At 42.7% G+C, this 59,973-nt stretch overlaps 1 protein-coding gene and 1 non-coding gene across 2 annotated transcripts; one reads left to right on the top strand and one right to left on the bottom strand.

Moving 5' to 3' along the window:
* Nucleotides 1–2,002: 2,002 nt before the first annotated feature.
* LOC137916253 (glypican-1-like) lies at nucleotides 2,003–46,572 on the bottom strand. Its single transcript, XM_068759331.1, has 10 exons — nucleotides 46,413–46,572; nucleotides 19,837–19,995; nucleotides 10,066–10,293; nucleotides 9,785–9,948; nucleotides 5,477–5,642; nucleotides 5,249–5,379; nucleotides 2,897–3,025; nucleotides 2,554–2,687; nucleotides 2,305–2,480; nucleotides 2,003–2,208 (listed from the first exon to the last, which is right to left on the bottom strand). Exons 1-10 carry the CDS (start codon nucleotides 46,570–46,572, stop codon nucleotides 2,003–2,005), a joined length of 1,653 nt encoding a protein of 550 aa, XP_068615432.1.
* Nucleotides 10,363–10,434, top strand: trnap-cgg (transfer RNA proline (anticodon CGG)). Its single transcript has one exon. It is a non-coding gene; the product is annotated as a tRNA-Pro (tRNA).
* Nucleotides 46,573–59,973: the final 13,401 nt, after the last annotated feature.

Raw genomic sequence — 59,973 nt, forward strand, 5'->3', positions numbered from 1 at the left:
TTTTTAAATAAATAAAAATGTATCCCCTCACTGGAAGATCCAATATCATTAGAATCTGTTTTTTTTAAATCTCAAATTCCACCCCCCAACACCAGATAAAGTGTCAAAGGCAGTCACAGGCAGATCTCTTAACCAGGGACTTACAGGAATACAAAAGCACACACAGATTAACAAACACACATATGAGGATTAATTCATTAATCTTGTCCAAAAAAAAAGGGAAGAAGTCATCATCAAAATAAACTTGAATTAACCGAGTACCTCACAGATGTGCTTCTCAAACTTTGACAGAGCCCCCCCTAATGTGCTCATTTGATCCGTGTTATTATTGGCTGACACACAATGAGTTGCAACTGCCTATTTCCATCCTCTTCAATAAAGTTCTCCGAAATATGATGTAAATACACAAATCAATACAGATAGGGAGTTGGTTTCTAAATTTCCTCCAGCAATTTGAGTTTCTGTGCCATCCCAACAAGATCTATATGAAGACAAGCCAAAGACATCACTCTCATACAACAGGGTTGCACAGGGTTCCTAAAGGAGAGCTCTGGATCGTCTTAACATTTGGTAGGTGCTTCCTCTAGCAGGTTCCTCATCAAGAAAAGACCTTGCGGTACCCCCCCCCATCCCACTAACTTTGACACATATTGAAGTACTGTGTCATTGTCATATTTCCTTTCCAGCATGAAAAACATTTTAAAGGTCATTATAACCGATGAGGAAGGAAGGAGGGTTAGAGGAGAAGGGGGTGGAGGGGAGTGAGAGGAAAGAGGCACTGATATAGAAAAGGAAGGCAGATATAGATATGCTATGACAAACGAGGGAAAAAAAAGAGTTATGGCCTGCCACTGTGTGGTCGTTATAAAATTGTAATCCCTAATCCTCACCCCCACCCTAGAAAATTAACAAAGAAGCAATCAAAAATATGTACATTGCTGCATCTGCCATCAAAGTAGTCGTACAAATCGAAGACATGCTCGGTGTGACACGAATCTGTGAACAGACAAATTGATTATGAAGCCAATCACAGGAGCACAGGATCTTTGCAGGGAGCGCGGTAAATTATGTAAATGATTCCTTAAAAAAAAAAAAAAAACTTGTCTGCCTGCACGTAATGTAATGTCATAAATCACGACCCATCAGTCACCCGTCACTGCGAGGGTGCTCTTAAAGCGACACGCCTGCTCCACGTGCAGGGAGCTATAGTGGGAAGCTGCTGTTATCTTACACCAGACCCAACACACAGCCAGCAGGCTAAAAGGGAGGGGGGAGGAGAGATGGATGGTGAGGGGGGGGGGGGGGGGGGGGCGGGGGTAGATCGGGTTACTCCCACATTAGACGATCATGTGAGTGCGAGTGTGATCACGGTTATTATTACAGCTCACACGACGGAATGGCAAAAAAAAGTGCTGATGTGCAGTGCTCCCATCCTTGCTGTGTGAGCGTGAAACAACATTCTGAGATTATCCTCCTTCTTCTACAAAGATTGTGTAATATTTCTGTAAATATGGGTGAACTACAGGGTCTGTTTGACTCACTAGTAAAATAAATAATTGGTTTTGAAATAAGAGTTTTTTTGAGTGAAATATCAAATGTTGGTATCTGAGCACTGCTGCAAATCCTCTTTCTCCCTCTCCATGTGGTGTCAACACCAACGATATAATCTCAAACAGTTTTGGTACGTATATAATCTGAGAGAAACCAAATACCGGAAAGAAAAAACAGAAAAAAGAAAAAATTTGAAAATGTGAAAAGACCGACTCTAATGGTGTCATATAGCAAGAAACAAAAGAGCAGATCAGAAACATTAATGGATACTCGTAATCCCATCTTGCTGTAATCGAGAAACAAAAATGAAGTCCATCCACGTGATAGTTTTCTTGTTTCCAAATACGTTTTTAATTTTAACCAATCCCCAGCTTCCCGACTCCACCCCCTCCCCTCCCATGCCACCCCCCGTGTCCCAAACTGAGTCCCAGTTAGTAGATTCCTCTGTTGATTATCGCCGGAGCAGCAAGACGAGCAGTGGAAGCAGATAAATGGTGACAGAGGCGAGGTTCTGGTTGGCCGAGGCGAGCACCATCTCGTTTTCTGGAGGTTTGTGGTAAATGATGGGTCGTTTGGTGACGGGGACAACTAGGCGCGGCCCCCGGGAACACATGTCATCGTTGCACATGCCGCTTCCTGAACCGCTGGAGTCGTCGCCTGCGGGCAAAGGATCAGGGACGTGCGCTTAGCGGTTCAACATCCGCAACATTTAGAGAGGAGTTCATTTAGAAAGGTGAGAGGAAAAAGACTCACTGGCGTCCTGAAAGTCCACATCCTGGCCGTCGTAAGCGTTCTTCAGTCGGTGCGTCATGACCTTCACCTGCATTATCTGCTGTCGTGTGGTCATGTCTGGCTTGGTGATGTCGATTTCGACCTCGGGGTTGTTGATCTGGCTGGCTAGTCCGTCACCGATCACCTCTGGAAGGTACCTGACGTGCATAAAGACTTGTTTAACACGTGAAACACGCAAGCATGACAATCCAGCTCTCAAGAGAGCCCTACCTGGCTCGGCTCATGCCATTCCAACACTTGTCCTCAGCTCCTGCGCCGATGGCCACTCTTTCACCGCACAGGATGTCTGGGAGGGAAACCCAGTACGGCTTCAAGTCCCTCAGTTTTGCAGTTACGTCAAACACCTGAAAGCGCGGTTGACAAAAGTTTCACTCATGAGCTTTCATACATTCTACAACATACGTGGGACAGGAGAGAAAAGAAACGCTTCCTCGGTAGCTGCTCATTCATTCGTCTGTCATTCAACAGCATTAAATTCCCATGGATGAAAATGACCAGTCACATGTTTAGAGAGGAACAACATGGACTGGGATTCATTTGGGTAAATACAAACCATTTTGTCCATGATGCTGGAGCTGGATCCCACACCGTCATCCGCCATAGCTTTCCCTCTTCTCACGAGGTCGTCCGGTCCCGTGTTGCCGGTTACGCCCTCTCTGAGGTTCCCACAAGTTTGGGACAACTGGTGCAAGAAGGAGTGAGATGATGTCAGAGAGGGGCTGATGAAAGGGTTATAGGGTCTGATCAGGATCTAAACAGTTCTCTAAACACTGCAAAGCCCACAACGGGGCGTTGTCATCAAATTCATGGTGACCAAGGCTTTTGCACTTTCCTGTAAACATTGTTTTCCTCTTTCTAAGTAGATCCACTCGGGATCGTTATTGTTTTTAGTGTTAACAAGACTGAAATCCAACACTTTGAATAGAATCCCATACATGCACTTTATATAGAAACTATTCCGCATCAGCAAAATATGTTTCATTTGTTGAACAAACTTGCACAAAGTAAACAGTACAAGTACACTTAAAAAAACAACAACGAGTTGTACTGGTTAGCTCTCATGCACTTTTACTTGTGCACACGGCAGCAACTGTTATTCGTAATTGGTATGCTATAATGGGAAAAAGACATGACCTAATCTTATGCTTCCAACGGATTATGCAAATAACAGATCATCTGTCCTGCACTGCATCTGCCGTGACACCAGACCACAACCACAAACTGCATTCTACGACATCACAGCTCTTTCCTCTGGACGAAGATAAGACGGTGAAACTATGTGTTGTAGCCAAACCGAACATTGTCGGAGGCAGACTCTGGCTCACCTCAGCAAACAGGCACAAAGGAAGCTTTGTCTGTCTGTCGACACAGTTTTCCACCTTCCACCAAACCACTCAATCCAATTTCCATCGGTGCCAGAGCCGGAAAAGAGTGAAGTAGACGCTTCGCTTGCGTACTCAACATTATTGTAGCAGTAGCTGTGAACTGTGCCATGTTCAATCAACATAAGCAAATATCCCAGTATGATTTAATGCAAAAAAATAAAAAGTGAAGGTATCAAAAACACATTACTACTCTGCAGTCAAATAGTCGACGAGGAAAGCACTCAGAGAGCGCAGACCTCCACCAAGCAGCTCATCCCCCTCCTCATTGGATTTACACCGTCCACATGGTGATCTGGATCATCATCAAAAGGTTCCAAATTGTTCTGGGCATCTTTACTCACTGACCATGAAAAGAAAAAGTGAATCAGAGTTGATGTGTCTTTTTAACTGTTTTTTGAATCAGTAAATGGAGTTTTCAATGTTAAAATCGACTTTTATTTTCTCCTGACCTCATTCTGTATCAGATCATCTGGTAGCACAGAGGTCCCCACCCTACATGACTGTGCCAAATTCCATAAACATCTGTCAATAATGAACCGAGATATTGAGGAACATATTTTGAAGCTCCATTGACTGCAATGTTAATGGAAATTTCAAAGTTATCCAGAATCCAGGATCTCTCCCGGATCATCACCAACATTTGATCATCTGTTATTATCTTGCGAAAATTCAACATCTGTCATGACGCCTGCCTGGACGTAAGCTTATTCTTTTATTCTATCCATTTGAGTGTTTTAAAGTAACTTCTCTTGTTATTTCAGAACGTTCACCACGTCCCTGCACTCAATCAAGTTCATCCACTTCACCTGTGCCTTCTCAGGCACCTGCAACCCATCTCTGAATCAGCCTCCACTCTACATATACTCCGCCCAAGCCTTAATTCCCTGCTGGATTGCCAGTCAGTACTTCTCGCCAAAATTTTATTTTCCACGCCTGCTTGCCATATTCTGACTTTCGGATTCTGTCGCTTTGCTGTGCTTTTGGGTTCACGCTGTCAGCTTTGTGACAGGCAGACAACTGACTACATAGTTTCCACAAACACTTCATATGTAAAGTGCACAAATATTGCCCAGTTTTATCATTCATCATGACTCTTTTTGTGTCAGGTTGAGCGCCCTGGCACCCTGACCAGCACTGACTAGCTGCCCCTGCATTCTGCAGAAGCAGCTGAAAAAAAGGTTAAAATTCTTTTTGACATTAAAAGCTATTCAGCTGCTCTGCTTCACTCAGACTGTTTGAATGCTCTCAACAGATTCTGATTGCAAAACCTGTCCCGCCACTCTCGCCTCATTTCAATTCATACAACATGGTTGTTCTCTGTAGTTCATAGAAATGCAGCCTGATTTGTATCTCTAACACACTGGACATATTTCTTTCTTTGCAGGCTAGCACAGAATAAAACAGTTGTCTACCTCGCATCTCAAGCCTTTTTAAAAGAAGTGTAGATTTACATTTAGTCAACAGGGTGGATTGGGAAAACGTTGACTGCGTGTTTGGTTTGAACCGGTATGTGCTCTGACCTTGCTGTTGATCGACTCTATATTCTCCATCATGACAAACATGGCTTCCGATATACGGCTGGGGAGAGACAGCACCACGCTCTCCGCGCCGGATGGGCCATTAAAGCGTCCAGCCACCTGCATCATCGTTTCTGCAAACACAGAAGGTGTGGTTAACGGGAAGAACGCGTACAATGTTTCATATCTGGCGCGTAGATGGAGTTTCATTCAAAAACGTGTGCTCCCCACCCTCCAGATGCCTCCACTCTGTGTTGAGGTCAGCCTGATTGGCCAGACAGCCCTTCATGACGTTGCTGCAGTAGTTGGCGCAAGGTCTGGCGGAGGCCATGCCACGGCAGTGGGGGCAGTAAGTCATCCGCATCACGGAACGCGTGCACTCCGGGGTTAGGTGTACCTGAGGTTGGGCAGGAGACAAAAACAAAACACGCCAGCAGGATGACAAATGACTGTTTATTCAAGGATGCATGATGTAAAAGGTCTGGAAATAAATGAGGAGGTGTGGGTCAAACAGTACGTTTAAGCAACTTCTGTTCCTACAAGCCCGTTCGTACATCCCTCTCTAGGATTAGATCGAGGTTTTAATTGGATTGAGTCATTCTGTCGGCCTTAATATGGCAGTCAGATTAGTTGGCCTTATTTTAGTTTTCGCCAGACGCTCAAGCAGCACAGGCTTCTGCAGAAACCTCTTGAGGAGAATATTTTTGTTTTACATGTGATGAAAGGGCCTGACATTCATACAAGTACTCTCAGTCCCTGATTCGGCTGTTTCGACCTCCCTTCACTTTTCTTTCTTCCCCAGGAGGAAAACAGGAAGGGGCTTGGGTGTGCGGAAAATGAAAGTGGGTTAATACCAGTAAGCTCTGTTCACAAGAGAGCACAGCTACGCATATAAAACCTTTCGTGATTGTGTGTTTGTGGGAAAGAGAGCGAGAGATGGAAGGAGCTCAACTTCACAGACAAAGCTGCTCGAAGCTGAAATCTGGGCCAGCCTGATGCTTCTCTAAGAAACTCGTCTCCAAACGGCTAATTCGGAGTTTGATGCCAGCTTTTACCACAGCATCAGCGGCTGTAGGGCATTGATGCGTATCAGATAGGAAAATAGATTCTATATTTTACAAACCAATCAGTAGTTCAAAAGAAAAATCAGGACTGCTCGACATAACTGGACATAAAAATGATCATTTTCTGACCATGAAATTGCATCGGCAGAGGCAGCCCCTGTGAAATGCTTGTTCAGCATTTTGATCTAGTCTTTATTTTGTCCATCTTGTTAGCAGTTTACAGCTCTTTTAATATTTACCTCCACAAAGGGTACTTTCGTCCCTGTCTATTGGTTGGATTTATTTGATATCCCCTACTGATGGCTAAACGGGAGTGTGTGTGTATGCCGCTAGCTTTAAATGGCCCTCTATTTCACACATGCTGCTGTTATGGACACCCTCCACCCCCTCACCACCACCCAGTCTTCGCACATTCGCCATCTGCATCATTTCACAATGTCTTAGACCTCACTGGTCCGAGCGGCGTCATCGGCCGCCGCCGGTGTCTGAACTCCACTGCGGCGCTTTACCATTACCGGTAATCAGGATAGATGATATTCAATCGCAGTGTACTTCAGCATATATTATTTGTTTTGACACAACTAAATAAACTAAATAAAATCTTGAAGCAAGTATAAAAAATGCATAATGAGCCTAAATTTAGTGAAGCAATCTTTGATACGTAAGAGATAAAGAGAATTCGTTAATTAGATTGCGTTGCTCAAAGAGGAGATGAAGTGAAATACGTGATACAGAAAAGCAATAACCATGTTTCCAGGCTTAAGTCAGAGTCAGATCCTCCTTACTCTGTTTTTCTTCTGCCCATCCGCTCATTAATTAACCACCAATGAGTCATATGAATTCTTGATGAATGAAGATCAGTAAGCGAGAAGAAGGAGAATAAATAATGAAAAGAGCGACAGGGAGAGGGTTAAAACAAACAAATTAGGTTTGCAGAGAGTGATTGGCAGAGGAGGAAAAAACCCACAAGAAGACACACAAAATAGTGCAAGAAATTCATCAGTCTGGGATCTGTTATATCTTTTTAAAATTGATGCTGATAATCATAGCACAAAGGAACTGCAGCATCCACACACACACACGATGAAGATTCATGTCATCTCTACACTGGCTGATTACAGGGATGCAATACATGATATATATATATATATACTCTCTTTGCTGTTTGTACGCCCTTAAACATCCTTGTTTCACCTTTACAACCTGTCCTTACTTTTTATACTGCTCACAGAAATCAACCTCTTCCATAGCTCTCACACGCTCTCTCTGTTTTTCTTTCCTCTGTATTTAGCAGCACATATGAGCGACCTCTCCACCCTTGTGTTGCGAAGCAAGACCAGACAACACGCTTTTTGCCTCCAGAGTGAGCTATGTGCCGTGTCGCCCCCCCCCCAAAAAAAGTGAGACACCGCAACCAGCGCAGGAAGAAATAGTACTAAACCAAAGAGACTTCATCTGAGGGTTGAGATTGCGTTTCCACCTTGCAAAAACATCTCAATTTATTCCTTTGCTGTGCTCTCAGCCTCCTTTTTTATGCTACTCTTTCATCATCCTTCAGTACAGCTCACTATGTTTCATGTCTGATCCAACCAAGACTTTGCAGGGATTCATGTCATGGTTCCTCTGAGTTGCTAGCAAACAGACTCCTGCAGGAAGATATGTGACGCGCACACGTAAACGAAGGATTCGGCTTGGTTTTTTTCCCCCCTTCCGTCTTTGCATGCAAGCTGTGTAATACCTCCTGAGTAGTGTGTGGTAAATATGGGTCCTTTAAGTGGCAATGCATAGCTATAAATAGGAGTGAGCTGTCTCATTAGAGCGCACTCGATAGAAGATAGTTACTCTAAAAAAGTAAATCTAGCTCTTCATGTTAAGAGGAGACAGCAGGGACACAGCTCTGTGGAATATCAACGTAAATGTTGGTATTTACTGTGAGTGACGGACAATAAAGGATAAAGTGAGGATGTTGGCATCAACGTTTAATTTTCCCTTTTACTTTCGTCTGACTTGCGGCGCCCATCCTCTATGCATAAGTGCAATACAGTGTATCATTATGAATATGAAAAGGAAAAAACGACAGCCATTCTGCATAGTTAAGTGGAAGCCTAAAGTCCTTTTTATATATAAAAAAAACCAATACCTAATGCTAAGTTAGCCTTCTCACTCTTTTGATGGGTGTAAATGGAACAAAACAATCCACGACCTCATTCAGAATGATAGCGGCACATGTGCTATTTAGCAGATGACATTTTGTAATTTGTAAGGTTTTGCTAATTATTCACACATGATTCCCTGGACAGATTTCTCTCAGGAACGTGCTGCTCGCTGTCAGAACCAGAAAAAACTGTACAAGAATGAGATTTGGATTAAGAAGTAGCCACACACGCACGGGAAATATTGTCAGCTGAGCTCTTCAGGAAGTGAAAGCTATACCCTGACGGGTATATAAGTACGACCATTATTAATAGCAACATCCTTTTAGCATGCTGCTTGTGCTAATTCCGATGGCCGCTCACCATCATTTTGATTGCTTGAGTCGAAGCTATAGTCAGCAATCCCCATGTCTCTGCAGGATGCTCTAGTGTCACTGTCAGTCTCTGCACCTTGTTATTCACGCCCTACCTGTTATGCTCGACCAGCTGTTTTCATTGTTATTCCCGATGTTACACTGATGTGGATACATGGCTTGCTGCATCCAGGAACTTAATTGAGACATCCTCGGGTTCCCTTGTCACACCTATTTCCCGTGCCGAGGAGAGGCAGAGAGGCAAGGCCACGACATCTAACTGATGATGCCGGGGAAGCGATACAGCATGTTCCGCAGACGGCGTTCACCAGAACGTAAGTTAGATTGAGAGAGGATGGGGCCAATAGATTTGTTCTTTCATGTGCATCCTTGCGGTCTCACACCGATGCTGCTGCCTATTTTGTCAGGAAAAGTTTTTTTTTTCTTGCTCTATATATTATGTACAGTACTTCCACACAGTCTCATCACGACACTTCTTTCCATCTCAAAACAGAATTGTAATGTTCAACTCTGGTGCAACGATGCAATTATACATCTGACAGGGGGCCAGGGCTCTCAACACTCTCCTTGCCAAGTGTCTGAGACGTGCTTTTTAGTGGTCTGTCAATATCAGCCCTCCCTTCCATAGAGCTGAAGAGATTCTCTTGTACTGCTCTGATTTTAACCTTACTCTTGTCTCATGCACAGACGGTGCCGTCTCTCCTGGGAGATATTAACCCTTGCCACAGCTTTGAAAGGTATTTGTCGCGTTAAAGGTGACATTAACTATTGTTGCAGGGGCCCCGATTGTTCAGTCTGGACCATAATTTACTGAGCAGCTAACTTTTACCTGCCATTGCCTTATTCTATTGTCACGGAAGCGTGTGTGTGTGTCTGGGAGGAAAGTGGATTTTTGATAGAGGTAAAGCAATGAAAGAGTGGGGGGGGGGGGGGGGAGACGGGGTTTACCTGGGACACCTTGCGCACCACCTCCCCGCTGACCGCCAGCCCTTGAACAAAGGAGCGCGCTGCCACAAATGTGCGCGTGACCATAATCTTCAGCAAACGGGGTGTGTCGCCAAAAGGTCGCAGTGTCTCTATCTGCTTGGACACACACTCCAGATAGTCCTCACCTGTAATCACCACACACACTTATTACAGTCTGAAAAGTATTTGCATGCGTAAAAGTGACACTTCTGTAGAATAAAGGTCTCTTCGCGTGGTATTTCGTGGACGAGAGCTCGGTATACCTATGAAATGTTGCCTGTTTGCTTGGTAAAAGAGCTTCTCCAGCAGTCGGGCCCAGAATTCGTTGAGCACCTCTTCCAGGTTGACCTTGGTCCCTCTGTAGTAGTGCGTCAAATCCGTGTACAGGTCAGAGAAGATCTGGGAATTCTGGGCGTATGTGGACCCCCAGGTGGGAGTGAAAGTCTCTTTTAGGTTGATCGCAGAGTGGTTTAGCAACTCCAGGAAATAACCTAAAGAGAAGGAACATTTATGGTTCAGAAGCAGAATAAATATTTGACCTGAAATTACGGCATCCAGATGGCTTGTTGGTCTAGAGGTATGATTCTCGCTTCGGGTGCGAGAGGTCCCGGGTTCAAATCCCGGACAAGCCCAGCCCTTCAACTTGGAACTCTGCGTTCTATTTGTTTCCACAACATCTCGACATGATTCTTCTCATAGTACATCTAACGTGTACTACGCAGTACTTGCTGCATCAATGCAGTCAAATCTTATTACTGCCTCGCGCTGCATACGAATGCTGACTCATTCTGTCGGCGATCGCGTCCCTCATGGGGATGTGAGACAATTTGACGGCGCTTTAGAGAGGAGTCTATGCTGCTCCGACAGAGGATTTACAGATGTAGGGAACAGGCAGAGACAGGCCGTCAAACAGACAGGTAAACAGAAACAGAAACACAGGTAGGCAGGCTGTAAGCCCGACAGAATGAAAGACGAGAATAATGAAGCTGACTCAGGCGAGCTCAAAAACAAAAATGCAAATGTAACCAAGAACGACAAGCCCACATCAAAACTCAAAATTTATTGTATCGTGTTTTATTCGCTCCATTTGCACGCACACTGAAAAATGCATAATGTGGCATGATGCAGGAAGGAAAAAGAGCTTCTAGTCTAGAAATCAGAAAAATCTCAATTTATAAAATTTGCTGCAAGGCTGCTGCGTTTAATTATACTGTCATGGCTAATCCCGCTCCGTGGCTTCCTGGGTCAGAGGTGAGTTTGGCTCCGTACTTTTACAGATATCTGATGAGGTTCCAGCTTTTCTGTAACCAACGGGAACAATAAAAACTATGCTCTGCCCATCCATGTCAGCAAAAATTTGTGCAGCATCTACATGATGAGCTCAGATCATTTCTGGTGTGTGTGTGTGTGTGTGTGTGTGTGAATTAGCTTTTCCACACATTTCAACGCACATAAAAACTGCAGCATGCTGCATATGTTGTTCAACCACAACATACTGAAAAAAGATGATCCACGCTACGCTGTCGTACAACTCCATCACCCACGTGCACACGACCTGACAAAAATCACAGCATTCAGTGTTACATAACGTTAATGTGCTAAGCTCATCCTGACCCGTCTGCAATATCGACGCAGCGGCCTTGTTAGATAACGTTTCTCATTCCTGGTTTCCAGCTCATTAATAAACACCGGCTCTCTGCTTCGCCGCTGCCGCTTCATTTGCTGTTTTCACAGAATCCCGACAAAAGGGTCTATTCTCACCGGAGCTGTCGATTTGGAGGGACATATTTAGCACTCAATGTTTGCCAAAATGTACTGTGAAGACTCATCTTGAATTCCATTAAGCAACACAGCTTAGCTTCACGACTTGGAATCATTCTGTATTCTTCCTCTTGCTTAATTTATTGGTCTTTGCTCAGAAAATACTTCAAAAAGAAAAGGGTGTGTGGAAAAAAAATGGAACCAACTTATTATGGCAAATTAGAGAATACATTATCTTCCATAAACTGAAGACTTGGGTCGGTGGCAAAAGCCATTATCCAATATTAATGTGGGTGCATATAACTGAGTTACCTCGTTGTTTTTGATCACTTGCCTTTCACCTAATTGAGTGGATTCACAAATACAATTTTAAAATGATTTGTAAGAATCCAATCAAAAGCAGCTTTAAATCATGCACCTTTTTTAATCTTTTGTTGTATAGTAGTCTTATTATTATTATTATTATAAATACACATTTAATAAATCAGCTTCTCTGGCCTCTTCTGAATTGTTCTTTTAGATCCCAACCCACTTGTTTACGGTTTCCCCTTTATATACTGTTGTGACATAACCGTCCCTGACACGTTGTAGCCATTTGTCCGCCTCTCGTTTATCAGCGAGATGCCTCGTCTCGGTAACACCCCCATTCCCCCGTTCCCTTTACCTGATGTTGCTCAAGCTATTTGAAAAACAAAGCTCTGGACCAGCCGGAGCACCAAAGGGTTGCTGCATCCCTGTCACTCGCTGAATCACATGCACGATGCATGAGGAGTCAGCAGAACGCCACGCAAATGTACACGCAGCTTCACGGTGACAGTGGATCTGAAGTACACACAGCATGACAGATTGTCTCTCACACACACACACACCATCCAGAGTGCACAGTGGCTGTGACAGGTGCATCTGTGCTTTTAATGCCCATTAAAATTCATTCCTGCTGTTTACTGTCAGCCATACAGTAAAAGTGTCTGCAGTCTGGCTTAAGCTGAGAGGGTGTCTTCAGAAATGGTTTCATTCTGGGGATGGAGAGAAGTTATTTCTTCCATTGAATGATTAGTCCTAATGTGGCCTGGGTGTGTGTTTAAGTGTTGTGGGAGGGCAGAGCTTGGTAAAAGGTACCATGCTGTCCGACGCTCCGTTGACCTTCAGCTGCAGTGACTAATGATCATCATTAGTGACACGCTGAGCTGCCATGAATGTGTGTTTGCGTGCTCTTGTATGTGAAAATGACCTTTCCCGTTCTTCATCGGCGTGTCTCGCTGAGTACAGCGTGCTCATCCTCTCATTCATCCCTCCCTCCATTTACTGCTTTGACTCCCCCCTCCCCCGTGTCTGCTGCCCGATGGCTTTACTCGAGCGTATTGGGTGAGGAAAAGTAGCTGGGGTGGGATTGTGCAGCACCATAAGTCATGAGGATGCCGTTTCACAGATAGCTGCTCTTTAGAGTCAGTGATGCGAGCTGCTGTCATTTAGAATTGTATCAAGTTAACTTTGTTATCGCCTGATAAATTATTCATGAGTAACACTAAGGCTAAAACTCTAATGGACCGAGAAGTCAATGTTATTTATGTATCCTTTATTTCAGTGAGGGGGGGGATCCTCATTAGCATTTAAAATATTTTTAAACTCATTTAAAACATCATTTTTTAAATGTTTGAGTTGGTTTTTACACACATAAGTAGAAATGGTCAGAATCACATACAGCAGATCTGCTTTGAATAGCTTTACGCATGGCGGTGTAGGATATAACCTCATCGGGAGTTGGGTTGGGGTCTAATATTTTCTAGCCGTGCTCGGGGGGACTGAACATGCAAATTCCACGCTCTCATAATTCCCAGCGACATTTTTCTTGTGGCGGTAGATTCGGATAATCTCTGCCACCGCACTCCAACAGATTCACATTCTTTCACCTCTCACGCCATGCACACGCACAGGCACGCACACACACACTCAAAAACAAGCTGAGTCGAGAATGTGTGTCTTAATTACGTTCTTCCTGCAGTGAGAGGGGAGTTAAAGATTTCATTTGCAATCACTTTAAGCTTCACATCCACCTTGACATGTAAGAGGATTATATTTGAGTCTATTCCCGCTCTTTTCCCTCCACTTTTAAATCTGATTAAAAAACACCCACACACACACGTGCATACACAAACCGCTGTCTCATTTGTAAAGTTGTGTTATCAAAAAAAATATTCTTATTAAAGCAAACTGATGTTCCTTTAGCTGCCAATCACTGCCTGTATGCTTGCACTGAGTGACTTTCTAATCATTGGATTGGTCTGATAAAAATATTTTGGATGGTGCAAAATTCCAAAATCAACACACAATGTTGTGAACACAGCATTGATCATTTTCCAAGTAGCCCAGACAGAAGAAGACTCAACCAGAGAACAGAGGAAGCAGGAGGTATAACATGTTCTTCGCAAAACGATCTAAAATCAAATGTCATACTAGGCTAATAAGTACAAGTGCAATCATTGGTTTACTACGTGTTTTACATGTTAAAAATTATTTTCTGGAAGGATATCATGGAATTATATTGAGCAGCTAACTGAGATCTCTGGGACTTGTCCCTGAATCTGCTTTATGCAGATGATGTGGTCCTGTTATCTTCATCAAAAAGCCGAGATGAGAAGCAACAACTCCAGTTCTGAGGCCATGGTTTATTGGCATGAGTTGAGAGTGCAGGTGTTGCAGTATTTGTTCGTGAGTGAGGGAAGAACTGAATGGGGAATTGCTTGATGGATCGGGGCTGCGTCTGTGCTGATGCTGACCCGCTAAAGGTCTGTTGCGTTGTAAAGGGAGCTAAGCTACAAGGTGAAGTTCTCGATTTACTGCTCTGCAAGAAGTTGAGGGACCTCAGAGGCCTCGGGTTTGGTCGGTGTTCCTCAACCAGGACATAAATGCATTCACAGAAAAAAACAACAACTGCAGGAACCGGATGGATACGCATCTTGTCAGAATTATTTTCCATGATCTAAATAGCAGTGAGTAAGAGTTCCTCCTCTAGCCATGGAAGAGGCAGCAAACTGGCACTCTGTATTGACAAGCCGCCACTGAGAAGTGGCTCATTCCAGATAGAAGAAGAAGAAAGTTTCCTATGCCAAGAACTATAGCCCTCCGGCAACATTAGTCAGTTGACTAATCTTGAACTGGTTGGTGATTCAGTAATCACAGGCTGACAAGAAATCAATGAATCTTTAACAACTCGTCTGTTCTCAGCTAACTCTCCAGCCTGGTGTGAAAACTCCTATTGGTGCTTGTTTCCACCATCTGGCGGTTAATATTATCTCACATTTGCAGAAGGAAGTGTTTCAAAGCACTCGGGAACCATGCTGTGGGGGGTGGGGGGGCATTTCGTAGAATTTATCTACTAAATTCTTGGACAAGCTTTGTCTGCCCAGGCAATGACATTGAAGAGAAAGACAGCAGCAACTTTAAACACTTTCTCACATACAATTAAGGGCCATAAATAGAAGGCTGCCTGAGAAGCATGACAGATCAGCAGAGTTTTGGCAGCGCACTAGATACTGACATGCAAGAAATGGATTGAAAGGGAGGATGAGTGGAAAAGAAAAGGCTGGAGTGGGAGAGGAAAAAAAACAACAATTGTATATCCCTGAGAAATCTGACATCCATAATTCTATTTGTTGGTTTGACAAGTGCTGAATGATCATATTAGCTGGGTGTTTTTTGGCAGGCAAGAGCGAGGCAGAGAGCCAAGTATGAGGCATATGCCAAAAGGAGGGGAGGAGAGAAAGTAAGGTGGCATTGAATGCGCGAAAATCAGACTATACAAAACAATAATTGCACATTTGGAGTTGCCGCTGGATCTGATCTGATTGAATGATAGGCGTGAAACATTTTGGAGAATAATCAAATCCTGTTTGGGATGATTACGGATTGAATTGTGCAGCACTCAAATGACTCATGGGTGGTGATTTACGGCGGATTCAACGCATTATGTTGTTGCAGTGCCACCTGCAAGCCTAATCTTGTTCGAGGGTCATTGGGGACGTTGTGAAATTGGTACAATTACAACAGAAAAAATGGCATAAAATAATATTTGCCTGTAACGGATATTGCCTGTCATGATAAAACCTCTCTACTGGGCAAAATAACATAGTCCACAATGACAAATGTTTCATGAATAGCAATACGATGGCCACATTTACATGAAAAAATACAATTAAGTGACTCCTTGGTTGAGGGGCCAAACTAATTTACCCTCTGAAATTAGCTAAAATATGGTAATTAGGTCCTGAAATATTGTTTAAAGGAGCCAAAAAAATATATCCTCCATGGCTGAGGTTAATGGAGCCAGCAAGAAAATAATAAGGCAGGGAAGAAAAGACCACAAGATAGTGAAGGGTAATGATTCAGATAAGACTAGCCATGATTCAGGCTTTCTAACCATCCAAAAGCACCCATGATCCTCAGCCACTCCCTTTGTTGTTTTCCTGTGCAAGGACAATGAAAGTAGGAACACACCAGGCATAAACAAACACTGCTGTCCTGGGTGCACTGAAATGCACAAATGATGATCTGGGAGCCATTAGAATGTTTATGTGTCAGTCTTACTCTCCATCAATAACCACATTTATCACACGCATACTGTGCCCCAAGAGCTCTGCAAGGCCCTTAGCCAGCATTTAGATGCTATTAAAAGGTCCCTTACATTAAACACGCCGACACATCACATAATGAATGCCATTTATCAACAGGCTCTCTGTGGAAGTCTTTATTCGACTTTCTCTGTCGTGGCGCGCCCTGCCTCGCATTATGCACAATTTACCCAGGCCTTTTTCTCATCATCTGGTTTTCTTTCTCAGCTTCTCCCCGCTCCGCTCCTTCCAAACCAAATTCCAGACCATTCCTCACCCTAACCATCATTTTGTTTTGTTTTTCCACATCTATCTCATCTTCTTTTTCCCACTGCTTAACATAAAACATCTTCACCATCATCATCATTCTTTTCCTCTCTCTCTTTTGCGTCCTACCTTTTTTCATTTTATCCATTCTTGGCACCATAGCTACAAGAGAGTAATGCATTTGGCATAATCAGGCCAGTGTACTCTTGAGCTACGCTGACGTGATATGCATGAAGATAAATTGAGCCAATCAAGTGCCACAATGGGAACAGACAGCCTTATCTTTTATGACATCACCAAAGGTGACCCTATGAGCAGGAAATTGAACGATGGGTGGTGGGACTTGGGAGTGAATAAAATCGGTTGCTTTTATTGAAGGAAAACATCAACACAGATATAGACTGTTTCAACAATGTCAATTTATTTATGTGAAGAAAAGAGCACAATTTGGTTGAGAAAGAAATCAACCGTTGGATTATTTGATTATTTTTCTCTCTGTTTGTCCTGTGAGGGGTCACCACAGCAAACCAACCTTCTCCACTTCACCCTGCCCTTCACATCGTCCTCCCCAACACAAGCTACGCTCATGTCCTCCCTCATGTATCCATGTATCTTCGCCTGGGTTGACCTCTAGCCCTGTTCCCTGGCAGTTCCATCAACATCCTTCTACCGATATAGTCCCCGTCTCTCCTCTGGACATGTCCAAACCATCAGAGTCTGGCCTCTCTGACCTTATCTCCAAAACGTCAAACCTTCACTGTACATCTTATAGTCTCCTTTCTAATCATATCCAACCTGGTCACTTCCAAGGAGAACCTCAGCATCTTCATCTCCGCCACTTCTAGCTCCGCCTCCTCTCTTTTCGTCAGAGCCACTGTCTCTAAGCCGTCCATCAAGGCTGTTCTCACCACTGTCTTGTAGACCTTTCAAGATGTGAAAGCAGCAGGGTGAGGACAGATGTTTGGAGTTGTTGGCATACCATATAGGGGGGCACGAAGTGTTTGTACGCAGTGTTGTGCTTTTAAAATCATTAACATGTCATATATATATAAATAATGATCCCTTGCTTCTAGGTGAAAAGCATGCTTTTGCATGAAGCAAAGTGCAGAAGCAATTTGAGCCAAGGTTTGGACAGAGGATCCAGATGCCGATAATGGTGGCAATATATATATATATATATATATATATATATAAGAAAAAAAAACTACTGCCAGATTCCAGGTTTCCATCTGTCTGGAACAGCTGGTTCCCATCTCACTAAGAGGTCCTCCCAGTGCCATAACTCGCTTTGTCCTTTCTGACCATTACCCTCGCACTTCAATATGTGTGACACTTATTTTATCACATTCTTCATTTTAACCATTCTCCATGTATATATATATTTGCACATGTTAATATCTTACACTTGCCCTTGATGGAAGGGTATTCCATCCATTTCTCTGTATCCACCATCTGTCTCCACTCTGTCCTCCCCTTAATCCTCAGCATCATCCTCCATCTTTGTTTAATGCACTCTGTTATTCAACTCGTGCATATGTACACGGTATGAATGACAATCAAGGCAATGTCACACATACTATACAAAGAAGCTTTCAACTCGCTGATTCAGCAAGAGTCACTAAATTACAAATTCACAAGCACGTAAACAAACATATTTATGGTCACATGCTGTATGCGCACATGTGTCCCCAGATCTGACTGCATGTGAGTAGACAGTCCTCTAATCTGTGGCTTGGTTCGGGCTCCTTTTCAAAGTCCGTGAACCTAAAAGGGCCTGGCTTGCTTGGGCTGGAACAGTAACACCCTACACTTAGCCACATGGCGCTAGCTAGCCCACACCCCTGCTAAACACAGCCAGATGTGCAGGGAACGGTGGTCACTCTGCGCTCCTGTAGCCATGTAAACAAAAGAACTCCGCTTTGGATGTGGTTGGGAAACGAGTCATTTTGGGTCATAACAATCAACCTTTCTACAGAATATTTTATGTCTAATCCTGCAAAAATAAAAGCTGCATCCAGCAACCAGTCTGACTCCTGGGATGGCAAAAGCACAAATTATTAAATGAAGGGCCATTTTGATCTTTACAAACAGCCAAGGATAACAGCAGGATACTGTTGGTGAGAATGGCTGGATCCTGCCAAGTTGCCACTGATCATGTCGCAGCAAATGTAACGTATGAAGGTCCAATTAACCCCCTTCATCTCCACGCTCTCATCTTCAGAGGAGGCAGCCGGCAACAGATGGTTTCTAGACCTCAAGGTCACAAATCACTTCTACTTCTACTCCCTCTGCTCGTTACGCACTCCCCAGCTGGAGGAGAGGGGAGGACGTTCTCAGATAATCTCGCTATCTGAAATCATGTGAAACCGAGTGTGTGACAACGATACAGGGAACAAGGCAAGCTTCCAATGACTTCATTGGAAGACGCGTTACGTTTGGTGTTGGAAGCCTCTGTGTGTATTTATCTACACACGTTTTTGGATGTGCTTCATTGGAATGTTTAGAGCCTGAGGCTGAGTGCTGCTTGAATGTGCGTGTCTGCAGTTTTTGTTGTTTACTGGCTAAATGAGGTGCTTTCCCTGAAGAATGGCAGAGTGCAGGCAACGCAGGGTGACACGGGTGCATCTTAGCTGAGCTTATGCGTGAACATGCGAGCGTATGTACCGGCTTGGTGGAGCGACTGTCGCTCCATCTGAGTGAAAAGCAGGGGCCGCCAGAAAGAAAAACGGGGGGGGGGGGGGGGGGGTTTAGAGGAAAAGTAATGAAATATCGGTTGGACACTAATCAATGTGATGTGAAAGAGTCAGGCTAACTATGCAAACGGCGAGCCCCTGCTGCCAGATCCATTGTCACCGGATTGGCCGAGGGGAACAAGTGCACCACAGAGACACACTTTACACAAGAGGCACATTAACTGGAGCAGGTCATTAGACACACATAATTGTGCACAAGCATTCTAAAAAAAATGCTTGTGCAAGTGTCTTTCTATCTCTGTGTCTCGTTTGTTTTCTCATACGGGCCTGATTTTCAAATCATAATGACAACAAAATGTTGCGGTGCAGAGAAGAGTTTGTGTGTCCCGGACTCACAGTGTCACAGACGCAAAGGTCAGTCGGTAAATGTTGGCTTATGTCAAATCAGAGCCAGAACCTGCTGCAGAAAATGAGCAATGAATGCAGGAACTGTTGGCAGTTATTTTCTTTTTATGAAGCCTTATCTTCCCATCAAACAAGTAACTGATGAGGAACTACAGTCAGAATCAAGGACCTTACTTTCAAACAGAAAGCGCTACGCATAAAAAACTGACAAAATAATGCACCATTAAAACTAAAACATTCAAAACTGGGTCACTTTGATGGCAAACTTTTATCTCGTCTCATCTCATAAACTTCGACTCACCATTGAATGCGTTGTACTGCCCGGCGAGGTAGGTCTGTAAGGACCGGCCGGAGTCTTTAAGTCGTCCCTCGATCTCCCTGCGACTCAGGACGGCCAGATTGTCCTCCATGTCGCTGGTGCAGCAGGTGTAACCCTGGGGACAGATGCGCAGGTGCTCCCCTAGCAGAAAGACGGGTGGAGACAGAGAAGAGTGATGGGTGGAGGGATGGAGACAAGACGAACATTAGCATTGAGGGGATCCATCAGCTCACTTTACGGCTCGGCAAAAGACAAATCAACAGTCGCTGCTGCTGGATAACACAACAGCAAACATACATATGAGCGGACATATGTATGTTTGCTGTTTTAATAGCCTCAATCCCAGCTTGTTAGCAGTCCTGCCGAGTACCCGGAAAGATGTAAGGCAGGCGTACAGCCGAGTTCCCATACAATTTTAATAGGCATGCATTCCTGTGTGTGGGCTTACACACACACATAAAAAAAGCGGAGTACAAAAGAATAAACCAGACGCAATGACAGCGTCACAACAGCAACGAGGCCACGTCAACTCACGGGATCTGCGTTGAAATATTTTACCATACTATTCCGGTTGTGGTACACAAGACTACACACACACACACACAAGTTATCCTTTACATGCAGTCAGTCAAAGGGAGGATAAAGGACTGTTGTAAATACACATTTTATACCCATCAGTGTTCTTTAGCTCATCGGTCATCCATAATAACGTTGAGTATTTCCCGATGCCTGTATTTTTTAGATTACCATTTCTTTCAAATGCTGCTGAAAGGATGCATGTTTTTATTGTGCGGCTGAAGCGATGGCACCAGATTAGGTGAGAACAACAATACTATTTGTTATAGGCAAGCTCCTGCTCTGGATTATAACCGGCAGCTCTGATATTTGATATGAGTATGCCACCGATGGCACTTTGTAATACAGCGCTAGAGTGCAGGTTCTATCATTTCCATTCTGATTGCATTACTGCCTGCATGGAAGAGGCATCTGACTGAATCTCATTGAGTCTACCTCCTCGCCCAGAGGCCCTGCAGTGACAAGCATTCCGACTGCCTTCCTGTAATTCCAACCGCACTAAGCATTCCTTTCGCTTTCTTCTCTTCTATGCTTGAGGGAAGAGCTGAAGTCCTCTTGTATGGCCTTGATCAGTCCGTTACATGGGTTCACCAAAGTTTGGACATACACACACACACACTGCTGTAATTGAATAAAAGAATGCATTGTATTTAATTATTCTCGCACTAAGAGACTTTCTGAATACTTTTTGTGATTGCTATTTTTTCCTCTCTGCAATTACTTCCCATTTGCCCCAAGATCTTTGTGCTTGCACTATTATTTGTTAAAAGGAAAAAAAACACACGATTAATATCATCTCCAGGCCTCAGTCTCCTCAATGGAGCTTTGCATCATCTGTGTTTAATAACTGCAAATATGTCTGCATCATCAGCACTTCAATGAGTTTTGCGCCGCATGCACAGAGGTGTTGGGTACAGCAGCAAATACACAGAAGTATTGGAATAATGATTTAATGTCCGTCAGGATGCCGTTAGGATACGCCTCATCTAAGGGTGAGTCTATAGGCAAAGTGCTGCCATCAATATTATTGACCCTGACATCATTTTGGTTGTAAACGCCAGGGATTCCTGTGTGCTCTGGATTACCAATTACAAGGAGTCACGTCACCTTCTTTTACAGTTGGTGCAGCCAGAGTTGATTGCTGTAACCCCCCCCCCCACACACACACACACACGCACACACCACAGCCAATGTGTAGAAGAAGGAGGAGGAAGACTTCTGCCTCTCTGAGCATCCTCTCACCTATTGGGGCTGAGTTTCTACCTGGCAAAATACAAGAAGGAAGAAGTTCAGAGGAAAGAAATAGGAAGACTGAAGGAGAAGCTTGATCACAGGGTGGTGGACAGGACTATCGAGAGTCAGCTGCATGCAGTTTGTCTGCCTCTGGGGAGATTGATGTTATGCCTGTCTTGGTTGTAGTGTGTCTATGTATGATGGGCCAGGAGCCATTTCCTCCAGCGTAATCTGCTTGGTGCCTGTGGTTTAAAGGGCATTGGTGCAAAGAATACACACACACACACAGTAGGAGGTGTGAGTCCTCCAGATGCAGCCAGCCGGAAACAACCTCTTCAGATGGTCAATATTGCTATACACTCAGAGTTCACAGACTCACACACACACTAGTACAATTTTACCAATACACACAAAGTCCTGGACACTCATCTGCCACACTAGCAGAAAAGGTCCCCTGTACAGCGGCACATTTCCAGTTGTCTAATCTAGCTGTTGGATATTTTAGTAATGCTTGCACGCTTACAATACATAGGCCACACCAAACACTCTTAGCTGCTTCATTTCTATACACGTTGTAGTAAACACACACATATATTAATCCCATATAAAGCATGACACATAGTTAACTGATACATGGTAGGAGTATTTCCTTAGCAACTTTATAACTACTGAAAACACTCAGTAAACTTGATTCGTTTCAGAATCCCGAGTCATAATTGACTCAAATATGAGATAAAGGAACAGAGGGAAAATGGAAAATCTAACATAATGGTCAAATAATTTTACAAACACATTAGTCTAAAAAAGATGAAGCACATTTGTCTGTGTGTGTCTGTGTGATCGTGTGTGTGTGATTAACCCACCCTTGATCAAAGTGTAAAGAAAAAGTAATTTAACGACTAGATAAGACTCTCCTGCAAACTCACTCTGACACACAAACAATTACAGTACCTGTCCACACACACACACACAATCAATGTCATAAAAGAGGATACTAGAGCAATCAGCAGAAAAGGCCAGATGATTGTTGCGAGAAGCTGCGTTAAGACAGACTCCCGCTAATCAGGGCAGTTTGGCCACAATTCACCCGGCGACAGCGGCAGCAAACGTAGTCGCTCCACTCATTTGTTTACCGGTACTTGTTTACGCTCTGAGTTCGTCCTTTGTGGCAAAGGGTTACTTGAAAAATGGGTATAATTGTGTACGGCAAAAATGACATTTTAATTTGGTCTCAATGCTTTTTTAAAAAGAACACATTAGCGAGAGAGATAGAGAGAGAGAGAGAGCGAGAGATGCTCTAGCATCTTATTGTTGACAGATAGTGAATGTCAGCTGAGGTCAGGCTCTTCAAATGGGTGCGAAAAAAAAAGGTTTTCAATAAACACCAGAATACATTTACTCTTGCATTAAGCAAAGCCCACCCAGTCTTTGGCATTCCCTGACTGTTGTTCCCGCAGCCTGAATAAACTTGAAAAGCTAGGTCATGACAAAAAAGAAAAAAAAGAAAGAAATCAGCAATTAATTTCATAATTTTGCATGACTGCACAGTTGGTTTATAGAAATACAACAAAATCACACATGAGGCTGCACTATAAATTAAATGATATTTTCAAATATATTTAAATTGATAGAGTGGTTGTTCTGCACCAATCAGCCATGATCAGCAGGGCCAATCATCACAGGGGTAGCCTGCCAATTATCCTGCCCCTCACACCTTAAATGCAATCACTGGGGGGAAAGAAATCGCATCAAGCAATGCAGGAATGGACTCATACAAAGGTGATAATCAGTCGTGACTCACACGAAAAAAAAATGAAATTGAGCAACAGCCTGTTTATCTGCAGCTTATTTTTCTGAATATGTTTCTGGGTTTGGCATGTAAGGGGATCAGCCGTGGGAGGTGCATGTGCACCACCCAGCCGATAACTGCACATAGTCGGGGCTATAAAAACATAGAGATGGGGCTACATTTCTGCCTCTGACTCACTCACGTGCTCTCTGTCTGCGTTAAGAGCTGCTCTGCATCAGTTTGATGTAGGGTGGGACCTCGCTACACACACACAGCAGTGCAAAGCATAGCTGTGGTAGCATTCACACAAATTCCAGCAGCACACCGCCTTCTAGCGATGCTGCTCAGAGGTGTGTGCATGTTTATTTGTGCTGTGCAATACAATCATTAACACAATCAATATTACAATTTACTACCAGTGCTCTGTTTCTCTCTTTTAACCATTGAATTTGGGTGCAGCGGTCAACTTTTATTATTACCACCAATAAACAACAAAACCTGCATTGCATGCCTTTAAGAACACAATGGTCCCTTCTCTTTCACTGAAATTGTGTGCATTTACCTAACTATTCAATATCAGTGTTCACAGGGAACATAGAATCCTATTAGAATGTGGCCTGTGAATGCAAAATGAAGCTGTGCACAAAAACACATGTGAGTTTGGCCTTCAGAAGCTTTTAGTGAAGGTGTGAAAAACGGGCTGAGGAAAGTTTTGACAGGAATGTTAAAGTGTGCGCATCATCATCCAGATAAGTTTGTTTCTCTCCAGCTCTTTGGCTCTAAAGCAAGATAATAATAATATACATATAACTGGTGTCATACAACATCTGCTCATTTCTTTCAGTGTGAAGTTTGAACGCTCCACGACTTGCATCAATTCAGAAAATGCTCTGCTGTGCAGGTGCTCTGCTGAATGACACACACAAGCTGGGTAATTAAGACTTTGATTATGTGTTTATGGAGGACACTTTGGGTGTGCCTGCATTCACGTGCCATTTATTTAACTCCCTTTGTCTCCGCGTTAGTACGATGGAAATGTGCAGCTATAATATGCTATTTTTATATATTTTTTATAGTCATCAACACCATGCATATTTTGAAACAAAGGAAAAGAGCCACAGTGACAGACATTACCTCACAAAACTGGACGTAGCGCTCAGATGACTGATCGACTAGAGTAGACTCTAGAGGCTCAGGACACAGATGTGACTGTCTGGTTACGAATAACGTCTAGAGTAGACGGTTCTACATATGGGAACCTATGGCGTTTCTTGCACGTCTGTTCTTGTGCCCCTTTGGACACTGATCGGCTCTTTGATAATGGTTGGAACATCTCTGTACAAATATAATCTAACCATTATTATCTATAGATCTCTTTTTTTGCACTTCACTAAAAGAGGATTAATGATTACAAAATGGCCTATTATAACTTTTTATGATGTTGTCAAAATCTAAAATAAAAGGTTGCATCACACAAAAATGAAGAAAGTGAGAAAATGGTCCAAATTAATGTATGTAATTCTGCTCAAACTCTAATCGGCACTTCCCTGCAAATTTGTTTTTTAAATAAATAAATACAAATCACAATCCGCTGAAAACTTCTCAGCACAAATGAGCAAAGAAACGGAACAATGGAGGCGGTCGTCAAACAGAGTTTCTGGTTTTATGATTTCAATGGCGGTCTCAATGCAAATAGGAATTCAGGGTCCCTCACATGGGAGCAGCTGCTCCATCTCTGTCCGTCTATTCTGAAGCATATTTGACACAATGGCGTGACCGCGCTGACCTGCTGTCACACACTCCCTCGCAGTGTCCTCAACCCGCAATGCACAGTATGCGGGCGTGTAATACGGCTGCCATGGTGGCATGTGTGAGCGCACATGCTGTGGGGATGGGAGGGGGAGATTAGCAGCCTAATCCAGCCATCAGTGAGAGTGTGTGCTAACGTGTGTGCATGCGTGTGTTTTTGGAAGGGCTATTTGGGAACAGAAGTTTACGTGACTGATCCACCAACTGTACACACTGACATTTTGACATACCGACCAGACAAATGTTTAATGCGGGTGACATTATGCTCTTTGTGTAACCGCTGCCACCCTGCATACCAGTTAGCTCTTTTGTCTGTCTGTCTCCAGGGTCCATCTCGCTTTAGAATCCACAGAGCAACCTATGGGTGACTGTTTTTAACCTCGACCCTAAAACGCTCGCCAGTCCCGTAATGTGAGAGTAGAGAAGTCACATAAATAGCGTCCTCAAGCCAGACAAGGTGGCAGCCACAGCACATTAATAACACATTACCGCTGATCGCCACACTCTCCTCTTCAAGTCTGCACCGGGTTTATTTATTTTTTTTTGCAGTAATTTCACAGCCAGCTGAGAGCCAATCATTTGCAGGATATTCCGACCAACGGAACAACAAAGTTGAATCTCGCTCTTTGCAGCCAGCAAGAATGTTTTAAATAACTTCTTCTGAATCAGACCCATTTTAATAGGCTGGGAGAAGTTGGGCAAACTACTCATTTTGACTGCGGGAGGAAGGAATAATGTGATAATTGGATGAAGCCGGCCTCAGGGAGTAGATTAACTTGCTTCGAGTTAAATAGCTTTGGCTGTGATTAGCTTTAACGGTGGTCAGCCAGAGAGAAACGGAGTGGACCAGGGAAATGAAGCGTGACTGTGGGCAGGATGAGATGACAAAATGAGACGAGATATTGTGTTTTGACACAATAAATAAAAGTATATGAAAATGAAAGCACAGTTTTTCTGCATTTATTGACCAATAACTTTTGCTCTAGTCTTGGTCGAAAAGAAAGCACAGCACTTAAATTACTGGACTAAACTGAAAACTAAGCCATCGCCACATGTCTTTCAAAATAAAACACCTTCCTACAAGTGACTAATATCATCATGGATCGTATCCCGGTTTCTCCGATGGTTTATTTCATCTCTGTGAACAACAGATGTGAAACATCAGCAACACTGATTGTGTGATTATTTAGAGCTAAAATGGATTAGGGACGGCAATTTCTAACATTACAAATGCGCGAGAAGAGAAGATCTGAGTGGGCGATCAAGAGTAACTGGCTAAACTCGGAGCGGGGGGGGGGGGGATCTGTGGCACGTGTGCGACACGTGTGCGGGGTCAGGCCGTATATGAATGATGCGGGTCGTGCTCCAGCTCTCTGATGTGATCTGTGATTTACAACAAACATGATGTTTTACAGCCGGTTTTATCATTTCGTTGCTGCAGAACTTGCTCCCACTGCCCGCAATAAGACGAGCACAGGATGCCATGCATGCACAAGTGCAACACAACAAAAGATGTTTGCTCCTCTCTGTCTGGCTCTCTTAGTTTTCTCACACACGCACACAGACACACAACTCCAAGTAGCCAGTGAATAGCCAAAGTGTGTGAGTGCCAGCTGCCTGTCTCTTTTGCTTGGAAGGTACAGTCTAAACCGCTGATGTGCTGTTGTCACTTCCCGAGCAGCAGCACCTGGCCACCCTTTTCTGTGTTATTGTAGATTGAATTGAACCGACAGGAGAACGTAATTTACTCAGACCCTACAAGAATAACATGTTCAACAATATGGCATAGAAGAAGTAAAGGCACGCCGTCCTAGCTACACCCTAGGACATGTCTTAACATGAGCTCGTCTGTGTTTTGACTTACAGTGTGTTTGTGCAAAAAAAACAAGTGCAAGAGATGGGGGTTGGTAAAAGTCAGCCAAAAAGAAAAGTTGATCTTAAGAAAGTTGATCTGGTTCTGATCTGGTCTAAGATGCGCTGCATCATGGGGCTATCGCAGAATAAGAGGAGGCGCTACAGGCAGCACAGATCTGACCCCGTTTCTTTGTGTGGAGGAATGTGTGTAGCTGGGTGAGCAATGACTTTGACATTAGGCGTCAACAGATGACACATCAGACTCATCCCGTCACAAGATGTGGATGAAAGACGACGCCTCCCGTGTGAAAGTCGACGGTGCATTTATTATTATTTTTGTCTGTTCCCATTTCCAAAGTTTGGATTTCGCTCTTCTCCTTCATCGTGTTTGTGAGCATTTAAGTCAAAGCGTTGGACCAACAAAGTTTTTGCATAGATCTGTTAAGATTCAAGTTAACTTTTCTAAATTGATCTGGGACACAAGTCAAGCACAACATCTGGTATTGAAGAAAAATACAATGTTCTGGCACAGATCTGTATTTTTAAGACAAATCCGTTCAGCATTGAGGAATTGAGAAAATTATAACAAAAAAAGAACATGAACATTGTCAGTTTCAATATTAATCGCTGCAGTTTGATTGCTGAATTTGGAGATTTAGCATTTTCCCACCATTGGCATTGAACACAAGGTCTTTAAAAAAAAGTCTTCATTTTCTCTATTTAATTCCTATACTTGTCCCACAAATCCGATATCCCTTTGACTGTATCTTGTTAGAAAGGATAAATATGTCCGAAATAACTCTTTCAGTGCGGCTGCTTTATCCTTGACACATTATGGCGTGTGCAGAAATCGCATGTGCTTGTGTGTGTCTCACAGTTGGGCCGTCTCCTGATGGAGAAAGAGCAAACAGAGCAGCCAGTTCCCCGGCGCTCTGCACTGCTCAGAGGTGGAGAGGCAGACAGATGAAAGCTGGCCTGCTGTTGTCAGGGCCTGTCAGAGCAACAAAAGCCGGTGCACATTCATCCAGGACTGAGTCAGAGACGTGGACACAGACGCTGTTTGGCTGATACAGCTGAGTGAAAGACATGACGGGGTCAAACAGGAGGGTGAGCACATAAAAGAGATGGAGTGCTGGGTTGAAGAAATATTAAAGAGAAAAATTTAGGAGGAGCAGATTCTTTGCAAGCTACCGGCAGGCATCTGGCTGCCATCGGTGGAATACATGGAGAAAAAATATATATAATGAATATTAGACTTCGATGGAGCACAAATCCAAATACATTTCTGTATCTTATCCAAATATGGGGTTTACAGCCAGTGTCTTAAACAATGATCTCGTACAATTTTATTAAAAATGATTAAGCCCCTGACATAACGTCAGCAAATAAAAAGAATAAAACTCAACTGTTGAATAATATATTGAAACATATCAGAAAAGCATGCGTATCTCTCCAGACACTGAAACATGCAATCTGCAAATGGACATCGAAATTCATGCAATTAATATATTTATTTCTTGTACTTGCGCTGCTTTTATCCATTTAGAATGTCTTGCGGCGATCGGCAGAGTTTTGAAGTTTTCCCTGTAATGTGACAGAAGTAGATGGCAGTCGCTAAAGGCATCCTCCGGTGCTGAGGAGCTATTGGCTAGATACGTTAGAAAGATAACTATCCATCCAGCCATCCGTCCGTCCTCTGTATTCAGTGGAGGCTCGAGCCCATCCCGGTGGACAATGTGACCGTTAATCACAGGTGCACACAGAAAGAGACACATTTTGGACTGTAGGAGGAAGCCAGAGAACCCACGATCAAATGTGTTTGTTTTGTTAACGTAAACTGTCCGTTCTACCCATCGATTGTGGGACGACACACGATTCATCGACTTATCCCGTCGACGCCGATTTTGAAGGTTGAGTTGCAGACGCAGCTGTTTTACGTGCCGAGATCTTTTCCCCCTGAAGCTCACCTCTTTGTTTTCACCTTCCCTCCCTCTCTCACGCTGTGTGTTCTTGAAGTTTGACAGTAAACATTTCAGGGAGAACCGCAGTGCCAATAACTCAAAGTTAAGGTGTGCGTCCAATAAACAGTGTAAAGAGAGATTCACTGTTAGTGCAGCAATTACGTGTTAATAAACCTTTGTAATAATAATATTTTGGGGTTTTTTAAATCAGTAATAATAATATGAAGAACATTTGAACCTCCTGCGATTCCATGCTGTAACTGAGCCTCCAGCCACAAAAGAAATGTGCGCAGTCTTTTCTCTCGCTCTCATTCTTTTGATAGAAATATAGAGAAATCCATTCTTAATAGAGCAGAAATGGCCCGCATGATGGAAAGTCTGAATGCATTTCTATTTAATCTGCCTCTTCTTTTTTTTTGCCAGAGCACAAAGGCTGTCAGAAAAGGTCATCAATCACCAGCCTTCAAGCCGGAAGCCCCCCCCACCCCACCCTGATGCTCCCTCCAAAGCGGATATAAAGGTTGTCAAATCGTTCCTTTGTAGTCCTCAGTCAAAACAGTTAGACGGTATTGAACGTTATAGGTGATTATAGATCAGGTCGACCCTCTGCCTCAGTTATTGAGCTAAGGAAAGTCTCTCAGTCCCACACCCCCCACCCCCTCTCTCTCCTTCCTTTCCTTCCTTCACCTCTGGCTGGAAATCTGTCCGTGGAATCTGGGTCGTGTTTAATTTATAGCTGCCGTTAAAAAATCAACTTTTAACAGAATTGCCTATATTATTTAACGTCCTTTATTTGACGTACATATAAATAAAGAGTATCAGCATCTCTTTATTTCCTATCCTTGGTGATTTGGAATTAAATTAATTAACTTATCGGATGTGCAGCGAGGGGGTTGCTTTTATGCACATTCACTGCCCTTGAGCGTTTAAAAAAAAAAAGAGGCAAATACATAATCCATCTGAGGTCTGATTGATCAACAAAGCCCCAACAGCAGCACTTTAATCAGTGGATCAAAAGACGGCACTTTGTATTCCGCTGTGTGTGTGTTCCAGTTAACGGACAATCGGATGCATTATTACGATGGCCTAAGTGTCATTAGCAGTGAGTCATATTCAAAGCCTGATCTGAATAAGGGCGCGACATGGCAGAAATAAAGCTGTACAAAGAAAGCCCTGTTTTGGCACAGTTGTGTGTGTGCGTGGCGAGCGTGCCAAGCTGTCTGTTTTGAAGTCAGGTCAGGACAGGCTAACACTTCAGGCATGTCTTCATCACTGTTAGTCAGCAAAGCGTCTGGACGACAGATCAGATTCAGCTGACAGCCGGGCTGAGAGAATGAGAGACAGACAAACCGAAGATGGAAATCACATGGCTAAATGGGCAGCGCAGCAGGGGAGCAGATGTTTACTAGATGGGCTCGCAGGTAGGAAGGAGAGAAATAAAAACCTCAACCAAGAGAAAGCTGGAAAGCAACAGCGCCGTCAAAAATGACTACTTTATGGGTTTTTTTCCCTTTTTTTGAAAGACATAATCATATAATATGTATCTAGTTCAATGACTCACTCGACTTAATTTGAGTTGACCTGACATATCGTGCCTCCCATGCTCTGAACAGCTTCTGCCATATAATTTGGGCACTTAACAATCAATTTATTAAACAGCAACTTTTTCTCGTGAATTGCAATTTACAAAAACTATTAGAGACATCTAATTCCATACCCCCCCCACAAAGAGAATTTGACAACCTTTGATCAACTTTGTGACTCAAACTTTGCAACAGATTGTTGCTGCTAGCCTTTCTTCTCTTTGTGTAAAGGGAAATTGCTTTTCAGAGATGACACATAATTGATGCTTTACTTGCAGGTAAAATAAAATGCACAAGCGTACGACAAATGTACAAAATTTGCCTGCCACTCATTTCTGAGTAGATTATAGGTTGCTGCCTTTCAGAGTGTCTTCATGCATTCAGCCGGCAGACATCTCAAAATGAAAGGTGAGGTTCATGAGTGATGGACACAAAGGTCGGTTTTCAGATGTAGGACATCTTTATTTATATTTAACGTGATTTAACGTGAAATATTTTAATTATTATCTCAAGTGATGTTTATATTAAGTTGTGAATAGCATAAAAGCCTAAATTGGACATTAATTGGGATTCAGTTGTTTTATATTCCATACAACTATGCATGAAATAAACTCTATAAATATAGATCATCAAAAGTAAACGTCCTTCATTTGGAAACCCAGAAGCTGTTCATGAAGCTGTGCTAACGGTTCTTGATTGTCTGAATGCAAGCAATAATCTTTGATTGCTCCTCCTGGGAGGAAGATCCTTTGGATGAGGTCAGACAGAACTACTTGTCCTGTGACAAAAAAAAAAAGACTTTATTAAAAAACACTTTTACACATGCATCTGCAAAGGAAACAGTTCAAATCCTTCAGTAATTTGTCATAAATTAGTGCGTTTGCGTGACACTGAAAGGCGGTTTGGTCATACAAAGATCCCTCCCGTAACAAACGTAATGATGTGCAGTGCCAGATCATGTGCACCATATAAATGTGTGCTCTGTGTAGCACAATCCACCGATTCTTTACACAAAGATCTTTGAGATCCACAGCAAATTACTCTTAACCAGAAATTGACCAGCGGTGAACGTAAAAGGTCAAACTTGGGATGCAACATGCACGACTGAATTATTTAGCTAGAAACTAAAAATCAGAGGACACATTGTTGTTGCTGTTTTGTACTATAATCTAGAACTGTGTTCTTGAACAAAGGTACAGAGTGACTTTTAATTTTAATAGACAGCCCTTTCCTTCTTTAGAGCTCTTCATCTTGGCATGCGGCCCATGTGGGAGCTGCTTACTTGTGCTGCTCTGACAGGTAAATGCACAAGACGTGTAAAGGAATGCGTTCACTCACTACGCCGTCACCTAATCCCACATTCAATGGCCTTTTCATAGATTTGAATTTGGAAAGAGAATATCTAAATGCTTGATTAATCTGCACCCTTCATTCACTCTGTGATACACAGTTAACTAATTCCTCTGTCTTCAGAGATTCAGATGTTTTCCCATCACCATCGCTGTATTCTAAACATGGAATCCGAAACTCCTGGCTTGCTCTCATTTATTTTATCCCAACATTCTTCAATCGTTTTATTTCTTTGTTTCCAAATTTCAAACAGTTCTCACTGTCAGACATGAAAACTTTCCGACTTTCATTATGCCATTTGGGAGACTGTGTGTAGACCATTTATGCGAGCTCTGCTCCAATGTGGAACGCGGTGGCGCATTATTTTGTGCAAATCAAAGGCAAGTTATATGATGGATAGACTGTAGCTCCAATGGACCGTTGAATATTCACATGCATACCTAGCCTTTAATGTAGCTTCACACTGCTTGGAAATTAGCATGCATGAACCAGTAAAACTGCTGGTGTCATATCAAGGGATATCTTCAAGAGGCATACAGATCTTTTCTAAAAGCGGACAAGCCAGTTGAGACGGTCAAAAGTAAAGCAATACTTCCTGAAATGGTTGTCAGTGTGGCTACACTTTATCCAGGGTATGGTAAATGTGTATGGACACACCAAAGAAGATCTCGCAGTAGCAGGTATACGGACATCTAGACACCCATTCATCTACATAGAGATGGCATAAATGGACCTTTAGCTGACGGGGGAAATATAGCACAGGCCATTTCTCCCAAGCTAGTGAAATGTGCCACTGAAAGAGTGGGGCAGCTTCTCTATTGTCCTCTGTCACTCGGGAGGGTCATTAGAAAGGTCTGGTGAATGCTGAAGGGGTAGATGGTTATCCTCACAGAGTGAGATAAGGAAAGAGAGGAAGGAGAGCTGAGAGGTTGGCCAGGAGACAGATAGGACAGTGGCTTTTGTTCTGAAAGGCTCTTAAACTGAACACCTATACTGTTTAACTATTACATATATTTGAGGTTAAATGCAGTGAAATTATTTTTATAAATAATTCAGTATTTTAAAAGATCCTGAGCATGAGCTGTCAGGACACTTTTATTTTAGGTGTCCAAGCATCCAAAATAAGCCTACCTTATACACGCAATGGCTTTTGGCTAAAGATCTGCACTTTGCAAGAGATTTTAACCACCTTCAGTTTATTTTCTCTCGATGCAGCTGAAAAGTGTGAATACATTTGACATACTGCTTTTCTGATTCTTTATTAAAATACACCTTCTCCTCCACATTTTTCTGGACCAGCCCGAAAGTATAAGCAGTCCATTAGATTGCACCACCTCCTTTGGCAGGAGAGATTTCTATCACCACCTCTCCTTACTCTTTTACCTCACCATCCAGCTGTGTGAAGGTGTCAGAAACTCTATGAGAAGGACTATTGGACTCGACTACATGGACTAAAGCCAGCACTTGTCTGTCGTGATGTAACCTTTTCCCGACATTACAGTTGCCTACAAAGCTGTCCATTGTGCGGTCAAGTTCATGCATTCCACCCACAACCATCACACCAACCAGATATTGCTTGCACCGGCAACAGTCATGAGGTAAAAGAGCAAAAGAGCATGTTTAATTAACTTTAAATCTCTCAGCTACCACTGAGCTGTGCCAGCACACTTGTTAGATCATGCCCTATTTGATCTTCATGAGCATTTTCCCCCTAAAATTAAAGGAGAAAAACAGACACCATAAAATAGCTGTCGACTTTCATCTGTGCACACCTTTGTGCACTTATCCAACAGGTGGTGTATGTGTGTGTGTGTGGGTGTGTGTGTGTGTTTAAGCATCTTTTGGTATCGCACAGAGTAAGTCTGTAAGCTATGTGCCCTGATTAGAAAAGAATGGTTATTTACATTAAGCTACGCTGCAATTTTCATTTGTAGGTCTTTAAAAAAAAAATAAGAATAAAGAAAAACCTGAAGAGCTCTGCAGCACATGCCTCTTGTAAGGCTTTCTGTCCAAAGTCTTCCCCACAACATTTCTACTCACAACTATATGACAATTTGTCATTTAACATTTTGCCAGCGGATGCTTCAGAAACGACTTGGAGCAATGAATGGACCAAATAGAACAATTAGCAGGCAGCCTGCTCCAACTCCTGAGCTGTATTGGCATTGACCAATCAGTTTTCTGTAACATTTCATGTGAAATTTTAATACCTGCCAGGCTTGTTTGGACCCACAGTGGAGCAAATATTAAAGAAAAAGACAAGCTTCAGTTCCTTTCGGACGTGACTGATGCAAACAAACTTGAACACAAGTAAGAAAAGTATATCTTTCTACGATGTCTTTTGTACAGGTAGTCGTCGACTTACAACCTATGTGGCTTATGACAATGCAACTTTACGACCGCGCTGGTCTGTTGTTATTTTGGCTGTTTACGACATGTTTATAAGACATACCAGAAAGGCAAAAACAGGGGGTAAAGAAAGAAAAGGTCTTTGTATTATAGCATGAGGAACATGAACTTTGCAGAGTCTTATTAAGGTGAGTATCTCCAGACAGCACTGTAGGTTCTCTTGACAGACTATAATAATTACTACAGGGGTAAATGCCAGGTAACTGCCAGGACTGATGTCTGTAACAACACATACTGCTGCCGTGCACGACTAGAGGTTCAACAAAAACCCAAAACCATGACAGAATCTGTTTGCTAAACAAAGCAGGTAATTTCTTTCTGGCAAGACGACAGACACACCTCGGTGGCACCTCTTCAAGGACAAAGTACAAAGTATCTCCTTCACCCATTTCCTTTAAGTGACTTAAAATGATAATTTATCTTAGGATGGACTGTAGCAATTAATGGGACAGTCCTGAGTCTGAGAATGCGTGAATGTGTGTCACTGGTCTGCATGCAGGACTTCATGAACAAACTAGGAGACGAGAATTCCCAACTAATCCCAGGAAATTCACTTGGAAGAGAAAATGTAATCCACGAGTAACTAGAAAAGCACTCAGAGAGCGCAGACCTCCGCCGAGTGTCAGGTTTCAAACAGGGACTGGCAAGCAAGAGGACCCCCAAAATGCGGAGACGGAAAATTAACATTCACCATATATTAAAGCCATGTGACACAGGTGGAAATAAAATAATAGGGTAAAAATAGAAAGGGAACAGGGTATTTATTGCAGTGACGGTACATTAGTCGCTGCGTTCCCAAGACAGAAGGGGTCTTGGCGCACTTTGCAAAATGGGTAATGTGGGAGGTTTGGAGTTCATGTCATGTCATTGAGCTATGAGGAAAGCTGGTAGACCTCAACATACATTAACTTCCCATGCCTGCTTGAGAGAAGAAACTCGAGAGACAGCAAAGTGCTTTTAGGAAAAGGTAACTTTGTGAAAAATGGAAGAAGGCGGACTGAAGCTGATTGAAAGTGAATGTACCTCATGACAACGGCTGTCTGAGATACATTCAGTGTTCATTCAAGTCCATCCATGGAAGAAAACACAGAAGATATTTTATGTGTTACTCAAGTCAAATATAGTTCAAAACGCGTGCAATCCGTCCCTGCAGTCTTTGGTACACAAGCAGCCCGTGGGTAAGAAAGCACAATCTACTACTGGGATCATAGATGACAACTACTGATGGCAGGTTGGGCATCAGGAGCCTTGCTCAAGGGCACCTCAGCAGTGCTCAGGAGATGGACTGGCAATCTCCAACGTGTTGGTAATCCAAATTGTTAGGGAACAGGCCACCCTGCAGAATCAGATACTGCCAGCCCTGTCTCCATATGGGGAGTAGAACCCATGCCACCTGGGTGAAAACCAGGACTCCTAAGCACTAGACCATATGGGACAATTGTCTAGGTGGGGCATTAGACTATATGGGACATTATCATTGTGGTTGAACAAATCTGCATCTCTCTCGCTCAACAGATGGATACGACAAGACTCTGAAATTGAAGACATTTGGTGTATTTGTAAAATGTTCATTTAATTGACTGCCTCTTTTATTTATCGTGATTGTGTATGCATGTATGGTGGACTGCATGAACTGAATTACCCCCTGGGATAGATAGTTGTCTGAACTGAACTGATTGATTCTTGGCAAACTATTTACTCAAATAACAAAATGCTTCACAATCAAAAGTATGCCAGCCAACGAAAATAATACGAAGAAAAAATACTATTTGCAACCCATTTTGGCTCTCGCCTCGTGGAGCAGTGAAGACATACGGCTAATAACACATTTAAGTTCACTGTGGTAGTTAACATGCTTTTTTCTGAAGGAAACGTTTCATGACTTCCTCAAGCCTGGAGTGAGTGAAGCACATGGCAGCCAGAGTGAGTAAACCAACAGGAAAAGTGTGTGTGTGTATGTGTGTGTGTGTGTTCATGCTGTTTCCGCTCAAGAGGCTGCGTCACCCATCAGTTCTGTTCCTGCACAGTTTGCAGTAAATAAACACAGACTAAGGCGAGTGATTTAGGTCGCCATGGCCCTGCTGCAGAAAGCAACTCTGGAGAGCTAAGCGATGCTCTCCTGTCTCCTTCTCATCCTCGGTGTAGACACCAGCAAATGTTTAACTTACAGGGCCTTGGATGCTTGAAGTCAAAGTTGTTAAGGACTTTAAGGGCGTGGATCTGTTTATGGAAGCAATTATATGATTGATTTTAATTATGCAAGCACACATCGCTGCTGCATATTTGCACAAACACACATTTATGAATCGGTCGAATGACCCGACTCGAATGAGACAGTAGATTTAGCTCAGTGTCCCAGGCATAAACAAAAGTCATTGACGTCACCCAAAAGCAACAGGGCCGCCAGCCAATTTATAGAACAATGTGAAGAAAGAGGGGCTTTGCGTTGAGCGCGACAGCTGTGCTTAATCACGGGAATTAAGCCAAGGGAGATGTGAAGGGACACAGAGGGGCTGAAAGAAGGTGGTGAAAGCTGGAGGGAGCGAGAGAGCGCCTGAAGATAAGGTTGGAGAAAGTGAAGAAAGGTTCAACTTTAAAGTTGCATCTAAAACACTGGAAAGACCTTGAAAAGGGATGGAGAAATTCAAGGAGCGGACAGCTTAATGGGAAACATCAAAGATGTGGCCGTAACCAATGCATGGAAAGTAGAGCGTTTCCTTTTAACAGCCAAAAATACATTCAACAACTTTAATTTTTCCCAATAAATGTTGACGATCAATTTAAAAAAATGTTATAGGACGACAAATCTCGAGAAGGTCTTTCGGTAACCCAGCCGCACTAGTTCCAATGTCCTCTAGGCCCAGGCCATCCGTCAGTAGACATCACAGGACAGGCCCGAGTCTTTCATTCTGAGCATCACAATTTTTAACAGGATTTGTGATTCAATTTGACTGAGTGATGCCCTCGGCTCCCGAAAGCTAGGATTGAGGCAGGTGGGGATTTTCTGGGAGAGCAGGGTGAAGGGAGCAGGTGGGGGGGGGGGGGGCAGTGTGACGGGGATGCTAATGCTCCTGTTCACAGACTGAGGAAGTGCTTTAGCCATAGCTGTAGACATGCTTAACCAGTTTACTAGAGGAATGGAGTACGTCAGCAGCGCACACACACACACACTATAGTAGGATGAGATGAAAATTGATTGAAAGTGCAGAAGACATGAAGAGCTGGATAAAGACGTGATGTGCTGTTTTGGAGAAATGATATGTATATAAATAGATAATTGTTGTAATTAAGATAAAACAAGCTGCATGACACCAGAGACTGGTGATAGAAGGTGGGTGAAAATTTCTTTGGAAGCCGTTCGCATCATCTTTGACTGCATTTCATCTTAGCACGAAGACAGAGGGAGCATAAAAGATTTACAGAGAAGCTTTTTAGTATAAAGCAGAGCACTCTGATGCGAAATAGAAACATAGAAGAGTTTCTGATTACGTTAAAATATCCATCAAGTAAAAAAACACAAAAACATGCAGACTAAGTAGTAAGCACCGAGCATCCTTTCAGTACAAACAATCAGTATGACACTGGTGAAACACTGGGCTGCAACCGGTTGCACTTACTGCATCACCTTTGTGCATGTGTGGTTCAGGATCATTGCCATCATGCACCTCTGACTGTTTCTGCAGGCTACATTTGTCCAGCGGGTTGGAAAGTCTATAGACGAGTGGAGAATTTGAACAATTTCTCGCCAGCTGTCAGTCAACGTGAGGAATTTAGCATCAAGCTACCGAATGACATCAACTGTTATTCTATATGTGTGCATTGTGTGTTATTTCTGGCAACAGTTTGTTTCTTTAAATATCTGGTCGAATCGCTGTTGCTGAATATAGCGCGCAGACGCACAGAGAGAAAAGATACCCACGTAGGTATATTTAAACACAGGATATATTTCAATGCATAAAGACACAATCAAATATTTGTATACTACACACAACAAACACATTCTACACACACTCGGAACACACAAAGCCGGCCAGCCATACTTGGGTTGACAGAGTTCATTTGGAGGATGTAAAATATATATGGGATAATACTCTGTAGGAGAGGAAGAGGAAGTGGAGAAGAAGAGTGGAAGCAATGAGGGATAGCAAGACAAATGCAACTTGGATGAGACGGACTGAAATTTGCTCTGCTACAGCTGAGCAGAAGAAATGCATGCAGACTAAATAAATTAGTCATTGTCATTTCAGGTTCATTAACTCACCATTTCCTGCTGGGAGGAAGGAAGCGAGAAGGACGATGTGTAAAACGGTACGGTACATTACAGTAGCTAAAAAAAACTGGGCTCTTCTACAAAGGATGAATACTGAAATGCTAACTAGAGCGGAGACGGAGAGAAAGAGGGAAGTCAGAAAAGCAGAACGAAAATATTTAGGCAATAAAAAAGTCAGTCCTGTACCAGAAAAGAGGATGACAATTGACAGTAATTACATACCCTCCCACTGTAATTATGAGCTTTTTGTGCACGCCCCCCTCTTCACATAAGGTCTTAGTAATCCTCTGGTCGTTCCCGCTCCTCCATCTTCACTTTTCTACCTCCAGATTTAAATGGCTGAACATGGTAAAAGCCAAATAAGCAAATCATGGGACTTTCCTTAGATATAATTGATGCTTGACAAAATGATGTCACAAAAAAACCCAATCACACATCTAATTACAGAAAAATGTGCTTAGAAAGCACAAAATCCAACAGGAAATGGGCATTAGTGCAGATTCTGGAAAAAAGAAAAGGTGCTTTACCACAAACAAGGAGATGGATATATAAAAAGGCTCCAGTACACAGTTAGAACTCATTTGGGTATTCTGGTTTGGACTGTTTGGGGTGAGGGTACCAAACATTTACCGGGGGGTTAGGATCACAGAGAACGCTTGGAGAAACTGCATCCTGTTCCTAAAGGAAAGCAATGAAGCAGCATTCTGATTTGAATATAATTGCATTCAAACTGAGAGCAGAGGAAGCTGGCAGACTGCTAAAGTAGGTGTAAGAAAAATGCATCACCATAAGACAGGAAAGACCTGGGTGTCCTCACATACAGCCTCATAAACTATACAAAGCAGGAGACAACCAAGATCAGACGATAAAAAAAACAGGTAATGGCAGATCGCTGAAATATAGAGCCAGATAAATCACAAACTCGCATCTGTGAGCATGCAGTAAACTTCCCATGAAAAATAAATGATTTCACAACTTCCTGTCCAACAGCAGATGTGGAAGATGAGACGGAATAGAGCCTCACAGGCAGAGACGACGTTGGGAGGACGAGAAGGCTCGATAATTCGTATAATTGAAACGAGTGTGAAACTGTTTATCTCAAGGAGATAAAACCTTCAGGAAATGACAAACGGCAAGATATTAAAGCAAAAAATAATGCTATTGTTTGGATCAATTTTCTCAGAGCAGTTCAAAACTAAATCCTCCAAATTCACAAAAAAAAAAAAAAGCCTGACAAAGTGGAAGATCCGGTGGAGATGGATTGGAAAGCATGACTGTCGTGAGTCTCCAGTGTGGAAACATGCTTCCGCTTTTGAAAAGATCATGGAGAAACATGTTTACTCCTGAGGGGGAGCGAGCAGGAACCAGGAGACAAAGACGATATTCACAAGTCTGGAAGCACCTGGGATTCGGGCCTCACACACACCAACAGATAACATGCAGTCCAGTTTCTGCACAGCTCCTACTGCATTGATTTATCCTGCAGATTCGAGATGACACTGTGAATATCAACCTATGAATGGAAGAAGGGATGCTGTCGCCACCGAGTGAAGCAGAAGTGGCTTCCTCTTTGAGTGAAGTGTGTAGTTGTGGGGTTATGCACTGTTGCTCCTGTGTGTCCTAATCTTTATTAAATCTGTATTGTGTGTGTGTGTCGGGCCTCAGAGCGGCAAGAGGCGGGCCATATGTCAGGCATTCAACAGCTGGACAGCGGGGTAAAGATTTCATCATCTAGCCCAATCTTTAACAAGCCGGATCTCTGCTGTCCGTGTATTCTGTGGTGCGCAGGGTCCCGTGAGCTGCATCAAAAGCTGCGCTTTAAGATATGGCCCAGGGAGCAAAAATTGTGAGGTGTGCTTCTTTCCCCCGTGCATGGCATTGCACTTAAATTTACCTGGAAATGAAGAGATGCTGGAACAAAGAGCGATTTGATGTTTTTACTTGATAAATGCCAAAAGAAAATATGAGGCTAATGTCAAAGCAAATTGAGTCAACAGATAAATCACTGACTCTTCTAATTGGCTTCATCTTACTTTGACCTATATATCAACACATGATCTGACAATGAATGTAATTGTGAGCTGAACCCCTAGACAAAACAATTGCATTTCAAAATACCTACTTTAAGACAATGGCAGCATTAGAAATATAAAAATATATATAAAAACAAATCTTAGCCAAATTCTACGTTTGTGTGCCTCCAGTCTATTGGTCCAGCTGATTTTTGTATCGCAGTCACAGGATTTCCCACGCATGGGACCAAATAGAATGAACGTCTCCGAACAAATATTCCAGTCCGCAGCTGCAAACTGTGCTTATGGGTGTGTTGGTGTTAGGGCGTGTCATTTTTTAAAACTCCATACTGAGTGCCCTCATTGAACATGGTATCGTGGGTGTCCTGGTTTGAGTCTGTACCATCTGTCTGAAAGCAAAGGCGAGCAGAAGTGATGTCACACAGAGTTAAAACACCTTTCATGTTGCTTCAAATAACTGCGCTGCTGGAGGGTATAGGAGCCATAACAGCTCTGGGTGGCACACGTATGCATTTACATAAGTGATGAAAGGACAAACACAAAAGAACAGCAATTATGCACATGCATAATAACACACACACACACACACAAAGAAAAGTTCAAAATGTATTTCGGACCTTAAAACATCCTCCCCTTGAAAAAAAAAGAGAGAGAAAGCCCATGTCCTGCGTGATGGTCCCGTGAAGAGGTTCCCACACCGTGCAGAGCCACTAATCATGTCTGGACAGAATTGTTTCAGCGACGATGACGTCAGGAATTGAAGCTTGGAGCGTGTAAAATGAGCTGTTTCGCTTTTTTTATTTTAATCTCTCTTTGTCGTGACTCTTCCCCTCGTTTTTCCTACACACAGCCAGCAAATCCAAGTCCAAAACCAAGCCCAATTCACAGCCCCCCCCCCCCCCCCCCCCCCCACACACACACACAACATCAAACACACTGTGGTCTGTTTCATGCTTTCTGCAGCCCATTTTGGCTTAATGCTTCAAGAGGGCTTCTTACTGACTTCAGCATATTCGGTTGGCTGGCGCGCGCACTCGCGCAATGTGAAACGTGCGCGCTTCCAAATGCCGGCAGAAACACGTGGACGGGAGCGCAGTCGCAGAGTTTAAACTGCAGCGCTGTTGCACAGACACATGTTGCGCGGGGCTCTGGGGTGGAATTAACCTTCAGATAAGCCTTGGACCTCTTATCTCCTCCTCAGCTAATGAGTTCAATTCACAAGGCGCCAATATGAAAGTCCGTGTGATCAATTAGTTATCCGCTATAAGGAGAATAAGAGCAGCGGGATGGGATGGAGATGAGACAACCGTCCACAGCGGCTACGATGACACGCGCGGACACACACAGATACACGCACACATCCATACAGCTATCGTAATTGAAAACTAGAAAATCACTCAGAGCGCAGACCTCCGCCAAGCAGCTCATTGCTACCCAAATTGGATTTGGACCATCCACATGGTGATTTGGAGCATCATCAAAAGGTTCTAAATTGTTCTAGGCATCTCTATACACCAACCACGAACAGATGAGAGGGTGTGTCAAATTCCATGAACATCGGTCAATAGCCATCCCAGATATTGAGGAACACATTTTGAAGCTCCATTGAGTGCAATGTTACCGAAAATCTTTAAAGTGATCCATAATTCAGGATCTCTTTCTGGATCACCACCAAACTTTTAATCAACTGTTCCTGGTAAGATTTTGACTTTTTCCTGAAAATTTGATAAATATCCGTAGAGAATGTTTTGAGTTGCCTTGCTAACAGACAAACCAGAGGCAGTGAAAACATAACCTCTCCGGCGGCGGTAATAAAAGGTTATCACTTTGTCTATATTTCTTGTGTAGTTTTCTCTTTTTTTTTACTAATTTTCCCCTGCAGGGGAAAAAAATCTTTTCAACAATTTAAGGTGTTCTTTGGAGGTGAATTTTTATTTTCTGTGTGAATAAAAGAAGCTGATATAATGACTCTTTAATTACAAGGTTCTAAACAGGCCCGGCAGCATTTGTTTTTCACTGAGCTGCCATCCAACCTGCTGCTGGTGCAGCCTGTACATTAGTGTGATGCTGTTCATTTCAGATTCATGCCATATTGGAAATGTTATGAAAATATTATGGTGTCTGACTTCCTGAGATTGTCAACACCATGTACACACACACACGTCTGTAGCATTTTGTGGGTTCGTCTTGAGGCCACAGTGGCAAAAAAATTAAATCAATCTAAGAAATACTTTTAATTGTTCAATGTTGGTACTGAAGGTCAGAAAGAAATTACTTAATTAACCCCGAACATATTTCTTTAAATATTTTAATAAGAGTGCTTTAATGAGGTCAAGCAGCCTTGCAGGGGAGTGGAGAAGAAGTGCAAGGTCGTCACAAATGTATAAGTATACAGAGGTTCAGAGACATACAGCATGGAACAAAGCCTGCCTTTATTCCAGACAATCCCGTTACTTTATTATCCCTCCGTCAAAGAGATGAAATAATTTATAAATGAGATTTTCTGTGTTTTTTGTTTTGTTACATAGCAACAACTGTTAAACTTAGAAATTACAAATTAAAAAAACTTCCCCAAACGTTTCGATGTCATCCACCATGACGATCAGCCCTTCTTTTTTCTTCTTCTTTTTTTTTTTCCAGCCGCAAGCCGGTCTTTGTGAAATATTTCCTATAGCAGGCCTGGTGAGCAGCAACCCCACTGTATCATTAGCCAAATGGTGGTTAGCGATGACACTGCAGAGCCCCGAGGGGACTCGCAGTCTGCCCGTATCAACCAGCAATCAACAACAGCACAAATGCAGTCTGGGAAACTGTAGAAAAACGCTCATCGCCTCTCTGCATGTGTCATGCAGCTTGTCTTCTAGCTAATCATCTAATACTCATTGGATGCCAGCTGCTTTCAAAGAGCACGGGGTGCCTTTTGCTTCGAGAGAGAGAGGGGACACAAAGATAAGTCGTCAGGACTGTAATGATGGGGCGGGACAGGGAGGGGGCAGATGAGCCTCATAAAAAAAATCAATCATCCATTTTTGGTCACACCAACTAAAAAAAAAGCACTTTCCAAAACTGATTACACAGTTTCTAAACGAGCATCAATCACTTGATTACTTGTGAGCCGTTGCTTTTCTTTTCTGCCCTGCTGATACTGTTGCCATGGTCGCGAAAACACTACATGTCCCGCCGAACCCAGGAGCTTTCTTCTACGTGGCTTTTTCCTCTTGGGCTTAGTTAAGATCAGGGAACCATCCCAGTTGTTTCAGGATGAGCACCGATGTGTGAGAAATATTTAGGTGCTGTTCTTCACCGGTGACTTGAGCATGATCAATATGCTGGGAATGTGATGTGGGCGGTGGGCAAACATGAAATTACGATTCCTTAACTTTGGTGCATGTAACTCCTAATCCTTGTCAAGACTGTTTTGTTGTTTTTTTTGCATAAGAAGTACATAATAAATGCATTTCATTGTTTGCCCAGCAGAGTATAAGAGAACATGTTAAAAGTGCTGCAACTGGGTGTCACTTTTGACGTTTGGATGCAGCTGTCTCTTGTTGTAAAATTAAGTCATTGTGTGACCTTGACTCCGGCTCAGCTAATGCATTAGGTTGATCAGAGTCCAAGCATCTTAGCAGGAAATATTCTTCCGCAAAATGTCAGCGATCATCCACAACATTCTGGCGCATCGTAATTTGAAGACATAAATTCAAGCGTTCCTATTTTACCGAGGTATTTAATATGCCAGACTGGAGCGAATGAGCAGTTATTTATGACTGAGAGACAGGAGACGTCGGGACGTGGAGAGAAATATCATCAAAGCCAAATATTTCCTTCCATCTCTCTCTCTCTCTCCTTTCCCCTTCACGGTTCTCTATCCATCTCTTCCCGGCTGCCGCTGCACTGTCTCTCGCCCTTATTTTCTCTATTTAAGAGAATGCATTGACCCCAGATTTAAGTAAGATCCACCATCATTGATTGAAACAAGAGGAATGGTCGATGTCATGACAAGACAGACTCAGTCTTTAAGGCATTATGGATTGCAGACATTTGGAAGAAAAAGGGACTTTTAAGGCGCCGGGGGCTGGCGTTATTCCTATCAAAATGATTTATTTAGTTTGGCCAATCAATTAAATTGGAAGCAAAATATACTTCATAGTATGATATACGGTGTAATGACATGAGCTAACAGGTTCATCACATCGCTGCTCCACCTTCAAATGTTATAATCTCTCCTATCAGCGCTGCCACTGGGAAAGATCGACTGTGTTCCTTTTGCCTTAGTTATCCTTTCCTCACGGATGCGCTGCTCCATTTGTGCTGCTTAAAAGCAGGTCAAGAGAGTTTGAAGTCTGAGCTAAAACCACGTGAAGCAAAATCCATAGCACATTGTAATCTTTGTCTGTCCAGACACAGCGTTCCTCCTGCTACTTTTGCTGTTTCGCGAGCCCGTACGGCATCAGAAAATAGAACGGTTTCTACTTTAGGATCGTTCCCTGGGTGTGTGACCTTTAGATGAAAACGTCAGGAAGTCGCCCACACGTCTTAGCACCCATACAGCGTGTCCCAATGCACAGACATCTCAGTCTTCACAGGGATCTGTACACACGTATAAGGAACTTTATGGGAAATTAACTAGACATCTTACAGACGGCAGCTGATGGGAATTTGTAGCGTTTCAGACAATGTCACTCATTTCTTGAGAATGAAAGGACATAAAGTACTTCAAATATTAGACATGTGTTTCTTGATTATTATTTTCTTTCTGTCAGAATATATTTTTTGATATCCAGGTTTAAAATACTTTACTTCCCTAAAGTATGTGACCAGGAAAGTAGTTAGGAGTATAAATACACATTCACCGCCTCCTGTCTTGTCCTTGCATGTAAAATACTGGAACCATAGACCCTGACATTGCAGCAAACTGTCTACGGGTTTGTGTGAGTGTCTGTGTTCCATATGTTTCGCACCAAATTCCAAGGCGAGCACACATGTAATGTATTCATCCAAACTGCTTAGCGGGCTTGCGACTGTCTGACTTCAGAAAACCATGGTGAGCAACGGCGTGATTACGGCACATGGTCAAATTAACTGTGGCCGGTCATTCATAACGAAGAATTCCGCGGACACAGCCGGGGTACTTCCAAGAAGATGAAAGATCAGGGGGGGGGGGGGAGAAACAGTAGCAGCTAAGTTGAGAGTGACGTGGAAACTGGAAGCTGATCCGGTATCTCAAATTACAAACAAATTTTCAGGGACTCTCGTATTTTTTGAGGATCAAACAGCCTGAGGCATGCCTTTACATATAGCAGTGTCTCATCTTGAAAGGCAGACAGCAGAGAGGCAGGGCTCCTCTGCTTACATCGAAAAGTGATGAATTGAGATTGTTAACAACAAATATTTAAGTCTCAGTGTCCTCGGGATTCAGGCATGTTCACCCCTTTCTTTAAATCACACCAACACCCACTGTTGACAGAATAATTTGTGCTATTGCAGGTGCAACTTTGCCCCCAAAATAGACCAACATTACTCAGGGGTACCCGCAGAGAGGTTTTGGTTCTCACTGCCATTAAGTTTACAGCAACTTTATGACATAACCAACACAATTAATGCAATAAAGTATTCGTCCGTGTGTGTTCTGGCTGTCAGAGATAATACACTTTTGCCAAATTATTTTAGAGGATTTTTTTTTTTTTTTACCTGATATCTCAAACTGGGGGACACCATCCAGAGAGAATCCTTTCCCGTTATAAAACTGTCTGATATCCGAACAACTCCGGGCTTTGCTGGCACCTTTGTCCCCGCAGGCTGGTGCCATCAGCGACGACGCTGTCAGAACCGCTACGATGAAGAAATCCATCCCAGCCGGCTGCTGTATTGTGGAGTTAGTCAAGTGCAAATCCGACTGTGTTTGAGTCCTAAACGCGGAGTGAGCGCCCGCGCGTTAAACACAGCCGCTGCGTGCTGTTGTGCGTAAAATATCTCCTTCCTTTATCTCCCCTTGTCCTTTCGGTGCGTCTGTTGAGTGTGCGTGCGGTTGCTCTCCGCGCACAGCTGCACGGCGAAGGAGCGCCTCGTCACAGGGCAGAGATCCCGACTCTCCCCAATCCCAGAGGCCGACGCAAACAGGGTAGGAGAGGAGCTTATTTAATGTGCGCCCAAGGACGCGCTATCTTCTCGCGCTCTGTCCAGGACGAGCGCTGACCTCCTATGAACTATACGCTGGTTGTTGTTGTTGTTGTTGTTGTTGTGGTTCATCTACAGATAGAGAAAACACAAAATGAAAGAATTAGGTGTGACATTTTCAGAATAAATTATTTAAGTGATCTCAGAAAATAGCAGTGTGTGTGTTACGCCGACGCTGCGCGCCCAGGTTCTGCAGCCGTGCGCCTACCGGCTATGTTGGACCCGAGGGGATCTGAGGGAGGAGAGACGGCACAGGCAGCCACTGCAAGCTTGTTTCCAAGTCAGGCTTCCCGGGACGATGCCACACTATCGCTGCCACTGTGCGGAATGGGGGGGGAGGAAGAGGATGATGAGGAACGGAAGGAGGGAGTAAGAGGGAGCAAACTGGAGAGGAGAGAGCGAGAGGTTTCTCTTTTCTCCTGCCGTTTCTGTTTCACTCAGTCTCATCTAAATGTTATTTTTAGACGCATTTCAGAATAACGTTAGACAACTGTGTAACATGATTTTATTTATTGTCGTTTTCATTTATCGGTCCTGAATGAGCCACGCTTTGCATTTCATGAAGTGTTTTAGATCTGAGGGGAAATGCGCCCTGAACGCGTCCTGACAGCTTGCATGGTCTTCACCAGCCAGGTGTTACAGGTGAACCGTGGGAGTGGCCGATAGGTCCCTTGATAACCCACTCTCCAGTCCAAGACAGTGACGTCCCACTTCTTTCTTCACTTTGAGGTCCCAACATCGTGTCAGTCCTCACCGTGTAATTAAAGGACAAGTCCGTACCTGTGCGCTTGTTCAGCTGTCACCTGTTGAATGCGTTCAATCCTTGAACGTGTGTGTTGTTTAATAGCACAGACAAGAAATGTACCCAGATGACGTCAATAATGTACTTACATACAAGTCCAGATAAAAAGAGAACATGTCTTTTTTGTTTCCTGTGATATCAGAGACCTGCAGAAATATTCTGCTGTTGGATAATTGGTTTAGAGTGTATATGATGGAGCAACACACACACACGCACACACACAGGCAAACCATGCAGTGTTCTCATGTGAAATAATGTGCCATTAGTCATCTCTGGGTGTGAAACGGAATCAGGCGGTATTTGGGTCACTCCTGTGGGAGATGCTTTTTAAGGTTTGCTCGTGGACGAAGATACCACTTCACATTATCGCGGCGACACATGAAGAAGGAAAAAAACTGTAACGCAGACAGAAATAACCAGCTGTCCCGTGGCAGACAAAAAAAAGTCATACGCTGTGAGAGAAAGATGGAAAAAAAAACAGAAGAGGAAGCAGCTACTTCCTGCATCCTGATCATTCTATTTATGAATACCGACATTGTTTATGAATACATTAGGACATGTTGCCATTATATCAATAATAATAATTAATGTGTTATTAGTGATAAACTCTACAACTACATGACACCATAACAAATGACTACACTTTCCTCCCATTATTACAGCTCTGAAGAATTAATCACATCTCCGTTCACAGCATCTCATCGCTGCCTGTGCATGTTTATTTGCAAAGGAGTTGGCACAATTGCTGTTATCTTTTGGAAGTTGGGGAATTGTGTAATGTAGCAGCAGCAGGCAGACGGCATTTTCTGATCATCTGAATCACTATTGCTTCACATTTTTATTGCAATGGGGAAACACTGGGCAGAGTTAAGCACACGTGGCCAGAGGCTAATAAGCCGACAAACCTCAAAGGGTGTGTGTGATAATGTGTCTGTCTGTATTATATATGGGTTTCTATGCCCATGACCTTCATGCATATGTGTGTGTGTGTGTGTGCGGATGATGTGAGTTTATGTGTCTGACTGTGGCACACATGTGGCCAGGTCGGCAGCTCTGATGGATGCAACCGATTGGCCCTCGACTGTCTGGTATGGGGATCGTGCAATTAACGCTCAGTAAAGCCACAGAACAGCCATGTTTTCTTCAAGCTGTCTTCTATTGAAGTTTTATTGGTTCTGACCATGAAAGGCCTTCTAATGAGCAGCAGGATGTTGGAAGGGGTGGGAGGGTGAGGTTGTGTGTGTGTGTTCGGGGGGTTAGAGTGGCAGCAAAAAAAGAGGGGAGAGTGCATGGTTGAGAGTTCGTATAACTGAGCAATTGTCAGTTTAGTGGACAGATGCTGCAATTATGTGGTGAGAATGTTCAGGGTGCGACGAGATTTTATAGTGAAAATTACATTGTTTCTATACAGAAATACTGAGTATACATGTTTACCACTGCTTTGGGAAAACATACACTTAGCTGTAAAGAAGACGGCTTGAAACAAATTTAATTGTAACAAAGGCTTTTCTCTGTGAATGCTCAGCAACAGTCTTCTCTTTAAAGGAAGGCTAGATTTATGCACGTTTGTCAAAAATATAAAAACAATAACATTTTGTTGGTATATAAATGTGTTATTTCTGCATATTTAAGAATACGTCTGCAAATTGGGGGCCCCTGAGCAGTTGTAAGGGTGCCGGAGAATTCGATGAGACCATTCGCTAAGCCCCACCCCTTTGCAGTTTGCCACTGCTAGTCCATCAACATGTCAGCTCTAGCATGGATTTAAAGTAGTATGGTCGCAGAAGTATAAACTTACCAGACTGAGCTGGTCAATGCTATGCTTTGATTGGCCATTCTGAATTAAAGGGATGGCGCTAAGCAAGGGTCAATTGTACTTTTGAGTGATATGGTGAATATACCTGATAAAGGTATACTGTATAAGTGTTTGAATGTTTCCATTTTGCATCAAGACTATGTAGCACATTTACAACATAAGTTATTCTTCTTAGACTTTTGAAGTTTAAATATTTGTCCAAACAAAACTTGGTTTATTAGATGATAAATATAAAATAAAAAAATCAGGCTATGTCCCCCTAAAGCTTCATAATAGACAAAATGGGTGGGACTATTTGATAGGAATCATATATTCTACATCTGCGTCGAGGCTAAGATATATGTGACATAAATTTCATCATTAGAAAGTATACACCCAGACTCTGTGGGGACACTTAACAGCGGCTTCCACACAGCTGCATGGGAACCAACTGGAAAACTAAACTTCAAACTAAGTTTGAACAGATGCTGTGAAAAAAGACACGATTGCTTGCATCTTTATAATTAGGCTCCATACCTGTAGATAATAATATACATTTGTGTGTGTGTGAGAGAGAGAATAATCGCTGTCCAAACACATGAATAAAGAGATGGGGAATCCGAGGGGAAACACTGGGTGCAAAAGCATTTGAATAATTAATATGTCCTTCACCTTCAAATACACTAACACAATATTCTCCACAATTTCCCTGCAGGGATCAATTATTTCTCAGTCTCCTTCCAAATATTACTTGTTTGAATAGTTCTGCACAAGAACCGCAAACATGCATAGTGATCATTGTGTTTCTGTGCTTAGAAGGCATCAGGAAAAACACAGGAAATAGTATTTTACTAATGTACTCTGTAGAAAATTATACAGGTGAAGCTAATCATAACAGCAACTCATCAGCATCAATACACTTTAGCAGAACCGGCTAATTAATGCTGATTACATATATTCCCTGCTGTTAAACCAGGCTCCAGCGCTTTCTTGTGTTTGCTCTTTTCCTGAAACATGAGGCTGTGTTGAATTTCAGTTAATACAAAAATAAAATAAAATGGAATTTATTGTCACCGCAGAAAATATAAATCCATACATCATTATTTATGGCAAAACATTTTTTTGATGTAATAAATATGAATCGTTAGTGCAGTTATCAGATATGGAAGTTAGATATTTTTGTGTTCACAGAACATCTAACTTCCACAGGTATCAAAAACAATCTCCGTATAGCAAAGCAAATCGTCTTTCATTCTTTTATTTGCTTATGCCGTTATTTTAAAATGGTTCATCGCTGTCATTTTTCATACTTTACATCTCAAGGTATGATTTTTTAAAGACATTTGCGGCATAAAGAGAAGGGTATCGCTATAAAACCTAACAGCACATAAAAGTATGCTGAAAGATTTAATTCTCCCAAGAACTTCAAGTCACTAATTTCACATTAATTAAATCTACTCTGAAGTTAGTCATTATGACTCATTTGCTTTTATTGCATTTCAATCTCTGGAGAATTCAATCCAGTTTGTTCCACTGAATTATTTTTCTTGAACTTCAGAGTATCAGCGCGCGCAGCCCACGCCGGTGTGGGATCTCTCCAACCTCTCCAGCTTCCTCCCACCTTCCAAATACTCTAAATTGCCCATGGGTGTGAATGTTTTAACAAATTAATTTCATTTCATGGATTTGATATACTTTTAATTCAACTGAATAACCTTTACTTCTACTCAAAACAAACACTGTTCTCACATTTAAATAATGAGTTAATAAACCTTCACAGTGCACATCGGGATAAGACAAACACCCACTGCCAGGCCTCAGCTCGGTCTCCATGCACTTAGCAGTGTGCAGTTTCAACAGATGAAATCAGCATTTAGAGGGAGATCACCGTTTCCTCTTCCTTCGCTGGTGCAGATAACATTGATTCTGTCTATTTTTAATGTAGCCCGAGTTCAGCACAACCATGCTGAATGTGCTAGAATGTGTGCACGCTATACTTATTGGGTTTCTCTCTTCCCTTCCTCCTTCAGCATCTCTTGTCTTCTGATGGTGGTTGCTATTTTGTCTCTTGTGAACACACACACTGGTTACTGTTCTGCCCTCTGAGAACACTTTAGCCTTGCCGACCTTTTCCCGTTGATAAAGCCACGCAACCAAAGCTTAAATCATCTGTCTCGTTTGCTTCTTAGCCATTTTGCAGCGCCGCTTCATCTCTGGTCACATTTACTGAGAGCATCTCCCTGTCTGTGCAAAGGCAGCCTTTGCAAATCTGCATATCTCCATGCACACAAAGCCCTCCCCAGTCGCCAGAGACAAATGATGACAGGAGACATTTTGATGTTGACTGGAAAGGGTTGACAGATCATATTGTAGAGGAAAAATGAGAAATAGCAGAGCAAAGTGGGAGGAGGGGGCGGACTTCTGAGGCAAGATAAGGAAGGAGAGAATATGGTGATGGATGACATGAGGGGAATGACAGAAAAGTGAGTTGGGGAAGAAAGTAGTGGGGAGAGATTTCACATTCATAGTGGATTGTGCCGGAGACAAAGGAGGGGTGTAAAAAAAGGAGGCGAGAACTACTCATGACCAACAGGGTCCTATCCTTGGTCCTATTCCTGGTGCTGTAGTCATAAGCAATATGCTCACATTTAGGAAAAACGCTTCCCGTGATATCCAGTTTATATTTCTCTATGGGGGTTCTGCCTCATTCCAATTGACTCCAAACGAGGAGAAATATCATCAGATGTACAAAAGCACCTCAAACTGCAGAAGATTTGCAAGGGACCAAGTCTGTGCAGCTTTTTTTTGCTTCAAATTTTGTTTCGGTAAAAGATTGAACACATAAAGAAAGGTGTGATTGTTTGATTTTACATACTTGCTTTGATTAAAGGAAAAAATAAACTTGCTAGAAAACGAACTAATCTCGGTCATCCGGCGACGAAACAAGAGCAGAGATAAGCTAATATAGTATTGTTGCGTCACACTTGCTTTGGAAGCCGATGGTCTGATTTTTGACCTGAGAGGTCTGTCGTCGTCAGAAAGTTATGGCTGAGCTTCATGCCCCTTGTGGTCCAGCATAGCGCCTCACGCCCCCAGAAGTCCACTTGAATAATTTTGCCAAACACAGAACTTTGTCTCATCCCTTTGTCTTGTATACAATGGCAGACTCTGCGTCCATCTGGCAGTAACATTTTCTCATTCCTGCACCAACTTCATCCAATTACCCTGTTCATTTTCCCGCATGCTGTTCTCTTATAAATGCCTCACCACCTCTATTTATCATTTGTCTTAGAGGATGAATTAACTCGCCTCATCTTGCCGTGAAAACTCATTAGCTTATGAGTGGCGAGGACAAAAAAACTGCAAGTCTCAGATGACCTCTCATGACCAACTCTCAGGCCAGTAATTATGTCCTTGTCTTTTAATACATGAATCAATGTAATCATTAAATTCACAGTGGTAAATTACGTGCCTGTTGCTGAAAAAAAAAAAGGTTTTGGTGAGAACATTTTCCCAGAATGACCTTCAAAATTGACCTTGCCATCATAACAGAAATTAAGATTGGACGAAAATATGCCAGAGTCGGCTAACTCAAGCTAAGTCTACACTCATCCAGATTGGCAGCCATTCCCTTCATGTGGACCCTGGAAACAGTGGGAAGCCCAGTGACTGTGTGTTTCTCAGCCCCCCCACAATGACTTCTTCATTATTTTCCCACTACCACTTCAGAATATCCAGACATTCCTTCCACATTCCTCTCAGGCCTCCCCTTTACAGAAGCACTTTATCATACTCCACCTCCTCACATTTATCCAATTTCTTTTAATGAGATATTGCACCAAAAGTGAAATACATCACTGTTGGCTCAGAACTGTGCAAGCACAAAAATATTTTATCCAACTTTCTCAAGAAATTGTTTTCAATTTGAGATAACCCACTTATGTAAGCTGCACTGCTTTGCCACCGGTTTCCATCTGAAGCCTTTTTCCCTCGCCGGTCAGAGCGAAGCTGCTGATGGGGAAATTGTCATTCAGGCAGCTGGTTCTGTCAGCTTCCCATTCATATGAGATTGTAAAGCAAATTGTGAAACAACTCTAGCCTGCAAATGTGTCTGGTGAGAAGCAGCTTGTCTCTGGTTGGATTTTATGGAAAAATGGAATGATGCATGCACACTTCCAGTAGCCCAAAGCAGGAAAGAAAAATTATGTTAGTCTCATGACTGGTACAAAAAATGCCTTCTAAATGGGAATGTAATTTAAATACAGCAGCAAACTTGTGAAATGTGTGTTTGCCTCAGCCGAGAGTGAAAAGAGAGAAGCTACTGTCACATCTGAGAGGATAATCTGGCAGTGAACTGTTAAAAGAGTCAAGGTTAGGGAGGAACTGATCGGGGAAGATGTGGAACAGGTGTGCCTCGTTCGGTCAATCAGTGCTTCCGCAGCTGTGCAAGAGCAGAAATCAACAAGCCAACCCTCACACGGTCTCATGCTCCCAGACGGATCCAAATCACAATCTAGTATCTAATCTAAATCTCCATCGTGTCTTATCTTTTCCATCTCATTATTACCAGACTTATTTCTATTTGAATCAGTGTATATATATTATGTTCCATGTCATTTCAGTTTGACTTCATATCCTCTTGTGCTCTTGCTTTTTCGTGAAAATCCACACTGCCTCATCCTGCTTGCTGTGAATTCACTCAGGAGTTTTGACTTTTTGACTCATAACAGAAGGCTTACAACGAGTGTAATTAATATCACAACGCAACTACGGGTCATTGCACTGCACTGTCAGAACTATTGTTACAAGACAGATTGGCTGCGGAAAGTTTAAATGAATGCCTGCCACAGCATGGGAACAAAACAGCTCAACGACTTGCTCCATTGATATTGTTGGACAGCATTAAAATCAGGGAAATCTGTGAACCATTTCTCCTTCACTATACCACACAGTACGGCGTGGCTAAATTATTTAAACTCTGACTTATTAAGAATTTAGGGGTCAGAATGTGTGATACCTTACCAGGATTTTGATGGATAGATGGCTTTTCCTGCTTTTGTGGAGAGAGAGAGAGGCTAGCTACTTATTAGCTCGATGGAACAAGTCGCTAAGCTTTGCACAAAGAGGATAAATTTATATTTTGAGAACGGATGGATGTGGAAACGTCTGATTTTTAGCATTTAATCATGCTAAACAGGCAAATTCATTGAAATTCCCAACAACACACTGATTGGAGCTCAATTTATCAATTCTCATCCCACTCCCAATAGTAAAAGCAGAACCATTAGCTACTGGAGAAATAGACTTACTGTACCCTGACAGTAATCAAGACAGCCTGCAATATGTTTTTTGTGTCAATACTCTAATCCGAATCCTATACAGTGTGAGCGAGAGGGATCATGCGTTATGGAAGTGTGAAGATGTATGGGTGTGAAAGCCACGAGGCCCTGAAACATTGATTTTTCCCTCTCTCGTGAGCTGCACTCTTGGACAGCAGCAGGCATCCCTGAATCCCTAATCAGAGCAAATCAATGATTTTCCTTTCCGCAAGCAAGATCATTCATCCTTGGTCAGAAACATGTGGCCAACAGGCTTTGGGCACATATAAGCCAACGAATCATTTAGTTAACATGTGTGCTCCAAATGTAACGTTCATGCATATCCGGTATTCAGATATAAAAAAAAATACCGGTATACATGGGGGAAAATTCTAATGGAACAAAAGGAAGTTTGAAAGGCTAAGAATAATACTGAAACAAAGAGCAACTATCGTCATATCAAGTTCAACCTGATAGAGATGAAAGAACAAGGAGAGAGAGAGATAGAGAGAGTTTGAAAGGTGGAACGGCACCCAAGGGAGCTGTTGAACATTCACACCAGTGCTCATCCATCTTTGGGACACCAGGAAGGAGACTGCCTCTAGCACGCCAAACAGAGCGAGCCTGACAGAGAAGTCAACACGAGATGCTGGCCAGCGTTAAACACATGTTACACACACAATCTCACACACACGCACACACACACACAAAATGCAGACTCCTCCAGGATAATTGGGGTTTGTGCGAGGCCAGATTCGTCCCCAGCTGGTCATCGTCATGTGGCGGCGTAGTTAATCTGTTTTCCTAACAGCCAGATTTTCATGGTGACTAATGTTCAGCCCCTCTGCACGACCTTATTAAAGCACAATATATTCTAATGACAACTCATCCTGACCCAGCAATTCCGTTTCTTTCACAAGCCGGGAATGAACTTCTTGTCTCACCATGCAGGTCCCTTGTGTGCTTCACATCCAATCATTTTTCCATCATCTGAAAATATGAAGCATCAAATCCGGGTAGCAATTGAAATATATCAACCAACTTTGAAAATTAGATTCATTTCTTGAATGTTTTTTTAAAAAAGAAAATGATGTATAGCATAATGGTAAAAATGTCCTTATTTTTTACCTAATTACTATAATTTTTAGAGATGTATTGCAGGCATCAAATCCAGAGATCCAGGTCTACGGTGTAGTTTACACACTTCACACATAAACGTAAACCACAGTAATTGCAGGGCAACATTAAGCTTCACGATCACATCAAGTTTTTATATCATATCCTATCCTACCATTTTCTAGTGTTTTTCAAAAGTTTGCATTTTCAATTCTCTCAATGTCATGTAAAGGTTATAATAGTTCACCAATCCTTATCTACCCGGGTCTGCTGTTTAGAAACTACTTCCCCATGGTTGGAGTTTGCTACACCGATCCTCAGGCAGAAATGTTAAGACAATCTCCGGTTGGAGGGGTCTAGCCCACCGCTGGCACCCTGCTACTCCACAATCAGGTCGAACATCTGTTCGAAAAGTCAGTTATGCATAACAATTTCTCTTTCTTGGTGACTTTCTCTGAGCATGCCTTTTGAGATCTAGTCTTTGCCAAAGCAAGAGCAGACTTGTGTCTTGTGTGACGCGCTCGTTTAAAATAGCCCACACAGACAGCTGTGACCTGAGTTAACTGAATTCTAAGTTACGCTGCTCCTCGCAATGTGCGTGTGTTTATCTAAAGCGTAATACACTGATCCATCCATACCCCTTTGAAAGACATAATTCTTCTTCAAAAGGAGAAGTGAAGAAAGAAAACCCAGATGAAATGTATTTTCAAACTTCCTTTCAGCATCTGAGTTTGATGCCCTTATTGTCCATATTTTAAACTAATCCATGGCTCTTTTGCATCAGTCAGTGGAGGTTATTAAAGGACTGGGACAATGAAATGCAATTACAGCACAAGCAAAGCAGGAGGCACAATGTCTTTGCACTGTCTCCGCTTTCGTCTACAGTCAGCCTGTCCCTCAGTTTCACGGCAACAAGCATGAAATAGACTCCAAGGATCAAATATAGGCAGCAAGCAATTGGAAGTGTACAACTGTGGGGACAGGGTGTGTGGATGAGATCATCGGTGTGTGTGTGTGTGTGTTCAAGATTATTTCTGTGTTTGGTAAAGTGTGTGTGTGCGTGTCGGTGTGTGTGTGGGAGGGAGACAAAGAGAGTGAGAAAGCGCTAGTGGACATTGTACATGTTTGCCAGAAAGTGTTCTTAGTTATGGGCTCCAAGGCTGATGGCTAAAACAGTGGAAGGTGTGGTGAGCCGCTGAGAGGGGCCGCTGTCGCCTGATCCATGGCCATGAAATATTTTTAGAATCATTGTGGAGTCAATAAAATACTCTCAAGTCCATTTCTAAAACATTAGCTAATGTTTCGCTCACACCCTTTTTGGCATGTGGAATTAATTGTCTGGTAAAACAACAGGTAAATCTTTGATATTAAGTGCAAAGAAACCCACATTTCATGCTCTGCTAGACCATCTAAGCTGGATTTATAATGCCATTGACGTTGTAGTTGATTGTGCAGAATAGTTCAGGGCAGTTGCAGCTCATGAATCGGCAAAGTCCCCCTTGCACAAGCAGCCAACGGGTCAGCCGCACATCAGCTGAGCGAGCACACTGTCACTGTCGAAGGCCGCTGTCATCACCGTTGACTGTTTGCCACACCAAAAACAATTCCATGCCATCTGCACGCTGCACAACCCCCCCTCAGCATCTATTCCTGGTGCAGACACAGAGTGGCATGTTTAGCAAAAGGCTTCCTGGATTCAAAGAGAGAAAGTCAGACTAAGAGGGCTCGCTCTGTCTATGCCCCCATAATTCTCCATTGCGCACCATCATTTGAAATAGTATCCAGACACAGGAAGCAGAGGCTATGAAGCCGTCTTGGTTTGAAGGACAGTTTAACAATTCGGGAAAATAGCTCACTCGCTTCTTTGAGTTAGATGAGAACATCGGCATCATTCTCAAGTCTGTGTTCTAACATGGAGCCAGAGCCAGGAGGAAATTAGAGCTGTATTTCCATAAAGACTGAAGCCGAGGAGAAGCTATCCTTGATCTGTGGTTTATACTATTAATAATAAATGCCTTTGAGAGCCTCTAAAGCTTGCTAACCTACTGATCTTGCTTCTTTAATCCATGCATTAATCACAGTGCAAAACATAAATGCATTAACGATTTCTGCAGGAAGTTGTTCCTGGAGGTTTGTGCCAAACAGGATATGGGTTATTGGTTGTAATTTCCTTTCATTTTTATGACAGTACATACTTTTTTAAACCTTTACAAATGGCTTCAAAGTATCCCTGCACATGTAAAATTGTCACCCTAATTTGAGATTCTATTTTCAGGAAAGGGGAAATGGGAATGATGTCAACATAAAACATGTAAGAGCCTACGTTCAAGTCCTTTCATATTTTTTTATGGAAAGCGCCACACTTCTTCTTTGAAGTTAATAGTTAACGGAAGAAACAGGTGCAAGAAATGAACAAGGAAGTTCTGAACAAGCCCTGACATGGCTTACGACAGGATTAATCGGGGAAACATTGGGAGGCACGGAAGGCATCATGAGTGCGACATTGGTAGGATTTGACTTTAAGAAATATATTTTCGAGTAACTCTGTGCTGTTCATGGCTGTGTCTGGTGACTTCAAGGATAATCTATCAAGAAAAGTAAAGCTCTGTAATGAGGCATCATGCAGATAAAAGGGAAATGAGACACAACAAATGGCAAATTACTTATATGTACATTTATACACATAAAATGGTAAAGGCTGTAAGTGATCTGTGGGTGCATTGATCGCCAGTCGGAGAAAAACATTACATGGAAATGTGAACAAGACAAATATGGTTACAGGATGCAAAATGTGGCACATTTTTACTGTCAATACCTGCGCAACCGTATATCCTTTATACCCCCACTCAGGCAGCGTCAACGATGAATGATTTTTCAGTGAGGAGAGAAAGGTGTTTACAATAGAGGCAATGGTAGATGTGTGTCACAGTACAAGGACCCATGCAAGGATATAGACCGGTTTATCTTGGATGCTGTTGAGTAGCTCGAAGGCATTATCAGGCGTATAGCTCCAAAGCACCGACCCTATATTCATCCTCATTCAGTCGGTACTTTTCCTGTATCAGTACGGCACGGAAATCATTCACATCAACACACGAGCAATAACAAGTAACCAACGGGAGGCCATCTGAGGAGAATGGTTGGAGAGATATTAAAGATAATGTATGATATATCCATGCACCATTATTGGCGCAAAGCTGTGGGGAGGGTTGCATAACTGTGTGTCCATCTGTATGCAATAAAGATTTGTAACAAATACTCATGGAACGATGTGTGGAGTTTTGTGTGAATCTAAAAATATGCATTCAGAATCTTGTGTATGAAAAGTCTTAAAATCCAAGATTTAAGATTTGCAAATGTTTAGAGATGCATAAATACGTATCTTGATATTGATGACTGGACATACAGACAGGTTGCAGTTGCAACTCAAGTGGCTTAAGCTACAAATCCTACAAATGCACGCGATGATCGGAATATGTGCAGATGCTTTCAGCGGCGCACGCTGAACTGAACTGAACTGGCGAATGCAACACATTTCTCGACGGACTTTGTTCTGTATGAAGAATTGGGATTGTGCATTCACCAGCCAAGTTATCCTTCTAATTAGTTCATCATCTTTACTCAACCCTTTCCCGGTCGGCGTTAACCTCTTTGAATGTACAGGACGATAGCAAGGCAACATCCAGCTTTCCTTTTTTCCACCCAAATGTTTTGCCGTCATTGTCCCGGTTGGATCGATTTATTTTCAAAAGTAGGTGCCTCAATCAATTACAACCCTAACCTGCACCATACAAATCTAATTGTATTGTACATGAAAACTGTAGGACTGTAGTAATAGAAGAAACATTTTCAGGCAAACCAGTGAAGATGAACTCATCCCAGCTTGAATGTTACTGTCTAAAATTACTATTACTACTAATTACAATTCTGGACATTTGAAAAAAGCACATTATCTTAACATGGAATAGGAGATTGCTGGTGTATGGTACATGTCGTTACTCATGCAATTATTCTGATTCCTGAACGTGTTTACAAAGCTAAGAA

The sequence above is a fragment of the Brachionichthys hirsutus genome, unplaced genomic scaffold (assembly GCF_040956055.1).
Source record: "Brachionichthys hirsutus isolate HB-005 unplaced genomic scaffold, CSIRO-AGI_Bhir_v1 contig_280, whole genome shotgun sequence".
Lineage (NCBI taxonomy): Eukaryota > Metazoa > Chordata > Actinopteri > Lophiiformes > Brachionichthyidae > Brachionichthys > Brachionichthys hirsutus.

Bases quoted from the DNA above. Each gene is read 5' to 3' on its own strand.
- LOC137916253 (XM_068759331.1), bottom strand. From the start codon at position 46,572: ATGGATTTCTTCATCGTAGCGGTTCTGACAGCGTCGTCGCTGATGGCA. The intron at 5,643-9,784 runs GTAAACCCCGTC...GCCCAACCTCAG, and splicing joins TGGTGCGCAAGGTGTCCCAG to GTACACCTAACCCCGGAGTG. The intron at 3,026-5,248 runs GTCAGAGCACAT...TTCTTGCACCAG, and splicing joins TAGAGTCGATCAACAGCAAG to TTGTCCCAAACTTGTGGGAA.